Source organism: Hordeum vulgare, chromosome 4H (genome assembly GCF_904849725.1).
Source record: "Hordeum vulgare subsp. vulgare chromosome 4H, MorexV3_pseudomolecules_assembly, whole genome shotgun sequence".
NCBI classification, from domain to species: Eukaryota; Viridiplantae; Streptophyta; class Magnoliopsida; order Poales; family Poaceae; genus Hordeum; species Hordeum vulgare.
The window spans coordinates 405,786,989-405,859,077 of NC_058521.1; the positions used below are offsets into that span (position 1 = coordinate 405,786,989).

General features: G+C 45.5%; 2 protein-coding genes across 2 annotated transcripts; both read left to right on the top strand.

Annotated features, from left to right (window-relative positions):
* Window positions 1–5,305: 5,305 nt before the first annotated feature.
* LOC123446518 (phospholipid-transporting ATPase 1-like) lies at window positions 5,306–12,091 on the top strand. The gene is made up of 2 exons (XM_045123092.1): window positions 5,306–7,082; window positions 11,096–12,091. Exons 1-2 carry the CDS (start codon window positions 5,477–5,479, stop codon window positions 11,470–11,472), a joined length of 1,983 nt encoding a protein of 660 aa, XP_044979027.1. The 5' UTR covers window positions 5,306–5,476; the 3' UTR covers window positions 11,473–12,091.
* Window positions 12,092–23,235: 11,144 nt separating this feature from the next.
* Window positions 23,236–28,255, top strand: LOC123448747 (phospholipid-transporting ATPase 1-like). The gene is made up of 7 exons (XM_045125739.1): window positions 23,236–25,043; window positions 25,133–25,439; window positions 25,852–26,536; window positions 26,638–26,761; window positions 26,857–27,076; window positions 27,154–27,612; window positions 27,735–28,255. The coding sequence occupies exons 1-7, from the start codon at window positions 23,684–23,686 to the stop codon at window positions 27,943–27,945; spliced, it is 3,366 nt and encodes a 1,121-aa protein (XP_044981674.1). The 5' UTR covers window positions 23,236–23,683; the 3' UTR covers window positions 27,946–28,255.
* The last annotated feature ends 43,834 nt before the right edge of the window (window positions 28,256–72,089 follow it).

The window sequence follows — 72,089 nt, forward strand, 5'->3', positions numbered from 1 at the left end:
TCTTTCCTCTCTCTCAATCTCTCGCCTCGTGTGGCCGGCTGGGAGGGGGTGCGGCTAGGAACCCGAGCCCACTCAAGACGTTTTTTTTCTACCGGTTGGTCCCCACGCGGCGCTATTTCGACCCCTGGGGGTGCGTAACGGGTGGAGATGCTCTAAGCATCCCGGTGTTGTGAGAGGACAATTCATCAAATTTTATAGGCAAAGCTAGTGCTGCCTCAAGAGCTGACTCCAGTGCAAGTTCAGGCTTGATGAAAGGTTATCACACCCGGGTCCAGGTTCTATCATTCCTTCTATTGAGAGCGAGAATAACTAATTCTTATGTGTGGGTGTGCGCGCGTGTGTGTGTTAACCTGAATTGTACTTGGTCAAAGGGATGCACATGGCAACCAGATTATAGGATGATCAAGTTAGGTCCATCAAACATTTTCTTCAAGTAGTACATGATCAACATTTGTTCTATATATGTTTTGATGTCTATTTTCTATACCTAATGCAAAAAAATTGTATATAGCACAAACAATTTTATATACACGTTTAACATTTTTCAACTATGTTTTTAAGTGTTTTTATACAATGCATTTAAAGCAAAAATGTAAAAAGAAAAGGAAAAGAGCGCTCGAGGCATGGTGTCTCCGATGAGCCGACCCACACTAGCGGCTAGTTGACACTAGGTGCTCTATGTCGTGCCCGCTATATACTGTTTATAGCGAGATGTATGTTTCCCTCGCCCGCAACCTCTCTCGGTGGCTACATCGGTTTTTGGGTGTTTTCTTAGGTTCTTAGTTCTTTGTTCTTTATTTTTTTGTTTTTTCACCTCATTATTTTGATTGTCATTGTTTCCTTTTCAGTTTTCATGTTTTGTTTTTTTCTTCAGCTTTCGTGTGTTTCCTTTATTTCCTTTTCTTATTTGCACATGATTTTCTCTGGATTTCTTTAATTCTTTATCTTTTTCTCTTTGGTTTTTTCTGTCTGTTTTTGTTTTCTTCTGTTAATACATGCCTGGATATTTTAAGAACATTTTTAATACATGTTAAGCATCTTTTAAATAGATTATTAACATTTTTTTAAATATACATTTCATGTCTATTGTTTTCATACACATTATACCATTTTCGTATACATCTAAAACAATATTTTATACTGTGTGGACATTATTCATAAAATGATTAATATTAATGTTTAAATATATGTTTTGCAGTCTAGTTTTTTGTACACATTGTACGCCTTTCATATCTGTAAGGAACATATTTTTAAATACATACTTAACAGACCTGAAAATAAATTATTAACATTTTGAAAATATACGTTGTTTGATGTCTCATTTTATCATATACGCTGTATATTGTTTTAAAGTTTAGGAACATTTTATATAGAAGTTAAATATTTTCCAAATTCCTGATTAGAATTCTTGATAACTTTTATTTTATCCTAATATTTTCCATACACATTGTACATTTTTTTTTAATACAACAGGAACATTGATTACATACACATGTACTCTCTCCGTTCCTAAATATAAGTCTTTTTAGAGATTTCACTAGGAGGCTACATACGAAGCAAAATGAATGAATCTATATTATAAAGTATGTCTATATACATCCGTATGTAGTTTTCTAGTGAAACCTCTTAAAAGACTTATATTTAGGAACAGAGGGAGTAGTATTTTAATATTTTTCGAATATACATTTAACATTTTCCAACTATTAATGTCAATTATTTTTCATACACATTAGAAAGAACTTGTATACGATAGGAACATTTTTCTATGGACATTTCCCATTTTTTTCCAAGTGCGTGATAAACACAATCACAATCAAAAAAAGAAATGCAAAAATATTGCTAAACACAATCACAAGCAAAAAAAGGAATGCAAAAATGTGAAGGAGCAAAACTAAATTTCTTTTAGGCATAGGAAAGAAACTAACAACCTGCACGCATCGGAGCTGAGGTCTCCTCCTAATTGCGAGAGCTGGGACGCTTGGCCCATGAACAAGCGCTGTGGTTGAGGGTGGCTTCCGACACTATAAGCGAGGAGGTATAAGTGAGAAAACGCTATTTGCTGCTCTTCGCGTCAGGATGTCAGGACTTCGCACAGGATGACGAGGAAGCGATGCGATTTGGGTCAGCCTATTACCGGTTGCGGGGATCCTGATTTTGGAAACCTTCTAGACTTTCCCAGCCTTTTTTTTTTGGAAACTTTCCAACGGTTTTCCTGAACCGGGTTTTTTCCTTTCTTTTTTATTTATTGTTTTCTGTTATGGTTTCAAAAACTTCTGCATTTTCCAAAAATATTCAAGATTTTCAAAAATTGTTCTTCAAATTAGAAAAATGTTTTTGTTTTTAGGAAAATGTTCTAAATTTTCAGAAAATGTCCTTTAAATTCGGAAAATGTTTTTACTTTTCTTAAAGAAATGTTCTGAATTTTGGAAAAATGTTCCGGATTTCCAAAAACTGTTCTTCAATTTCGAAAGTATTTTTGGTTTTGCACAAAATGTTCTCTATTTTCACAAAAATGTTCTGGAATTTAAAAAAAACTGTATTTCCAAAAATTGTTGAGGATGTTATAAAATGTTTTTCAAAAAAATTTAATGTTTTCCGAAAGTTGTTCTCAAAATTCACAAAAATGTTCGTATTTCCAAAAATGTACAGGTTTATGAATTAAATCGGGATTTTTTAAAAAAAAATCTCATTTACAAAATTTGTTCTCAAGATTTAAGAAATGTTCGCGCTTTGAAAAACTTGTTCACGCTTCCAAATTTATTCGGGGTTTTAGAAACATTTTTTTCTATTTCTACTTCAAAAATGAGAAATAATTTTTCGATTTTCAAAAAATGCTCTTTATTTTTCAAAATGGTTTACCTAAAACTTTCTTGTTTTTCGAAATTGGTTCTCATAATTCAAAAATTGTTCAAGTTAATGAAGTTCTGCAGGATTTTTCAAAATTGTTCTCATTTTTTAAAATTTGTTCTCAAGATTTAAAAAACGTTCGTGCTTTTTAAAACTTGTTCACGAGTTAAAAATGTATTCGCGGTCCCAAATTTGTTCAGGATTTTTTAAAATTGTTCTTCGTTTAAAATTTTGTTCTTGAGATTTAAAAACTGTTCGTCTTTCAAAAAATTGTTCGCGTCTTCAAATTTGTTCCCTGTTTTAAAAAACGTTCATGTGTTTCAAAAAATGATTTACGAAATTTAACGTTTGTTTGTTTTGTTAAAAAAAAGGGTAGAAAATGATGCAAAAAATAAATATGTAGAATTGATAAAAAATATGCTACAGTGTCACCCGTCTACTTGGCCGACCATGTCGGTGGTCGCCCTGTGCGTGGGAGGAACTCCTTGCCGCATTTTCCTATTTGGCGCCGCAGGCGCTTGTTACAGGCTATTTTTGCTAACGGCGCCTGCAAGGCGCAGCCCTGCTCGGTGTTTAGGCCGGCCCAGTTTTGCATTTGTTTTGTTAAAAGAGTACGCCCTGTGCGTGGGAGGGACGCCCTACCGCGTTTCCCTATTTCGCGCCGCAGTCGCCCGTTACAGGCTATTTTTGCTAACGGCGCGTGTAAGGCGCAACCCTGCTCGGTGTTTAGGCCGGCCTAGTTTTGCATTTTTTTTTTGTTAATAGATTACGCCCTGTGCGTGGGAGGCACCCCTGCCGCGTTTCCCTATTTGGCGCCACAGGTTCTCGTTATAGGCTATTTTTGCTAACAGGCGCCTGCAAGGCGCAACCCCGGTCAGTGTTTAGGCCAGCCCAGTTTTGCATATTTTTTTTGGTTAAAAGATAAAAAAATAACAGGCGCCAGCAAGGCGCAACCCCGGTCAGTGTTTAGGCCAGCCCAGTTTTGCATTTTTTTGGGTTAAAAGATCAAAAAATAATGCTACAACTCAAGATCGAAACGACAACCTCACGCTTCGCAGCGAGCACACTAACCACCAGGCCATTACACTACTTGTGATTTAGTTCTTCGTTTCCCACATTTAATTCTCTCTTTCCTGTCTATTTCCGTTCACTGCCGTTTTGGGCGTTTTATTCTGTTTTTCTTTGTTTTTTTATTTTTCCAAATTATTGCAACTTTGTTTTTGAGTTTTATGAACTTTATAAAAAAATCAATGAATTGTTTTTGAAATTTGTTGAACTTTTTTTTCGAAAGAGATGAACTCTTTTTCAAATTTGGTGAACTTTTTTTCCAAAATGGATGAACTCTTTTTCAAACTTGATGAACTTTTTTTCCAAAACGGATGAACATTATTTCAAATTCATGAAGTTTTCTAAAATTCTATGAACTTTTTTTCAAATTCAATGAACTTTTTTAGAATCGATGAACTTGAAAAACAATTGATGAACTTTTTTTAAAATTTGATGAACTTTTGTAAAAAATTGAACTACTTTTCATATCAATGAACTTTTTTAGATCTATTTTCTAGAAGTCATCGGTCAAATGGGTTGACCAATCAACAGTATTACTTATTTAATCGAACGATCCAACGCAAGGAAACTAAAACGAACGAAGTTGCTTGTTGGGCCGGCCCACAAGCTCAAGGCTGTGAGCGCCAGTTTACCTAATTGGCGCCTGCAGCAGCGAGCGCAAGGTAGGAGATCCCCACAATCCTGTGTCCACGATCGCCCATTCGTTAACCCCTGAACTCGGTCCATGCGCATCAGCGCTACCCAAAATCAAGCGCTGAAGCCTTCCGGTCCAATTTGAGCACCCGCCGTCCCTCACTATTTTACATCTCATTTCTGGAAGATTGCCTAAAATAAACGAAAGTGTCTTTCTGCTCCCGAGCTCATCTGAGCTCGAGTGAACAGTAAAATCGAAACAAATTCGAAAAATGTTTTAAAAATTCTGAATTTTTTTTAAGACCAACTTTGATGAAAGTTCTAAGTGCATGCAAAAATTTGATATGAACTAACATTTCTACAAGGCGTGGAAAAATAAACAAAATAGACACTCTGAAAATGCGCATTTTTCAGAGCATCCATTTTGTTTATTTTGCCACGCCTTGTAGAAATGTTAGTTCATGCCAAATTTTTGCATTCACTTAGAATTTTTGTCAAAGTTGGTCTAAAAATTTAAGAATATTTTGAACATCTTTGAATTTTTTTCGATTTAATGTTCACCCGAGCTCAAATGAGCTCGGGAGCAGATACTCATTTGTGGAAGAGAGGGAGTATTCCGCCTCCCTCTGGGCTCTGGCCGTCGCAGTCGCAGGCTCGCCGCAAAGCTTCTCCTCTCCTTCCCCGCAAATTGATAACACAGCTGCAGACCACATCTCCTTCGAACTCCCCGCCTGTCCGGCGCAAACGACCAAGCGGCTCCTCCAAAACCTTGGCCAGTCCCGTTAACTCCAGTTCAGACAAATCAAGTAATCATCCCTTCTTGTTCCTCGCTGGGCTAAGCCTAAATCCAAGCTTATCATACTACGTAGTTGCGCCTAGCAGCTGGCTGCTTTAGTTAGTACGTACTCTTGGACGTACGTACGGAAGCATGCGGCCACCACATCCGTCCCAACGTCCGCAGCAAGCGACCGGAACAGTCATGGACCCGCCCGCCAGGCTGCCGGAGCCGGTGCCGTCGCCGATACTGAGGCACTCGCCGTCCATATCGCGCTCGCTGCGATCGGCGGCAGACACGTCGTCCGTCACCTTCGCCGCCGACTTCCTGTCGCCCTCCAACTCCAAGCCGGAGTCCACCTCGCCGTCCTTGGAGAGCTTCCGGACGGCCCGGTCCAGCGTCTCGCGGTCATCCACGAGGCGGTCCGCGTCCGAGCGCGCCGGTTCGCAGCGGGACCTCCGCGACGAGGACGCGCGGTTCGTCTACATCAACGACGCGCCGCGCACCAACGCGCCGCCGGCCATGTTCCCGGACAACTCCATCCATACCTCCAAGTACTCCGTCCTCACCTTCCTCCCACGCAACCTCTACGAGCAGTTCCACAGGGTGGCCTACATCTACTTCCTCATCCTGGCGGTGCTCAACTTTGTGCCGCAACTCCTCGTGCTGTCCAAGGAAGCGGGCGTTCTGCCGCTGGCCTTCGTGCTCGGCGTCACGGCGCTCAAGGACGCGTACGAGGACTGGAGGCGCCACCGGTCCGACAAGAAGGAGAACAACCGCACGGCGTCTGTGCTGCTGGACGGCGTGTTCCGGCCCAAGCGGTGGAAGGACCTTCAGGTTGGCGACGTGGTGCGTCTGGTGGCTAACGAGACGCTTCCGTGCGACATGGTGCTTGTGTCCACCAGCGACCCCACCGGCGTGGCCTACATCCAGACCATCAACCTCGACGGCGAGTCCAACCTCAAGACGCGCTACGCCAAGCACGAAACCATGTCCACGCCGCCGGAGGCGCTCGCTGGCGTCATCAAGTGCGAGAAACCCAACCGCAACATCTATGGCTTCCTCGCCACGGTGGACCTCAACGGCCGCCGCGCCATCTCCCTCGGCACCTCCAACATCATGCTCCGTGGCTGCGAGCTCAAGAATACGGTCTGGGCCATCGGAGTCGCAGTGTACACCGGCGGGGACACCAAGGTCGTGCTCAACAGCTCGGGTGCGCCGTCCAAGCGCAGCCGCCTCGAGACGCACATGAACCGCGAAATCATCGCGCTCGCCGTGGCTCTGGTCGTCCTCTGCTCGGTGGTGTCTCTCCTCACCGGCATCTGGTTGGGTGACCATGCCGACCAGCTCGGCATCATCCCTTTTTTCCACAAATACGACTACTCTGGGGATGCTGGGCACGACGACGGGAGGTACCACTGGTACGGCACGGGCGCGCAGGTGGTGTTCACGTTCATGTCGGCGGTGATACAGTTCCAGGTCATGATACCCATCGCGCTCATCATATCCATGGAGCTCATCAGGGTGGGGCAGGCATACTTCATGGTGCAGGACAACCACATGTTCGACGACGAGAGCCAGGCCAGGTTCCAATGCCGGGCGCTTAACATCAACGAGGACCTCGGGCAGATCAAGTACGTCTTCTCCGACAAAACCGGCACGCTCACGCAGAATCGGATGGAGTTCCGCTGCGCCACCGTGCAAGGCCGCGACTTCAGCGAGACCGACGGCGGCGAGGAAGAAGGACATGCCGTGCAAGGTAACTAAATTCTACGCAGTTTTCGTTGAAAATTTTAGCACGGTTAAGCTTGATTGACTAATCAACGATTTTGAGGGGCCGTGCTAGCATTATCTGACCGTAACAACACTAGTTCTCTAGACATGTCACTTGCCAGTATGTTGCGTGTCATGGTTATTTCGGACACACGTATGCAGAATTTGAAAAGTCTGCATCCACGCCGAACCAGAAAGCACGCGAGTTCGCAAGATACGCGAAACACTGATACATTTCGATTGTCGGATGACCGGTGAAACGGAAGAACATATTTTGATTGTTGCTACTCCCTCCGTTTTGAAATGTAAGATTTTCGAGACGGAGGAAGTACAAGACAAGTACGTGTAATGATGTTATTCATTACTGCTTAGTTAGAACAACTCTATTGAGCGATCCAAACGTACGTGTGTTTTGTCTGTTTTTATTCGTTTGGGTTAAATGTCCGATTCATATATATTTTATCTTATTTTATTTTTAGATCGCTCGTGCGTTTAACGCGTGTGATTTATTTAATGTCCATACATTTAAATTAAAAAGGTCCCGGGCCATAGATCATGTCGGCACCATGCCACCGACCAGCATACAGTGCCAGCCTATAGAAAACCACCACGCACTTCATTCTGGCACACATGTCAGCGGACAGCACACCAAAAAGGGCGGGAATTCGACCACGCCATGTCGGTCCGTGGTCATGCCAGCACACTTGTCGGCATACAAAAAAGGAACCGGATCTTCTCCGTCGTAGATCACAGCTGGTCGAACTTGAGCATTTCGGCCTGCATCTTCTCGAACCATAGCCTCGTCCTCGGCGACACGGTGTTCAGATCCACCTTCATGATCTCCACTCCCGTCTTCATGTTTGCGAGGGCCACTTCCTTCGCTTTGGTCTTGGCATTGGCGGCTTCGATCTCAAGCATCTTGGCTTGCTTCGCCTCCTTCAACTCAAGCATCTTGGCTTGCTTCTCCGCGTCCATCTCGAGCCTCCTCCTTTGGATTTTCATGAAGGCGTTCATAAGCATCTTGTGCTCATGGAACTCACAATGGACACGAGTTCATAAGGCTGAATACTTTTGTTCGGCGCCGACCTTCAGTTCTTGTCCTATGCCCCTCCAACACTCACAAAGGAGCTTGTTCTCAGCCGACGTGTATGCTTTCGTCCGCTTGCTCTTGTGCTTCGGCTTCACCCTTGGAGCAGTTTGGTTGGCGAGCTTCTCCTCGAACAGAGGCTCCCCGTCGATGTCCATGTCATCATCCTCCTCCTCGAGGCCGTAATCCTCTAGGAACTCATGTCGAGCCGGAAGCCGTCTAGGCCGACCTGATCTTGCAGGAAGGCATCGAGCATGCCATGTGTATCGTTGGTGGCTTGCGTGAATGGCGCTTGGTCGTCCTGGCTTTGGGTCTCATCGGGATCGTAGGCAACCGTGAAGTAACCACCAGCCGCCGGCGCACCGCCTTCGAAGATCATGTTCTCGAGGAAACAGTTGGTCATGTGATCGTCGACGGCCGCCGGCATTCCGTCGAACAGATTGCATGCGCCGGTGAGCATATCGGCTCGCATCTCGCGTTGGTGTTTCCTCGTGCCTCCGGACGATGATCCGCCTGCCACTGACGTGGCGTTGAGGTCGATGGCCACCGGCTCGGGCGTAGAAGGAGCCACAATGCTCATCTCCGGCGAGCATTCCCCGGAGAAGTGGCTACCTTGCAGGTAGACGTGGAAGTCAGGAATCGGCAGCGTGGAAGATGCGCGCGACGACTCCGGCAGCATCATCCGAGGATATGTTGACGAGCCCGTGTTGGCTGAGGCCGCGACAACGACGGCGTTGACAAGCTCCTGCTCGCTAGGGTTTACCCCTATGTACAACAAGGCCTCCCTCGTTGTCGCCTTCACTCGAGCATTGGTGTCTTCGTGCTGCGCGGCGACGGTGGCAGCTGCCTCGCCCCTTACATCGTGCACGTGCCTTCGACCCTTCCTCTTGGCCGACTCCACGGCCCGCTCCTCGGGCGTCAACTCCTTCTTCTTGGCTGGTGTGGCGGTCTTGCGGGAGGCACGGGGCTTGCCTCTACCTACGGGGGCGGCACTGGACGAGGCGAGGGATGCAAGGCCAGTGGTAGCCTCGATGTCGTCGCCCATGACAGTGGAAGCGGGCGCGGGAGCGAGCGGGGCGGGGGGGTGGCGAAAGTGGAGCGAAAAGGTGGCCGCTTTGCCGCCGACTGGCGGGCCAGGAAGGGAGTGGGTGCGCGTCGCGCGTGTCTGCTTTTTGTCCTCGTACACGTAAATCAGGCTTAAAATTAGGTCGAAAATCGGTCAGCACGTGGACAAAAAACAGACGCGTATTCGTTTGGATCGACACATTGAATTAACTTTTTGTCTGCACGAATCGAAAAAGGTGACGGCGGGCAAATTGAATCGTTTCGTTGAAGTTGCTCTTATGCTTGACGATGGACGAAATGAATCGCTTCGTTGAAGTTGCTTTTATGCTACTCATTAACTCATCAAGTCAAACTTTTGAATGAACTTTCTTCCCCTTTTAAGCCCCAAAAGGCAAAAGCGAGCTGTTCCACTATGTAGAACGTTTAATCTAGCGGGATCTGAAAACTCTGTACTATAGCTTTTGTTGCCACTTGACTCTTCTAGGCATTAATCCTGCGAATGGTACAAAGTCAGGTCACTGATCAGGCTTGACCGCCATCTGCCCCGAAAAGCATAGATTACCGGACGTCAACAACAAACATTCTTTTGGATTCAATTTGAGATTGGGTGTGTTTTCTTCCAAATGGAGGATTTTTTTCCTTATCCACTAATTAAGGGTTCTGATAACGCCCACATTTATGATAGAAGCAACATTCGTCCATATGCCTATAACACATACTCCCTCTGTACCGGAATATAAGTAACCGGAGTAGCCAACTTTGGGTACTCAAGCGACTTATATTTCGGTACAGAGGAAGTAGATTATAGTCACGTCACCGCATTCATGTATGTAAAAATATTTTTGAATTTGCAAATTTTAAAATGTTTTATCTTTTAAATAAAAATCTAATTAAAGATTTGTTTTCATCATAAATTCATCGCGACGAGATCTTCAAAACTAGATCTCATATCAATATGTTTCAGCGACTTTTTAGGTTAAAAATTATTTTTTCTATTGCACATGAATTGTCATTGTGTTTACACTGAAGTTGTCATGATATATTTCAGCTATTTTTTCTTCTATCTTTAAAAGTAAATTTTAACATAGCCATGATGGATTGGTAAAAACTGTCATGATCCATGCATTAAATTTGTCGTGGTTAATTACTAAAAATTATCATGATTAATTAATAAAAATTGTCATGAAAATAGTTAAAAATATAACGGTAGCTTTAGATCTAAAAGAAAAAAATACATGAAACATATCATGACAACTTTAGAGTAAACACTGTGACAACTACTGTATAAACTTCATGACAACTTTTGACAAAAAAAATCATTAAAACATATTAACATGGGATCTAGTTTTTCAAGATCTTGTCGATGATGAAAAGAAATTGAAATTTTAATTAAGGGATAAAACATTTTAAGCCAAAAATAAATAAATAAATTGATGATGTCATATGTTCTGACGTGGTAAAATGAATGATAATAAAAATGTTTGAGTCATGTTGCTTCGTGTTACATGTGTCGATTAATTAACAAAAACCGACAAAAACTGTGAGACTGAATGTATTATATTTTTTCGAAACGAAGAGACTGGATGTATCGATAACGATGAATCGTCCCATCCTTTTTCCTGGATGGGAGCCCGACACGACACATTAATCTTACAGCACACCTTCGTTTGACAACCCAGTTATCTGTTGAGAAGATTAGTACTATGGCCGATGACACGCACAACCCACTTATCTGTTTCAAGTTCCCCTAAAGAAATTTATTTTTTTAAGTAAATTCGACATCCAATCACAAGGAGAAAAGAACCTGATCCATGTTTGATGAGACGTTCCGTTTGGTCGACCCGCAGCGGACGGCGTGTTCCTGAGACCGAAGACGGCGGTGAAGACGGACCCGAAGCTGACGGCGCTGCTCAAGGACGGGACGGGCGCCAAGGCCAGCCGCGCCCGCGATCTGTTCCTGGCGCTAGCGACCTGCAACACCATCGTGCCCATCGTCGAGGACACGGTGAACCCGGCGGCGAAGCTGGTGGAGTACCAGGGCGAGTCCCCCGACGAGCAGGCGCTGGTGTACGCTGCCGCGGCCTACGGGCACAAGCTCGTGGAGCGCACCTCCGGCCACATCGTCGTCGACGTGTTCGGCACCAGGCAAAGGTACGAGCTCACCACCCCACCCGTTTACTGCAAAATGTTTGCTTCTCATAGCATTGCGTGCCGCCGTTGGTGAGATTGATTTGTTTTTGTTACGATGATTTGACTGCATTCTTTGTGGGTGAAATTTCTGTTTCTTTGTTGCCATGACGATAAATATGAGAGGTTGTGATGCGATCGACAATGACATTTGCATAGACAGACGTTAAATAGGAGTAGATGTTAGTGAGACTAGGGGAAAACTAAAGTGTTCAGTTGGTGTCACGAAATCCTGGGTCCGACGGCTAGTGTGATACAGTACGTCGCTCCGACCATCTGGGCAGAGAAAGCAAAGTTGTCAACTGCTCCACTTCCGTACAAGCCACAGGGCAGGTGCGGCTGCTCATCGAAATCCCCTTCCGACTAGCTTTTTTATTCTAAATAGACTTTCATTTGTTTTATAGATAAATCAATGATTCATACAACCAACATACAAGTTCAACAATAGATATCACACTCTAGCTCAACGAAAATAAAAGAAACAAGAAAAAAGACACCTAGTGACAGGATAGCATCGGCCCTAGCAGGAGGTAAGTCGTCGGGCCATAGTCTGAAATGCATCCAGTATACCATCAAGTCGCACCGGGTCTCACCGTCTAGAGAACGGGTGCCAATGCTGCATAAAAGTAAGGAATTTAAAGCAGTAAGATGCCTACCTCGGGAAGATATGCTCAATCATCACTTTATTACGGGTCGTCGAGAGGGTTCACGGCATAGCGGCAAATATCAACCAAAATAAAACGCCAACGTCACCCAGGATGGGTGGCCCTGGTTTGTAGAAACTCCGCGAGATTCTCGACCCCCCCCCCCCCCCCAATCGGGCCTAAGAGACTCGCGTATGAGTTCCCACATGGCCATCGCCGTCGTGCAAGTAAACATTATGTGAGTCGTCATCTCCGGGACCGTGTATAATGGGCACAAGCTGTCTCGAGAGCCGTGCCGTTTAAGCACCTCCGTCCGCGAAGATATGCGATCATGGAGCAACTGCCACACAAAAAATTTGATCTTCAAGGGAAGGAGGGCCTTCTGTAAAGGCGAGGGCCAAGGGATGATGGTGGAAGGGCAGAGGGCCTAGTATGCCGAACTAACCGAGAATTCCCTAGATGGGGATAGACGCCAGGTCACCATATCCGGATAATTCGGGGGCGCCTGAGGTAGGGTGTCTAGCACGCACTTCCATTCGACCGTTTATATCTGGTCGAATGATCACCTAAACCTAATATTCCATTGCCCTTGACGCACGGCCGGAGAAACCAAAAGGGGTGGTTCTTCGCCTATGGAGAACAGGACAGGGAACCTTACTGTGAGTGGTTCATCCCTAACCCATGGGTCGAGTTCTTCGCGTGACGATTTTCCTTCTTGATCTTTTGGATAATGCGCTAGAATTGGGATCCGCCCGCGTGAGAGCATGCGAGAAGCGGTTCACCCCTTAGGTACTTTGGTGAAGGAGTTTTAGCCACAATCCACCATCGCTTCGAAGGATCCACCATACCCACTACAGCATGAGGGCGGTATTCCTAGGACACGAGGCCGTGATCCCCAACCCGCCACGGTCCGTGAGCATGGAAATATATATGTGCCCGCTTAACCATGTGGTACTTCTCGCGACTCTTCGATGCGTGCCACAAGAACCTCGCAAGCTCCTTACTGAACGAGCTATGAACGCTCTCCGACACGATATATAGCCCCATCATAAACATGCGGAGACTTGCCAGGTTAGTACTAATGAGAACTGTTTTACTCCCCTTGGAGGTAAACATGCCTCGCCATGGCTCAGCACGCGAAGCAACCCGGCCAACTAGGGGGTCAAATCGAGTCGTCGAGATCTTTGATTTGGTGAAAGGCATCCCCCAATAGGTTGTGGGGAATGTCGATAACTTACAATTTAGGTTATCAACAATCCGGAGTTGGTCTTCTAGCGAGTATCCGAGGACGAAGACCTCGCTTTTATCCAAAATGATCTTTAGGCCCGACATCGCTTCGAAGCACACGAGGAGGAACTTGTGATTAACTATGTCGAGGTTCGACCCCTCAACGATGATCATGGTATCATCCGCATGTTGGAGATGGGTGAAGCCTCCTCCAGGAATCAAGTGTCCGACCACCCGTGTAAGATGAATACCGGCCAAGGCATCGACATCAAGGTTGAAGAGAAGGGGCGAAATCGGATCTCCTTGCTTCACTCCAACCGAGGAGGAGAAATAAGGTTCAACCTCACCATTAATGTTAGTGGTTGTCTTGCTAGATTGGACCATCAGCATAATCCAGGAGCACCATCTCCCGCAAAAGCCCCGAAAAAGTAGCATAAACTTTAAGAAGGACCAATCCAGACGATCATAGGCCTTGTGGAAATGTAGCTTCACAAACACGCCCTTATAGCCAGGCGAGTGCACCTCATGTGTAATCTCGTGGAGGGCCAGGATCCCATCATGCATATGTCGGCCCTTCAGGAAAGTTGTGTGAAGGGGTTGATCAAGCCTCTCTGCTACAGGGGCCAGCCGCGTGGCCCATACTTTCAAGAATATGCGCTCAAGCACATTGATCGCCGTGATAGGTCTAAATTACCTAAGATCCGTCGTCCCATCTGTTTTTTGGATCAGGGTAATCACGCCATAGTTGATCCGGGACATGTAGAATGTCCCAATACAGAATTCATGGAACATCAACATCATCATCCGACTTGATGATATTCCAGAATTTATAGAAGAAAGCCACTAGCAGCCCATCGGGTTCGGAGGTCGAGCCCGCCTTCATTGAAGTGATAGCCCTGCCCACCTCCCCCTCTAAGAATGGGAGGGTTAACTTCGTGTTCTCATCATCTGAGACTCTGTCGGCAGGGGTGCAGAAGTCTTCGGCCAACAAAACCCCACTATGGGGTGACGCCAAGAACCACACCATGTAAAAGGAGTAAATGCGGGACCGGATCTCGTCCGGGTGTTCCAGGAGGTTGCCACCCTCCCAGAGACATGCAATAGCGCATCGTCGTCGACGTCCATTCGCAATGTTTGGAAGTATGCGGTATTGGCATCGCATTGGAGAAGCCACTTCTGGCCTCCTCAACGTTGCCAGAATAGTTCCTCACCCTTGAAAATCTCCATCGGCGAGGCTTCAAGGGCATAGCGTCTCAGCCAATCATCAGCTGAAAGGCCAGATGAGTCATCCAACGCATCCAGGGCCTTAATCTGGACCAAAAGCGCCTCTTTAGGCACTCTAGTATCCGCACCAAGGTTGCCCCCATCCCCGCATGAACTGGTGGGTGAGTTTCGAGCAGTGATGCCAAATATCAGTAGCACATTACGCTCTAGGCAGGGAGGCAGCTACATCTACCCAGCAGTCTCGCACCATCTCTAGGAACCCTAGCTTTAATAACCAAGCAGGCTCAAAGTGGAATCGCCTTGTCCTAGGGGGAGCGTTGTCCCCCGATGAGAAGAGCAAAGGTACGTGGTCGGATCCTATATGCATGACCACCCACATCGAGCACAGCGGGAACATGGCCTCCCACTGCATCGACACTAGGACCCTATCCAATACACTTTCGATTGGGTACACTTGCTTATTAGTCCACATGAATCTAGCCCCTACGTGGGCTATCTCTCGTAGAGCGAGGTCTGCAATACAATCATTGAACAGTCGCATACGCAACCGATCCACATTTAGAGAGCTCTTATCAGCCACATGTTGAATAAGGTTGAAATCCACAACCACTACTATGGGACCCGAGCAGCGTTCAACTTTGTCCTTGAGCCCGGCGAGGAATTTTGCCAGCCTACTATGGTCAGCCGGACTATAGGCGATGATCACCTCTCGGTTGAGGTTCACACGTCGGTCCGTGATTCACGTCCCCTCAGTCCATGTCCACGACCGAGAAAGTGTCCTCCCGGACACCAAGCAGGATGCCCCCAAGGGCAGCCACTCACACGCAAATGAATGGTGGGAGAGCCCCTGGAGTTTTTGGGTAGGGAAGTCCAGACGAATTGTCTCGTGTAGTCCACTAATATACTTCCCCTCTTATCTAATTAATGTACTCGACCAAATGTTGTTTACGGCCTAGGTGCCCAAAGACCCGTATGTTCTAACGTAGGAGCTTCATGATGGAACCATTGTTGAGGGACTAGAAGGCCCTCAAGGTGGGGGCGAGCTAGCCCGACCGCCCACAGCGGACCGGGGAACCTGCTTGTTTGGGCGTCCATGCCGCCCCTTCCTACCAGGTGCAGTCGCTACGTCAGTTTTCTGAGATGGAAGACCAACACTAGCGCCACGCCCCTCCACCCTATGCTCAGTGGGGTGGAGGCGCGTGGGGGCTTGCCCGGCAACACCCTGCCTGTAACAGGGCCGCCACGGGTGACACGTGACACGCCCGAGCAGTCCGACTTGTCCTCGACTGTGGGATCTCTATGACCAGAGTCGTTCGAGGCCAAGTTCACCGCAGGCTCACTATGCCCAAGAGTGTTGGCGTTCCGACCGCTATCGACCCGCTGCTCAGCCCGAGCGCGGGCGTCGGCCAATGCCCCAGTCCAATCGCTCCTTTGCATAGATAGCTGAGATTTGCTCAAGGCGAGGACCCTTCTCGCCGTGGAAAACAATGTCACAGTCGGACGCCACATCTCCAAGGTGTCCAAACGGGACGAAACCAAGGGTTGCAAATCAGGAATTAGAACAAGAATGAGTAGGGCCGAATGAGGTCATACCTTGGGACAGATTCCGGGGAGCCGCACGGATGACCGCCTTCTCCATGCCAAAGCATGGCGTGACCGCCGCCACCATCCACCAATGAGTCGACTCCGGGAGGGAGTAGCGCCATACCCACCACTGACAGAAACCACCTACACCACGTAGAGGTCACGGGCCCGAGGAGACGAGTGGCCCGAACCAACACCACGCCACCCAGGGCACATCATAGAACATCGCCGGACGCCTACCCGGCCGAGCAGGCCGCCACTGGCCAGGCGGGTCAGGAGCAGTAGCTCCACCCACCGCTAACCAGAGCGGCGAACCTTCCACCACGTGCATCCGCCCTACCACCCGCGTGGCCAGGACACCTCCACGACCGCCGGAGTACACCAACCTGAACGACGCCGCCGCGCCGCGATCCAAATATGCGGCTCACCGCCACGACCGCAACTCCACAAGCCAAGGGAGGAGCCCCTAGCACCACAACATCACCGCCTGGAGCAGCGGAGCAGCGCCGTCCCCACTCTTGAGAATGGCGACCGAGGAGAGGGGACACAGGGGGGCTTTCTCAAGCCCGCAGGGGCGCCCCAGTGCGGCCCAGCGCAGCTGCACGTGAGCGGGACTGGTAGAGGAGGAGGGCCCGATTCGAGCTCCCCAGCGGGGAGAGGGCCGGTGAAAACGGCGTCGGGCTTCGGGATGGATGGAGAATGGACGCCGGGAGGGTTCCGGATCTGTGCTTGGCTGGGCCGAAGGTGGCCGGAGGAAGGAGGTCAGCCGGTGGCGACGACGGTCCGTGCGCGAGCGCAAGCTCTGTGTTTTTTAGGGGAAATGTCTCTACGATATCAAACATGCGCGAAGACCGAGACACAATGTGTCGCAGCAGCCCCCACCACTTCATTGCCGGCTCGAGTCACCGGTCGCATCAGCTCTGATTCAACATGAATGTGGTGCAGTCGCGAGAGATGTTGTTGTGTGGGACTGGGCTATCAGACACGTATGTGTCAACAATTTGGTATTTGGCGGCGGTCCAAACACCTAGAAACCTTCACTCGTTTTCGATTTACGATAAAACGTACAGGTGGATGCGTCTACGGACAAATATGGATACATGTTAAATGATAAACTACATTCGGACATCATGGTGTGGATTTTTGTTTTCGCTTTTGTGGGTCCGTGTTTGAAATGCCCTTAGAGCAACTATGGGCTTGTTTGGTTCCCAGTCATACTTTGTCGAGCTAAAATTTGACAGCCACATCTTAGTTGGCATGCGTTTGATTTTTCTCACACTTTATTGTTTTTATGACCCATTTATCATAGAGTTAATTTTTTTGACAATTTTTACCAAAGTTTGACGTTTGTTTTTTCAGCCACATTTTGTGGCTTGCCATACTTTGATGGCTTGTCATATTTTAGCTTGATAAAATTAGTCTCCAACCAAACAGGCTCTACATCCGCTAATTTAGACCCCTAAACGCCTGCATGTTCGCTTACTTCGCATGCCGGACACCATAATTAGTAAACATCAAATTCATACCAAGAGACGCAACATAAACAGTAGGGCAGGATCCTTGTGTTGTTCCGCATTTGAAATGCCCTGGTGTATGTGTATGGGCATCACACTAGCCCAGGATGCTATGAGGGAAGAGATTGTACGTTTGACCTTTTAGCCTGTGTGACCAAGCGATGCTCGTCTCGAGTGGCAACCATGAAAGCGATAAGAACTTTCCCAGATGGATAATCCATCCGCGTTTCCATCAAAGGCGTAAAACAGTGACCAATTTACCTGAATGAATGGGGCCGATGGTCTGGGATCCCACGACACGAGGTCGGATTTTCTTTCTGTTGATCTTCTAGAAAACGACCCATCCATATATCTCATGTCACCCAGCCACGAGGCTTTGACGTACTGTAGGAAGCCTTTGCATGTACCACACGTAGGGGCAATCAGAGCTGCAGGCTCACTATTCCGGCGATGAAAATTATGCGATCGCACGGATGTGACACGTCTCGCAGCAGCAGGGGAACTGCAACAATCAACTCCCGGTTGGGTACGGGAATGCAAATGCAAATGCAACCCCGTCTAGAAGCCGAGAGAATAGTAGGAGTATCCGACATGGACGTGTACGTTACGTGCCAATTAATCGAGGAAAGAAGTACGTAACTAAGTTGAGAGAAACTCCTCTTTATTGGTCCACATACTGGGTGTGGGCCCGACCAAACGAGACACACCGGACTCGTGTCGTGTGTGGATTTCGCACGTGTTCCGTGCTGTGCTGGACTTGGGACGTTCCCATGTCGCTTGCAGGATTGTCCCACAGCCCCTCGAGAGTCAAAATTAGGCACAAGCATATTGTTTAGTTGAAGGTCCAGTGAATAAGAAATACACTGCGTATTTTAGACCCAAAAAGACACTACAGTATTCTGGAGGAGCCGCAAACTAAATATCGTGCAACAAAATTCCACTGCGAAACTCTGAACAAGGGTGATGGTAAACAAAAGGCTACGGCCGCGAATAGGGTCGTGTGCGGCGGCACTCGTCCGTGCTGCCCAAGGCACCGTGGGCCCGTGCCTGGCCCAAAGGCGACAAACCCGACGGCTTCCAAACTAGGCTTCCATCCTCCTGGGCGGCGCCTACTTTGGTCGGCCCACCTGCACAGCGGCCTGCGCGGAGGTGGACGTGCGTGGCCAGCCGGCCGTCTGTCATATGCCCGGTCCCATCGCATGCGAGCCATCTTCATGACCCTGGCCTAGTCAAGCCGCCCGTGCACGTCGTGCCGAGAAACCTCGAGTAGATCCACCGGTCAATATCGGTCACGAAATTTCAATTCGCTCGGACGATACAAATGTGCCGTCAGAAATGTTTGGGCTAACCAACATCTCTCATATCTAACTTAAATATAAGATGTGATATAGAACGTCCATCATGTTACGACCCGTGCTGGTCTGTTTTGATCTCACATATATTCGTCCTCAATCATTCGTCGAATTAAAACTTAGTCATTTCAGTCTACTCGTTCACTACTATCCGTCATCCAACCTCACACCCGACAGTCTTCGGCCTTCTTCGACATGGAGAGCAGAGGATTTGAATCCTTCACCTTCAGATCCGTCAATCACGAGCTCATTCCACACGGCCCCGAAGAGGAGATGGTCGTCCCACTTGTGCTCTGCCGCTCCGCGGAGGCGGTCGCCCGACGACAGCGGTCGAACTCGCAATGTGGCGAATTCATGCATCGGTACAACCGATGCTTGGATCCTCGTTGCTGCCTCATCGAAGGCGATGTGGTCAGTCTCATGTTCGAACGCTGTGGCGGACACACTCAAAAGAGGAAGCCCTCACCGCCACCACGATGCCTGTTGGGAAGCCAACCATGGAGCCCGCCGTCCCGGCATCATGCCCGTCATGACCACCCAACCGCAGTAGTAAGAGTGAAAGGGACGAAGAACAACCGTTGGACCAATGCCACAACAAGCACCAAGCAAGAAAGGCACAACGTGAAGGCATCCAACGCGGACTAAGTCAATCCCTCGTAGCTCAGCACCACCACACATCGTCCACCAACACGACTGCGGTAATGTACCGAAGGCACTCCTCAGGCCGCCGACTGCCGGATCTCGTGATTGCCACCAGACCCGACCCTCGCTCGCCACCCAAGGCCGCCTAGAGAACCGGTTGATCTGTCGAGAACACCTGCGCTGCCCTCACACCAGCCCCCGCGAGAACCAACATCCAGGAGGCACGCCATCGTCGGGAACCACCATATCCGTGTCGTCGGTCGACCCCTAACGCGCGCCACCTCCCAAAACGGGAGCTCCGCAGCCATCGCGCCACACACAGGAAACAGGATGCCGGCACGCCGCCACCAAGACATCGCTCCACCGCACCATGGACCCGCCATCACGCTGATGAGCCCTGCAGCCGCCCAGAGCCGCCACCTGAGGGCGCTGGCCTGCGATGGCCTCCCACGAGCAGAGGAGGGGGAAGGGTCCCGCCGCTATCGTGCCAACCAGGCTTAGCCCGTCAGCGCCTGCCGGCGGCGCGGGGAGGAAGGGAAGGAGGCAGGGCCGAACGGCCTGGCGGCTAGGGTACCCCCCTCCCGACGTGCGTGGGCGCGTCGCGGGAGAGGAAGAGGGGGAGGACACCTATCAAGATTCATGAACCTTCTAACTCATGTGTGGAATACTTTTACTTGTTAGCAAACCGCGGTAATCGTGGTCTTGCGGGCTTAAGAGCAACCCAACGCAACGACCCATTTTATCCGTTTGGGTCATCAGGATACAAAAGTTGCCTCAACGGGATGATCCAAACGGACGCGCGTGTCCGCCTGCTGTCCGCTTGTTGTTCATCCCAACCCAAACTAGACGTAAAACTGGGTCACAAATAGGTCCGCGGCGGATAAAACTGGGCGCTCCCGTCGTCCGCTCCTCCCCTCTCGTGTCCGTCGTGTCCGCCCTGGTCCCACCTATCAGCGGTCCGCCTCTCCCCACGTCCGCTGCCGGTGGTGCGGGGGCGCGACGGTGGCACGGCAGAGCAGCGCGGGCAGTTCCCGAGAGGCGCGCAAGAAGGGAGCGCCCGGTACGAGAGCAGCGGCGCGTACTCGCGGGTGAGCGTCCGGAGCCCCGCGACACGGAGGCGAGCGAGAACGTTGGGCGAGCAGCGCAAGGGAGGCATGCGCCCGGCCACTCCCGTCGCCCCGGCCGTCCCCGCGAGGTACGACCCGGCCTGACGCGCGCAGGTCGCCGACGATGCTGGCGTTGGCCCAGAGAGAGCGAGAGGAACAACGCGGCGGAGTCGTCCGCATTTTTGCATCTCGTGCGTTGGGTTCGTCCACCGTTCGCGCGTGTACGCCTCAGGTCCGATAGGCGGTCGGGCAACACAAACAGATAAAATCCGAACAAAATTCGTGTTCGTTTGTGTCGCTCTGTTGGAGTTGCTATAAGAGCATGACTACTAATAGCATATTCGGTTCTTGGCTATGTGAATGTGAATGTGTCTTTGCGAAAAAAATATATATTATTTTCTCCGTATATACAGAAAAATGTCATGTAAATGGATGGGCCACTCTAATTTGGGTGCCTGGCGCATGGACCGTTCGTTAGTCCGGCAGCCCAATGAGTTGTTTAACGGAGTTGACTGGATCAAACTAATCTGGGATGGAGCCCACACGATTCCAATGGATCCTTCCAACACCACATCCCATTCACGTGGATTTCTTGCACTTGTCCATCTCAAATGGTCAACTTTGGACACCTAAACACCGGAAAAATATTCCATAAGCCTCTTTTCGGTCAGTGTCTGACCTTGATACACAAGAAATCTCATCTCCACTAGACTTGAACTCGTTTGGTCAAAGGCATGCGCCCTCAAAATACATGTGAAGAGCGAAATTTCTTGGTAGCCAAACTGTTAGTATCTGGAAGGCATATAGAATTGATCCGGTCACTGGTTGGACATAAAAAGGGAGGAAATACAAAGGAAAATGGAAAAGAGCAACCAGTACTCTGCCTGGCTACTCTACTTTCCCAGGACAGATCACATCCTAGTACTCCACTGTGCGAGCGATATGGCGTGGTCACTTCATACAGACATGGTCATCCATCAATCCATCCATCAACTGCCACGAGAGAGCTCTGAGTTTCAGGAAGAAATGCTCCCAGCTCGACCTCTGTCAAGTTCTGCCATGCGCACTGCGCACGGCCTAGTAGTTCCATGATTTCATTTCTTTCCTTTTACTAGCTGAGAAACTTGACGCTTTCATCAGAACGCGTAAAATATTTCACCAGCTAGCTCCCCGTGCCTCGCTCTGATGGATAGACACACCCCAACACCTGCAAACTGCTATACTACTAGTATTAAAATTTTACAATGATATGTCATCCAACTGAATTTAAAAGCTTTGGGACCAATGGAAACAGGGGCGTAGAGCCAAGACCGATGCAGCCGCAGCATAGTTTAGTGCAACGTAGCTTGTGGGTTTGGTTTGGTCACAAGATTGGATTGGACAGGGTGCTCCCACTGATGGCGCATGCGCTATCGTCACGCATGGGTTTCTAGAACTATAAGTTCTTTCCAGCGTCCGTCCGTCCGATGACTCGTCGCCATGTTTATGTTTACCAAAGCACATGTCCGTGGTTTACGGGGACTTTACTTTTGAGCCGAGGGTTTCATGTCAACCCTGTACATATTGCGCAGAGGTTGAAAGTCGGCTTTGCCAAGATTTAGTTAAGTTATGCCTCCATGCTCTGCTCCAGAGCAGAGCGATCCTCTGTCAAGATTCTCCCGGGGTAAAATATGTTTGCGTCCAACAATTAGGTTATTTATGAAGGCACTTGTGTTGTGTTAATCTAACGTAAGTACTCCATTGCGAACGTTGACTTGATTCGAAACAAAACGCAGAAAAGAAAGCAGCAGTGTTGGGGTAGCGAAAAGTCATAAGTGAGAGATGGTAGTCCGTATTTGGTGATTGCCGTGCAGGTAATGCAAATGCAAAACTGTTTTGATTGTAATTGGGATTTGGGAGGGACCCACGGTCGCCGGCACACCCTCGATGACGGACCCAAGAAATGAAGAAGCATCATCGATGATCCATTTGGCGTGTGTGGAAGCTTCGGCCAGAAAGCAGAGCCGGCACCCCAAACCGACGAAAATGACAAGCTTGTTTAAGCGAGTCGCCGTTGCCGTCTCCCCCTCCCCGCTTTCGGAGCCTGTTTGCATCCAGAATTTCTTGACCAGCTAAGCTACCGGCTGCGCTACTCCGAGTCTACGTATGACAGCTTTGTTTCTGCACTAATTAAACCGCATATTACATTAACTAAGTTAAGCCGCCTATAAATAAACAAAAACTAACAGCTCGGTTGGCTTCATTCCCTTGTCTTCTCTCTATCATTTCGCGGGACTAATAACAAGCTTGTGGGAGGAGGGAGCTTTATCAAATGCCATCCTAATAATAAGAAGAAATTGAACCGTGACCTTTTTTTTTTTTTTGGAGAAGGAAATTGAACCGTGACCTGATCAAATTTCTGCTTGCCTTTGATGACTTGACTAATAACTAATATCGATTGCTTGTTAGACTTTTTTTTTATTTCTAGACTACTCCATTAGAGAGTTGGGTCATGAGACAGGAGAGGAGCAGCCCCCAAACCCAAACAAACAAGAGAAACAAAGCCTAGAGGTCTCTCCCTCCCTCGCTCATCCAAACGGTGCTTTTGTCCTCACCAACTCCCCTCCGCCAGATTTTAAGCGCCACGAGCAAACCATTTCAGCAAGATCGCGTATCTTTTCTCTGCTTGCTTCCGCTTCGTCTCCCTCTCCTCTCCTCTCCTCCCCTGAAATAAAAATTCCTCTGCAGCAGCAGCAGCAGCAGCAGCTCATCTTCAATGCAACACTCGCCATAGTTACTACCACGCATCCACTTCAACCCAACCACTGCTCTGTTCTGCTCTGCTTCCTTCCTTCCTCCCCTGTTTGTTTCTTGAACCCAAACCCAGCTCAAAATCGGACCTTGGCGAGCGTCCCCATGGGCGGGGAGTCCAGGCTCTCCCACTGACGCGGCTGGTCCGGCCGGTCAGCGCGCGCCATGGCCGAGGACCATGGATCGTCGCGGCACATGTCGTCCATGTCCATGTCGCACAAGGAGCTGGGAGACGACGACGCGCGGGTGGTGCATGTGGGCGACGCGGACCGCACCAACGAGCGCCTCGAGTTCGCCGGGAACGCCGTGCGCACCGCCAAGTACTCGCCGCTCACCTTCCTGCCGCGGAACCTGTTCGAGCAGTTCCACCGCCTCGCCTACATCTATTTCCTAGTCATCGCCGTGCTCAACCAGCTCCCCCAGCTCGCGGTCTTCGGCCGCGGGGCCTCCGTCATGCCGCTCGCCCTGGTCCTCGCGGTCACCGCCGTCAAGGACGCGTACGAGGACTGGCGCCGCCACCGCTCCGACCGCGCCGAGAATAACCGCCTCGCCGCTGTCCTGTCTCCCGGCGCCGGCGCCCAATTCGTACCCACCGAGTGGAAGCACGTCCGCGTCGGAGACGTCGTCCGGGTCGGTGCCAACGAGTCGCCCCCAGCGGACATGGTCCTCCTGGCCACCAGCGACACCACCGGCGTCGCCTACGTGCAGACGCTCAACCTTGACGGCGAGTCCAACCTAAAGACTCGCTACGCTAAGCAAGAAACCCTCACGACGCCGCTCGAGCATCTCGCCGGCACCGTCGTCAGGTGCGAGCGCCCGAACCGCAACATCTACGGCTTCCAGGCCAACCTGGAGCTCCAGGGGGAGAGCCGCCGGATACCACTCGGCCCGTCCAACATATTGCTGCGCGGCTGCGACCTCAAGAACACGTCCTGGGCCGTGGGCGTGGTGGTCTACGCGGGGCGCGAGACCAAGGCGATGCTGAACAACGCGGGCACGCCGACCAAGCGCAGCCGCGTCGAGACGCAGATGAACCGCGAGACGCTCTTCCTCTCCGGCATCCTCATCGTGCTCTGCTCGGCTGTGGCCACGCTCACGGGCGTCTGGCTGCGCACCCACCAGGCCGACCTGGAGCTCGCGCAGTTCTTTCATAAGAAGGACTACCTGAAGGTCGGCAAGGACGGCAACGAGAACTACAACTACTACGGCATCGCGGCGCAGATCGTGTTCAACTTCCTCATGGCGGTGATCGTGTTCCAGATCATGATACCCATCTCGCTCTACATCTCCATGGAGCTGGTGAGGCTCGGGCAGGCATACTTCATGATCCGGGACGCCAAGCTGTACGACGCGTCGACCGACTCGAGGTTCCAGTGTAGGGCTCTCAACATCAACGAGGACCTGGGGCAGGTCAAGTGCGTCTTCTCCGATAAGACCGGCACGCTGACGCAGAACAAGATGGAGTTCCGGTGCGCAAGCATCGATGGCGTCGATTACAGCGACGTCGCACGGCAGCGACCTGTCGGTAGGGCTAGCTTCTCTCTTATTTCTCGGTAAATTCCATCGAGTGGAGGAGTCCGGGATTGGGATTTGATGGCCTTTGATTCATGGCAGAGGGCGAGCCGGCTTGGGTGCCAAAGGTGCCGGTGAACGTCGACAGAGAAGTGATGGAGCTGGTGAGGAATGGGGGTGCTACGGAGCAAGGGATGAACGCCGGAGAGTTCTTTCTCGCCCTGGCAACGTGCAACACCATTGTTCCTTTGATCGTTGATGGCCCTGACCCAAAGAAGAAGGTGATTGACTACCAAGGCGAGTCGCCGGACGAGCAGGCATTGGTTTCTGCCGCCGCGGCGTATGGCTTTGTGCTCGTTGAGCGAAGCTCCGGGCACATTGTCATTGATGTCCTTGGTCAGAAGCAGAGGTATACATCATTGATGATAGATTTGCATTGGGAATAAGGACAAACTGACCATGGGAATTTTGCTTTCATTTGATGATAGACTAGCACAGTTTGCCGTTAGTTTGTGTCTTATACTAGTTGGGGAAGTTTCGTTGGTTTGTGGCCGTTGCTTGCATCTCTCTTTTTTTGGGCCTGCACGACATGTGGTTCAGTCCATTTGTGGTAGTAAGGCAACCGCAGAACTTCAGATATTGCTGCACCTAAACTAACAGTGGTTGATGACTGCAATAGGTTGAGTCGATTCCCTTTTTTTTTTTGGGTACATTTAGAATGTGCAACGTATGCTTCTGTTTGCTTCAGTCCTTTGTGCGTCTGCCCATTACTAATAACTTTCACAAAACATTTAATCTCCTTTTCTGGACTTATTGTGCAGGTTTGATGTCCTTGGTCTTCATGAGTTTGACAGCGATCGCAAGAGGATGTCAGTTATAATTGGCTGCCCGGACAAGACTGTCAAGCTGTTTGTAAAAGGCGCAGATAGTTCCATGTTTGGAATCATCGACAAAACACTGAATCCAGATGTTGTCCAGGCAACTGAGAAACACCTCCATTCATATTCGTCAGTCGGCCTGCGAACGCTTGTCATCGGTGTGCGGGAACTTAGCCAGGCAGAGTTTCAGGAGTGGCAAATGGCTTACGAGAAGGCTAGCACTGCATTATTAGGCAGAGGCAATCTCCTACGCAGTGTGGCCGCCAACATTGAAAGGAACATGCGCCTGCTGGGAGCCTCCGGTGTCGAAGACAAGCTGCAAGATGGGGTTCCTGAAGCAATTGAGAAACTAAGGGAAGCAGGCATTAAGGTTTGGGTGCTGACAGGTGACAAACAAGAAACTGCCATCTCCATTGGCTATTCCTGCAAGCTTCTGACAAGGGACATGACACAGATTGTAATCAATAGTAATTCAAGAGAGTCATGCAGAAAAAGTCTGGATGATGCCATCTCCATGGTTAACAAACTTCGGTCGCTATCTTCAGACTCTCAATCTAGAGTTCCCCTCGCTTTGATCATTGACGGTAACAGTCTCGTCTACATTTTTGACACAGACCGGGAGGAGAAGGTATGCAATCACACTAGCATCTGTATAAGCGCAGTGATTTTCCCACAAAAAGAAAAACAGTCATTTTCTTGTAAATAACCCATGAAATGTCAACTTTGCAGCTTTTTGAAGTCGCGATAGCGTGCGATGTTGTTCTATGTTGTCGAGTGGCTCCTCTACAGAAGGCTGGGATTGTTGATTTAATAAAGAAGCGAACAAGTGACATGACTCTAGCTATTGGAGATGGTACATTTTTTGTTTCAAACTAGTTCAGCACTTTCATCAATTGCTCCGAACTATTTGTTTTTTGTTATTAATCTGAAGAAGTATCACCTTTTCAGGTGCAAATGATGTGTCCATGATCCAAATGGCCGATGTTGGCATTGGCATCAGTGGTCAAGAAGGAAGGCAAGCTGTGATGGCCTCAGATTTTGCCATGGGGCAGTTTCGATTTTTGGTCCCACTGTTGTTAGTTCATGGCCACTGGAACTACCAGAGAATGAGCTACATGATCCTATACAACTTTTACAGAAATGCTACTTTTGTCTTTGTGCTTTTCTGGTAAGTGCATTCCCTTTATTACCAAGTTCGTTCAATGTGCACTTAGAAATATACCTAAACCACGATAGCCATTGCAGGTATGTACTTTACACTGGTTATACCCTGTCAACAGCAATAAATGAGTGGAGCAGTGTGTTATACTCTGTGGTCTATACCTCTGCGCCGACTGTCATTGTCGCCATTCTCGATAAGGATCTGAGTCGAAGGACATTGCTGAAATATCCCCAACTCTACGGTGCGGGGCAGCGCGAGGAGAGTTACAATCTAAGATTATTCATTTTCATCATGGTAGACTCCGTTTGGCAGAGCGTTGCAGTTTTCTTCATCCCTTACCTCGCATACAAAAACAGCGCAATCGACAGCGGTAGCCTGGGAGACCTGTGGACACTGTCTGTTGTCATTCTTGTCAACATTCACCTTGCCATGGATGTCATTAGATGGACTTGGGTCACTCATGCAGCAATATGGGGCAGTATTGTGGCGACATGGATTTGCGTTATCATCATAGACTCCATACCTACCTTGCCCGGTTTCTGGTACGTACTCATCCTTATTGATCCTTATTATTTGCTTGCCTACTGGAAAAAAGAAAACCTACATGCTCTCCAAATTTGAAACTGTATCCTACATGATTTCTGATTCTCTAATTGAATCACAGGGCAATCTATAAGGTGATGGGAACTGCATTGTTCTGGGCATTGCTTCTTGCGGTGATTGTGGTTGGAATGATCCCTCATTTCGCTGCAAAGGCCATCAGGGAACATTTCATGCCCAATGACATCCAGATTGCGAGAGAGATGGAGAAGTCGCAAGATTCTCGTGATGTTTATCATCCAGAAGTCCAGATGAGTACATCCACTCGAGCGTAGGAGTAGGGGATATTTGTTCATTCGAGTAGGCTAGAGTTACACCTCTCTCTTTCTGAAGAAATTACACCTTTTCCTTGGTTCTTTTTGTTGTGTGTATATAAAGCAATTCTTTTGGCAGTGAGCATGCTTCTTGTTGCTTGCTACTCTGTCAACTATCCAAAGGATAGATTTCTTGTAGCCATGCCGTGCATCCGCCTGCATTTTTTTTTGTTACTTTATACGAAAAGAACCGTACAGGAGTTAATTGTACATATTCAGGAACTGATTTATATTATGAACATTCTGAAACTGATGATACTGATTTCCTTGAGCTAACGTACAAGCATTGCGTTTGTTGGGTGCATAAATAGACATACGGAACAGCCATACGTTTTTACCGTGCTAGAGCATTTCTAACCGATGCCCTGTAATCCTTTAGTAGAGGATAATAGCCGGCTATACGTGGCCATGGGAAACCTGACCCGGTTGGCCCGGCCCAATCAAGCCCGATCCGGCCTGACACGACCTTGCCCACGGACCGGGCTTGGTCCTAGATTTTGAGTCCGTCGGGCTTACCGGGCCGGGCTCGGACCTAAAAAACCCCGACTTTACGCCTACATCGGGCCGGGCTTCTTCAGGCTCGGGCCCAAAAACTAGGCTCGACGGTCAGGTCGGGCTTCTTCAGGCTCGGCCCGGGCTTGGGCCCAAAAACTAGGATTGACGGTTGGGCCGGGCCGGGTTCGGACCGAGTTTTGTACCACGGGCTTTTCTAGGCACGACCCGAGTTTTGGCCAGGTATATAGGCGGCTAACTCGAACTAGCCGAAGTAGCAAGTTAGGGGAGGAAAAAAAATCCTCCCTCGCCCGAAAACTCTCCCATCTCTTAAGTATACTTGGCCTCGGCAGCCCAAAGTAAAAAATTTGCCCTCCTCTCTTGCGTGAGCGAGCAAGGGAGTATCGAGCAAAGGGGCGAAAACAAAAAAGTTGTCACCTGTATTGCAGGTTGATTTTAAATAACGTGAGGGTTTATTTCCCGTAAGAAGTCTATGACGGTGAACCGATAGAAGCAATGCGTGCTTTATTATTAGGTAAAGGTTGATCCTTTTGTGTTGTTCGAATGGGGGTTGCGTGATGGTTAATTCCTCCTAACCTTCTCCCTAAGGTCATGCGAATAATACTTTGCTTCGAGGGCTTTGAATTTTTCACAATAAGTATATGAGTTCTTTATAATTAATGTAAGTTCATGAATTATATGTACTTTCACCCTTCCGCATATTGCTAGCCTTTTCGGTACCACACATTGCCTTTTTTCACTTTGAGAGTTGACGCAAACTTCGCTGGTACATTCAAACTCCGTGATATGATACGCTCTACCACACATAAGCCTCTTTATATCTTCCTCAAAACAAACGTCATACCTACCTATTTTTGCATTTTCATAGCCATTCCGAGATATATTTTCATGCAACTTCCTTTTGGAAATATGCCCTAGAGGCAATAATAAAGTGTTTATTATTATATTTCCTAGTTCATGACAATTGTCTATTATTCATGCTATAATTGTATTACGGTTCAGGAAAACCGTAATACATGTCTGAATATATAGATCACAATGTGTCCCTAGTGAGCCTCTAGTTGACTAGCTCGTTGATCAATAGATGATCATGGTTTCCTGATCATGGACATTGGATGTCATTGATAACGGTATCACATCATTAGGGAATGATGTGATGGACAAGACCCAATCCTAAGCATAGCACTAGATCGTGTTGTTCGTCTTCTAAAGCTTTTCTAATGTCAAGTATCATTTCCTTAGACCATGAGATTGTGCAACTCCCGGATACCGTAGGAGTGCTTTGGATTTATCAAACGTCACAACGTAACTGGGTGATTATAAAGGTGCACTACGGGTATCTCCGAAAGTGTGTGTTGGGTTGTATGAATCGAGACTGGGATTTGTCACTTTGTGTGACGGCGAGGTATCTCTGGGCCCACTCAGTAATTCATCATCATATTAAGCTCAGTGTGACTAAGGAGTTAGCCACGGGATGATGTGTTACGAAACGAATAAACAGACTTGCCGGTAACGATATTGAACAAGGTATGGGGATATCGATGATCGAATCTCGGACAAGTTTCATACCGGTAGACAAAGGGAATTGCATACGTGATTGATTGAATCCTTGACATCGTGGTTCATCCGATGAGGTCATCGTGGAACATGTGGGAACCAACATGGATATCCAGACCCCGCTGTTGGTTATTGATCGGAGAGGTGTCTCGGTCATGTCTGCATCTCTCCCGAACCCGTAGGGTCTACACACTTAAGGTTCGATGACGCTAGGGTTATAGGGAAATAGTGTGTGTGGTTACCTAAGGTTGTTCGGAGTCCCGGATGAGATCCCGAACGTCACGGGGAGTTTCGGAATGGTCCGGAGGTAAAGATTGATATATAGGAAGTGAGGTTTTGGTCACCGGAATAAGTTTCCAGCGACACAGGTAACGTACCCGGACCACCGAAAGGGTTCCGGGGTCCACCGGGAAAGGCCTACAACCATGAAAGGGTATTTGGGCCAAGAGGTGGATGGGAACCAGCCCAAAGTGGGCTCGTGCGCCATCACCACCCAGCCCAAGGCGCAAGGAGGCAAGGTGGGCCAAAACCCTAGGGTGTGGGGGCTTGTCTTGGGTGGCAAGCCACCCCTAGAGCTGTCGCACCCTTTCCCCGACCGCCGCCCCTTGCCTCCCATCTAGGAGGCTGCCACACCACCTAGGGGGAAACCCTAGGATGGCCGGCCCCTCTCCCTCCCTCCTATATATACCCAAGGTTTTGGGAGGGCTGCACACAAATTCTTCTCCCTCCAAGGCACAACACTACCCTTCCTCCTCCTCATCCTCCTCATAGCTTGGCGAAGCCCTGCCGGAGTTACCACGCAGCTCCATCGTCACCACGCCGTCGTGCTGTCAGAGCTCTCCGTCAACCTCTCCTCCTTCCTTGCTGGATCAAGGCGTTGGAGACGTCACCGGGCTACACGTGTGTTGAACGTGGAGGCACCGTCATTCGATGCATAGATCGGAATCTACCGCGATCTGAATTACTGCGTGTACGACTCCATCAACCGCGTTCATAGTAACGCTTCCGCTTAGAGATCTTCAAAGGTATGAATATGCTCTACCCCTTTGCTCGTTGCTGGTTTCTCCATAGATAGATCCTTGCATGGCGTAGGAACTTTTTTGAAATTACTACGATCCCCAACAGTGGCATCCGAGCCAAGGTTCTATGTGTAGATTCTATGCACGAGTAGAACACAAAAGTTGTGGGCGTTGACTTGTCAATTTTCTTGCCGTTACTAGTCTTATCTTGATTCGGCGGCATCGTGGGATGAAGCGGCCCGGACCGACTTTACACGTACTCTTACGTGAGACTGGTTCCACCGGCCGACATGCACTTGTTCCATAAGGTGGCTAGCGGGTGTCTGTCTCTCCCACTTCTGTCGGATCGGATTCGATGAAGAGGGTCCTTATGAAGGGTAAATATCATTGGAATATCAATGTTGTGGCTGTCACGTAGGTAAGAAACGTTCTTGCTAGAAACCCTCACCAGCCATGTAAAAACTTGCAACAACAATTAGAGGACGTCTAACTTGTTTTTGCAGGGTATGCTAGGTGATGTGATATGGCCAAAAGGATGTGATGTTACATATGTGATGCATGAGATTGATCATATTCTTGTAATAGGATTCACGACTTGCATGTCGATGAGTATGAAAACTGGCAGGAGCCATAGGAGTTGTCTTAATTTATTGTATGAGATGCAACGCCATGTTGATTACTTTACTTTATCGCTAACGGTTAGCTATAGTAGTAGAAGTAATAGTTGGCGTGATGACTCCACGAAGACACAATGATGGAGATCATGATGATGGAGATCATGATGATGGAGATCATGGTGTTATGCCGGTGACGATGATGATCATGGTGCCCCAAAGATGGTGATCAAAGGAGCAAGATGATGTTGGCCATATCATGTCACTATATGATTGCATGTGATGTTTATCATCTTTTACATCTTATTGCTTAGAACGACGGTAGCAAAAATAATATGACCCCTCATTAAAATTTCGAGATATGTATTCCCCTAAGTGTGCACCATTGCGAAGATTCGTTGTTTCGAAGCACCATGTGTTGATCGGGTGTGATATATTCTAACGTTCGCGTACAACGGGTGTAAGCCAGTTTACACACGCAGAACACTTAGGTTGACTCGATGAGCCTAGCATGTACAGACATGGCCTCGGATACGGGAGACCAAAAGGTCGAACATGAGTCGTATGGTTGATACGATCAGCATAGAGATGCTCACCATTGATGAATAGTCTGCCTCACGTGATGATCAGACACGGGCTAGTCGACGTGGATCATGTGTCACTTGGATGACTAGAGGGATGCCGATATAAGTGGGAGTTCATTAGTAATTTGTTTAGATAAACTTAATTATCATCAACTTAGTCTAAAAGTGTCTTTACAAATATTGTAGATCCAATGGCCAATGCAATGTCTCGTTCAACTTCAACGCATTCCTAGAGAAAACCAAGCTGAAAGACGACAAGAGCAACTATGCGGATTGGGCTCATAACTTAAAGCTCATCCTCAATGCTGCCAAGAAGGCATATGTCCTTACTGCACCGCTAGGTGATCCTCCCATTCCCGCGGCATATCAAGATGCTAGGAACGCCTGGTAGTTTCGGAGTGATGATTACTCTCTCGTTAAGTGCGGCATGCTTTACAGTTTAGAACCGGGGCTCCAAAGGCTTTTTGAGCAACACAGAGCATATGAGATGTTTGAGGAGCTGAAACTTGTTTTTCAAGCTCATGCCCGGGTCGAGAGATATGAAGTCTTCGACAAGTTCTTTAGCTGTAAGATGGAGGAGAATAGTTATGTGAGTGAGCACATACTCAGAATGTGTGGGTTGCACAACCGCTTGACTCAGTTGGGAGTTGAACTTCCGGATGATGTGGTCATTGACAGAATCCTCCAGTCGCTTCCACCTAGCTATAAAGGCTTTGTGATGAATTACAACATGCAAGGGATGGAGAAGACTATTCCCGAGTTGTATTCAATGCTGAAATCTGCGGAAGTAGAAATCAAGAAAGAGCATCAAGTGTTGATGGTCAATAAGACCATCAGTTTCAAGAAGGGCAAGGGCAAGAAAAGATTCAAGAAAGACGGCAAAGTAGTTGCCACGCCCGGTGAGCCAGTTGTCGGGAAGAAGCCAAAGAAAGGACCTAAGCCCGAGACTGAGTGCTATTACTGAAAGGGAACCGGTCACTCGAAGCGGAATTGCCCCAAGTACTTAGCGGACAAGAAGGGCGGCAACGTCAAAGGTATATGTGATATAATTGTTATTGGTGTGTACCTTACCAACGCTCCTAGTAGCTCCTGGGTATTTGATACCAGTGATGTTGCTCACATTTGCAACTCTAAGCAGGAACCACGGAACAAGCGTAGGCTAGCTAAGGACGAGGTGATGATGCGCGTCGGTAATGGTTCCAAGGTCGATGTGATCGCCGTCGGCACGCTACCTCTACCTTTGGGATTAGTTATAAACCTTAATAATTGTTATTTAGTACCAACTTTAAGCATGAACATTATATCGGGATCTCGCTTGATGCAAGATGGATACTCATTTAAATATGAGAATAATGGTTGTTCTATTTATATGAGTGGTATGTTTTATGGTCATGCCCCGCTAGTAAATGGTTTATTCCTAATGAATCTCGACCATGATGATACACATATTCATAGTGTGAGTACCAAAAGATGTAAGGTTGATAATGATAGTCCCACATACTTGTGGCACTGCTACCTTGGTCATATCGGCGTAAAGCGCATGAAGAAACTCCATACTGATGGACTTTTGGAGTCTCTTGATTTTGAATCATTTGACACATGCGAGACGTGCCTCATGGGCAAGATTACCAAGACACCGTTCTCCGAAACAATGGAGCGAGTGACCAACTTATTGGAAATAATACATACCGATGTATGCGGTCCAATGAGCGTTGAAGCTCGCGGAGGCTATCATTATGTTCTCACCCTCAGTGATGATTTGAGTAGATATGGGTATGTCTACTTAATGAAGCACAAGTCTGAAACCTTTGAAAAATTCAAGGAATTTCAGAGTGAGGTGGAGAATCAATGCGACAAGAAAATAAAGTTTCTACGATCTGATCGTTGAGGATAATATTTGAGTCACGAGTTTGGCACACACCTAAGGAAATGTGGAATTGTTTCACAATTCACGCCGCCTGGCACACCGCAGCGTAATGGTGTGTCTGAACATCGTAATCGCATTCTATTGGATATGGTACGATCTATGATGTCTCTTACCGATTTATCGCTATCATTTTGGGGCTATGCATTGGAAACTTCCGCATTCACTTTAAATAGGGCACCGTCTAAATACGTTGAGACGACACCGTATGAATTATGGTTTGGCAAGAAACCTAAGCTGCCGTTTCTGAAAGTTTGGGGCTGCGATGCTTATGTGAAGAAATTTCAACCAGAGAAGCTCGAACCCAAAGCAGAAAATGCGTCTTCATAGGATACCCTAAGGAAACTATTGGGTACACCTTCTATTTTAGATCCGAAGGCAAGATCATTGTTGCTAGAAACAAATCCTTTCTAGAGAAAGAGTTTCTCTCGAAAGAAGTAAGTGGGAGGAAAATAGAACTTGATGAGGTAATTGTACCTCCTCTCGAACCGGAGAGTAGCGTAGCGCAAGAAAATGTTTATGAGGCGCCTGCACCGGCTAGAGATGAAGTTAATGATGATGATCATGACACTTCGGATCAATTTGCTATTAAACCTCGAAGGTCGACAAGGGTACGTTCCGCACCAGAGTGGTACAACAACCCTCTCATGGAAATCATGTTGTTAGACAACATCGAACCTTTGAACTATGAACAAGCAATGGCGGGCCCGGATTCCAACAAATGGCTTGAGGCCATGAAATCCGAGATAGGATCCATATATGAGAACAAAGTATGGACTTTGGCAGACTTGCTCGATGATCGGCGAGCCACAAAATATAATGGATCTTCAAGAAGAAGACTGACGCGGATGGTAATGTGACCATCTATAAGGCTCGACTTGTCGCTAAGGGTTATCGACAAATTCAAGGGATTGACTACGATGAGACCTTCTCACTCCCAGCGATGCTGAAGTCGGTCCGAATCATGTTAGCAATTGCCACATTCTATGATTATGAAATCTGGCAAATGGACGTCAAAACAACATTCCTGAACAACTTTCTTAAAGAAGAATTGTATATGATACATCCAGAAGGTTTTGTCGATCCTAGCAATGCTAACATGGTATGCAAGCTCCAGCGCTCCATCTATGGGCTGGTGCAAGCATCTTGGAGTTGGAACATTCGCTTTGATGAGGTGATCAAAGCATTTGGGTTTGTATAGACTTATGGAGAAGCTTGTATTTACAAGAAAGTGAGTGGGAGCTCTATAACATTTCTCATATTATATGTGGATGGCATATTGTTGATGGGAAATGATATATAACTATTGGAAAGCATAAAGGCCTATTTGAATAAGAGTTTTTCAATGAAGGACCTTGGAGAAGCTGCTTACATATTAGGCATCAAGATCTATAGAGATAGATCGAGACGCCTCATAGGTCTTTCACAAAGCACATACCTTGACAAGATATTGAAGAAGTTCAATATGGATAAGGCTAAGAAGGGGTTCTTGCCTGTATTACAAGGTGTGAGGTTGAGTGCGACTCAACGACCGACCACAACAGAAGATATAGAGAAGATGAGTACCGTCCCCTATGCTTCAGCCATAGGCTCTATCATGTATGCCATGCTGTGTACCAGACCTGATGTGAACCTTGCCATAAGTTTGGTAGGGAGGTACCAGAGTGATCCAGGAGTGTATCACTGGACAGTGGTCAAGAACATCCTTAAGTACGTGAAAAGGACTAAAGATATGTTTCTCGTTTATGGAGGCGCCGAAGAGCTCGTCGTAAAGGGTTACGTCGATGTTAGCTTCAACACAAATCCGGATGACTCTAAGTCACAAACCGGATACACGTATATTTTGAATAATGGGGCAGTTAGCTCGTGCAGTTGCAAGCAAAGCGTCGTGGCGGCATCTACATGTGAAGCGGAGTACATAGCTGCTTCGGAAGCAACACAAGAAGGAGTCTGGATGAAGGAGTTCATCACCGACCTAGGATTCATTCCAAGTGCGTCGGGCCCAATGACTCTGTTCTATGACAACACTGGAGCTATTTCCATTGCAAAGGAGCCCAGGTTTCACAAGAAGACCAAGCACATCAAGCGCCGCTTCAACTCCATTCTTGGATACATCCAGGATGGAGATATAGGTATTTGTAAAGTACACACGGATCTGAATGTCGCAGACCCATTGACTAAAGCTCTTCCATGAGCAAAACATGATCAACACCAGAACTCTATGGGTGTTCGATTCATCACAATGTAACCAGATTATTGACTCTAGTGCAAGTGGGAGACTGTTGGAAATATGCCCTTGAGGCAATAATAAAGTGTTTATTATTATATTTCCTAGTTCATGATAATTGTCTATTATTCATGCTATAATTTTATTAACCGAAAACCGTAATACATGTGTGAATATATAGATCACAATGTGTCCCTAGTGAGCCTCTAGTTGGCTAGCTCGTTGATCAATAGATGATCATGGTTTCCTGATCATGGACATTGGATGTCATTGATAACGGGATCACATCATTGGGGAATGATGTGATGGAGAAGACCCAATCCTAAGCATAGCACTAGATCGTGTTGTTCGTCTTCTAAAGCTTTTCTAATGTGAAGTATCATTTCCTTAGACCATGAGATTGTGCAACTCCCGGATACCGTAGGAGTGCTTTGGGTGTATCAAATGTCACAACGTAACTGGGTGATTATAAATGTGCACTACGGGTATCTCCGAAAGTGTCTGTTGGGTTGTGCGAATCGAGACTAGGATTTGTCACTCCGTGTGACGGAGAGGTATCTCTGGGCCCACTCGGTAATTCATCATCATGTTGAGCTCAATGTGACTAAGGAGTTAGCCACGGGATGATGTGTTATGGAATGAGTAAAGAGACTTCCCGGTAATGAGATTGAACAAGGTATGGGGATACCGATGATCTAATCTTGGGCAAGTATCATACCGGTAGACAAAGGGAATTGCATACATGATTGATTGAATCCTTGACATCATGGTTCATCCGATGAGATCATCGTGGAACATGTGGGAACCAACATGGATATCCAGACCCCGCTGTTGGTTATTGATCAGAGAGGTGTCTCGGTCATGTCTGCATCTCTCCCGAACCCGTAGGGTCTACACACTTAAGGTTCGATGACGCTAGGGTTATAGGAAAATAGTGTGCATGGATATCGAAGGTTGTTCGGAGTCTCGGATGAGATCCCAGACGTCACGAGGAGTTGCGGAATGGTCCGGAGATAAAGGTTGATATATAGGAAGTGAGGTTTTGGTCACCGGAATAGTTTTGGGCGACACAGGTAACATATCGGGACCACCGGAAGGGTTCTGAGGTCCACCGGGAAAGGCCTACAGCCACGAAAGGGTATTTGGGCCAAGAGGTGGATGGGAACCATCCCAAAGTGGGTTGGTGGCCTGGTGCGCCACCACCACCCAGCCCAAGGTGCAAGGAGGCAAGGTGGGCCAAAACCCTAGGGCGTGGGGGCTTGCCTTGGATGGCAAGCCACCCCTAGGGCTACCGCACCCTTGCCCTGGCCGCCGCACCTTGCCTCCCATCTAGGAGGTTGCCGCACCATCTAGGGGGAAACCCTAGGGTGGCTGACCCCTCCCCTCCCTCCTATATATACCCAAGGTTTTGGGAGGGCTGCACACAACTTCTTCTCCATCCAAGGCGCAACCCTACCCTTCCTCATCCTCGTCCTCCGCATAGCTTGGCGAAGCCTTGCCAGAGTTACCACACAGCTCCATCGTCAACACACCATCATGCTGCCGGAGCTCTCCCTCAACCTCTTCTCCCTCCTTGCTGGATCAAGGCGTTGGAGACGTCACCGGGCTGCACGTGTGTTGAACGCGGAGGCACCGTCGTTCGGTGCATAGATCGGAATTTACCGCGATCTGAATCGCTATGAGTACGACTCCATCAACCGCGTTCATAGTAACTCTTCCACTTAGCGATCTTCAAAGGTATGAAGATTCTCCACCCCTTTGCTCGTTGTTGGATTCTCCATAGATAGATCTGTTGGAATTATGCCCTAGAGGCAATGATAAATAAGTTGTTATTATAATTCCTGTATCAAGATAATCGTTTATTATCCATGCTATAATTGTATTGAATGAAGACTTAGATACATGTGTGGATACGTAGACAAAACACTGTCCCTAGCAAGCCTCTAGTTGGCTAGCCAGTTGATCAAGGATAGTCAGGGTCTTCTGACTATGTACACGGTGTTGTTGCTTGATAACTGGATCACATCATTGGGTGAATCATGTGATGGACTAGACCCAAACTAATGAACGTAGCATGTTGATCGTGTCATTTTGTTGCTACTGTTTCTTGCGTGTCAATTATTTATTCCTATGACCATGAGATCATATAACCCAGTGGCACCGGAGGAATGCTTTGTGTGTATCAAACGTCACAACATAACTGAGTGACTATAAAGATGCTCTATAGGTATCTCCGAAGGTGTCCGTTGAGTTAGTATGGATCAAGACTGGGATTTGTCAATCCGTGTGACGGAGAGGTATCTCGGGGCCCACTCGGTAATATAACATCACACACAAGCCTTGCAAGAAATGTGACTTAGTGTAAGTCACAGGATCTTGTATTACGGAACGAGTAAAGAGACTTGCCGGTAAACGAGATTGAAATAGGTATGCGGATAGTGACGATCGAATCTCTGGCAAGTAACATACTGAAGGACAAAGGGAATGACATACAAGATTATATGAATCATTGGCACTGAGGTTCAAACGATAAGATCTTCGTAGAATATGTAGGATCCAATATGGGCATCCAGGTCCTGCTATTGGATATTGACCGAGGAGTCCCTCGGGTTATGTCTACATAGTTCTCGAACCCGCAGGGTCTGCACACTTAAGGTTCGGCGTTGTTTTATGCGTATTTGAGTTATATGGTTGGTTACCGAAAGTTGTTCGGAGTCCCGGATGAGATCACGGACATCACGAGGGTTTCCGGAATGGTCCGGAGATGAAGATTGATATATAGGATGACCTCATTTGATTACCGGAAAGTTTTCGGCATTACCGGGAATGTACCGGGAGTGACGAATGGGTTCCGGATGTTCACCGGGGGGGGGGGGGGGGAGCCCACCCGGGGGAGGCCCATAGGCCTTAGGGGTTCCGCACCAGCCCTTAGTGGGCTGGTGGGCAAGCCCAAGAATGCCCTTGCGCAGGAGATAAGAAAAATCAAAGAGAAAAAAGGGGAAGTGGGAAGGAAGGGAAGGACTCCACCTTCCAATCCTAGTTGGACTAGGATTGGAGGAGGATTCCTCCTCCCCCCCTTCGGCCGACCCCTTGGGGCTCCCTTGAGCCTCAAGGCAAGGTCCCTCCCCACCCTCCTATATATACTGAGGTATTAGGGCTGATTTGAGACAACTTTGCCACGGAAGCCCGACCACATACCTCCACGGTTTTTCCTCTAGATCGCGTTTCTACGGAGCTCGGGCGGAGCCCTGCTCGAATAAGATCACCACCAACCTCCGGAGCGCCGTCACGCTGCCGGAGAACTCATCTACCTCTCCGTATCTCTTGCTGGATCAAGAAGGCCGAGATCATCGTTGAGCTGTACGTGTGCTGAACACGGAGGTGCCGTCCGTTCGGCACTAGATCGGAGCGGATCGTGGGACGGATCGCGGGACTGTTCGTGTGACGGTTCGCGGGGCGGATCGAGGGACGAGAGGACGTTCCTCTACATCAACCGCGTTTCTTAACGCTTCCTGCTGTGTGATCTACAAGGGTACGTAGATCCAGATCCCCTCTCGTAGATGGACATCACCATGATAGGTCTTCGTGCGCGTAGGAATTTTTTTGTTTCCCAATCGACGTTCCCCAACAGTGGCATCATGAGCCAGGTTCATGCGTAGATATCATCTCGAGTAGAACACAAAAGTTTTTGTTGGCGGTGATGTGCGATTTGCTGCCCTCCTTAGTCTTTTCTTGATTCCGCGGTATTGTTGGATCGAAGCGGCTCGGACCGACATTACTCGTACGCTTACGAGAGACTGGTTTCATCGCTACGAGCAACCCCGTTACTCAAAGATGACTGGCGAGTGTCGGTTTCTCAAACTTTAGTTGAATCGGATTTGACCGAGGAGGTCCTTGGATGAGGTTAAATAGCAATTCATATATCTCCGTTGTGGTGTTTGCGTAAGTAAGATGCGATCCTACTAGATACCCATGGTCACCACGTAAAACATGCAACAACAATTAGAGGACGTCTAACTTGTTTTTGCAGGATATGCTTGTGATGTGATATGGCCGACGATGTGATGTGATATATTGGATGTATGAGATGATCATGTTGTAATAGTTAATATCGACTTGCACGTCGATGTTACGGCAACCGGCAGGAGCCATAGGGTTGTCTTTAAACTAATGTTTGTGCTTGCAGATGCGTTTACTATATTGCTAGGATGTAGCTTTAGTAGTAATAGCATGAGTAGCACGACAACCCCGATGGCGACACGTTGATGTAGATCATGGTGTGGCACCGGTGACAAGAAGATCGTGCCGGTGCTTTGGTGATGGAGATCAAGAAGCACGTGATGATGGCCATATCATGTCACTTATGAATTGCATGTGATGTTAATCCTTTTATGCACCTTATTTTTCTTAGAACGACGGTAGCATTATGAGGTGATCTCTCACTAAAATTTCAAGACGAAATTGTGTTCTCCCCGACTGCGCACCGTTGCTACAGTTCGTCGTTTCGAGACACCACGTGATGATTGGGTGTGATAGACTCAACGTTCACATACAACGGGTGCAAAACAGTTCCACACGCGGAACACCCGGGTTAAGCTTGACGAGCCTAGCATGTGCAGACATGGCCTCGAAACACATGAGACCGAAAGATCGATCATGAATCATATAGTTGATATGATTAGCATAGGGATGCTTTCCACTGAAACTATCCTCAACTCACGTGATGATCGAACTTGAGCTAGTGGAACTGGATCATGAACCACTCAAATGACTAGCGAGATGTACTTTTTGAGTGGGAGTTTAGCAAGTAATTTGATTAGTTAAACTCTAATTATCTTGAACATAGTCTAAGTCCACTTTGAATATATTTGTGTTGTAGATCAATGGCTCACGCGACAGTCACCCTAAATTTTAATACGTTCCTAGAGAAAGCTAAGTTGAAAGATGATGGAAGCAACTTTGTAGACTGGGCTCGTAATCTTAAGTTGCTTCTGCAAGCTGGGAAGAAGGATTATGTCCTTAATGCTGCGCTAGGAGATGAACCACCCGCCACGGCTGACCAAGATGTTAAGAACGCTTGGTTAACACGTAAGGAGGACTACTCAGTAGTTCAATGTGCAGTCTTGTATGGCTTAGAGCCGGGACTTCAACATCGCTTTGAGCGTCATGGAGCATATGAGATGTTCCAGGAGTTGAAGTTTATCTTTCAGAAGAACGCCCGGATCGAGAGGTATGAGAACTCCGATAAATTCTATGCTTGCAAGATGGAGGAGAATTCGTGTGTCAGTGAACATGTGCTCAAAATGTTTGGGTACTCAAACCGTCTAGCCGAGCTGGGGATTGAACTCCCGCAAGAGGCTATCTCTGACAGAATTCTTCAATCACTACCACCAAGCTATAAGGGCTTTGTGTTGAACTATAACATGCAAGGGATGAACAAGTCACCCGGCGAGTTATTCGCGATGGTGAAAGTCGCAGAGTCAGAACTCCGTAAAGAGCATCAAGTGTTGATGGTGAATAAGACCACTAGTTTCAAGAGAAACGGCAAAGGAAAGAAGGGTAATTCAAAGAAGAGCAGAAAGCCTGTTGCCAATCCGACGAAGAAACCCAAAGCTGGACCTAAGCCTGAAACGGAGTGCTATTATTGCAAGGGTATGGGTAGCTGGAAGCGCAACTACCCCAAGTATCTGGCTGATAAGAAGGCGGCCAAAGAAAAATCAGGTATATTTGATATACATGTTATTGATGTGTACTTAACCAGCTCTCGTAGTAGTGCCTGGGTATTCGATACCGGTTCTGTTGCTCATATTTGCAACTCGAAACAGGAACTGCAGAATAAGCGAAAGCTAGCGAAGGATGAAGTGACGATGCGCGTGGGAAATGGTTCCAAGGTTGATGCAATCGCCGTCGGCACAGTTTCACTTCAGTTACCATCAGGATTAGTTATGAACTTAAATAAATGTTATTTAGTGCCTGCGTTAAGCATGAACATTATATCTGGATCTTGTTTATTGCGAGACGGTTACTCGTTTAAGTCAGAGAATAATGGTTGTTCTATTTCTATGAGTAATATCTTTTATGGTCATGCACCCAATGTGAGAGGATTGTTCATATTGAATCTTGATAGTGATAATACACATATACATAACATTGAGACCAAAAGAGTTAGAGTTAACAATGATAGCGCCATGTTTTTATGGCAGTGCCGCTAAGGTCATATTGGTGTAAAGCGCATGAAGAAACTCCATACCGATGTACTTTTGGAGTCACTTGACTTTGATTCACTTGACACGTGCGAACCATGCCTCATGGGCAAGATGACTAAAACTCCGTTCTCCGGAACAATGGAGCGTGCAAGTGACTTGTTGGAAATCATACATACCGATGTGTGTGGTCCGATGAGTGTGGAGGCACGCGGCGGATATCGTTATTTTCTCACCTTCACTGATGATTTGAGTAGATATGGTTATGTCTACTTGATGAAGCACAAGTCTGAAACATTTGAAAAGTTCAAGCAATTTCAGAGTGAAGTTGAAAATCATCGTAACAAGAAGATCAAGTTCCTACGGTCTGATCGTGGGGGTGAATATCTGAGTTTCGAGTTTGGTGCTCACTTAAGACAATGTGGAATTGTTTCACAGTTGACACCGCCTGGAACACCACAGCGTAATGGTGTGTCTGAACGTCGTAATCATACTTTATTAGAGATGGTGCGACCTATGATGTCTCTTACCGATTTGCCGTTATCGTTTTGGGGTCATGCATTAGAAACAACTGCATTCACTTTAAATAGGGCATCATCAAAATCCGTTGAGACGACACCATACGAACTGTGGTATGGAAAAATACCAAAGTTGTCGTTTCTTAAAGTTTGGGGATGTGATGCTTATGTCAAAAAGCTTCAGCCTGAAAAGCTGGAACCCAAAGCGGAAAAGTGCGTCTTCATAGGTTACCCAAAAGAGACAGTTGGGTATACCTTCTATCTCAAATCCGAGGGCAAAGTGTTTGTTGCTAAGAACGGAGCTTTTCTCGAGAAGGAGTTTCTCTCGAGAGAATTGAGTGGGAGGAAGATAGAACTTGATGAGGTTGTCGAACCTCTCATCCCTCTGGATGGTGGCGCAGGGCAAGGGGAAACCCCTGTCGTTGCGACACCGGTTGAGGAGGAAGTTAATGATGATGATCATGAAACTTCGGATCAAGTTCCTATCGGACCTCGCAGGTTAGTAATCCCGTCTTATCAATTATGTTGTTGGACAACAATGAGCCTGCGAATTATAAAGAAGCAATGGTGGGCCCAGATTCCAACAAATGGCTGGAAGCCATGAAGTCCGAGATAGGATCTATGTATGAGAACAAAGTGTGGACTTTGGAAGTACTACCTGAAGGCTGCAAGGCTATTCAAATCAAATGGATCTTTAAGAAGAAGACGGATGCTGACGGTAATGTGACCGTTTATAAAGCTCGACTTGTGGCAAAGGGTTTTTCACAAGTTCAAGGAATTGACTACGATGAGACATTCTCACTGATACGTCCATTTTGCATCATGTTTTCATGTTGATATTTATCGCTTCCTTGGCTATTATTTCACTTCACGGTACTATTCTTATGCCTTTTCTCTCTTATTTCGCAAGGTTTACATGAAGAGGGAGAATACCGGCAACTGGAATTCTGGCCTGAAAGCGGAGTAAAGTTGAGATACCTATTCTGCGCAACTCCGAACACCGTAAAAATCAGCGAGGATTTTTTTCCGGATTTATAAAAAATACTGGGCCAAAGAAGCACCAGAGGGGCGCCAGGGGTTGGCCACAAGCCTGCATGGCGCGGCTACCCCCCAGGCCGCGCCATGAGGGCTTGTGGGCAACCTGCTGGCCCACTTGCCCCCCCTCTTTTGCTATATGAAGGGTTTTGTCCAGGAAAAAAAATTCATAAATGAGCTTTTTCATGGATTCGCCGCCGCCACGAGGCGGAACTTGAGCAGAACCAATCTAGAGCTCCGGCAGGACGATCCTGCCGGGGAAACTTCCCTCCCGAAGGGGGAAATCATCGCCATCGTCATCACCAACACTCCTCTCATCGGAGGGGACTCATCTCCATCAACATCTTCATCAGCACCATCTCATCTCCAAACCCTAGTTCATCTCTTGTAACCAATCTCCCTCTCGCGACTCCGATTGGTACTTGTAAGGTTGCTAGTAGTGTTGATTACTCTTTGTAGTTGATGCTAGTTGGATTACTTGGTGGAAGAGTTTATGTTCAGATCCTTGATGCTACTCATTACACCCCTGATCATGATTATGATTATGTTTTGTGAGTAGTTACTTTTGTTCCTGAGGACATGGGATAAGTCATGCTAATAATAGTCATGTGAATTTGGTATTCGTTCGGTATTTTGATATGTAGTATGTTGTTTTTCCTCTAGTGGTGTTATGTGAGTGTTGACTACATAACACTTCACCATTATTTGTGCCTAGAGGAAGGCATTGGGAAGTAGTAAGTAGATGATGGGTTGCTAGAGTGACAGAAGCTTAAACCCTAGTTTATGCGTTGCTTCGTAAGGGGCTGATTTGGATCCACTAGTTTAATGCTATGGTTAGACTTTGTCTTAATTCTTCTTTCGTAGTTGAGGATGCTTGCGAGAGGGGTTAATCATAAGTGGGATGATTGTCCAAGTAAGGTAAGTAACCAAGCGCTGGTCCACCCACATATCAAACTATCAAAGTAACCAACGCGAATCATATGAACATGATGAAACTAGCATGACAGAAATTCCCGTGTGTCCTCGGGAGCGTTTTTCCTCCTATAAGACTTTGTCCAGGCTTGTCCCTTGCTACAAAAGGGATTGGGACACTTTGCTGCACCATTGCTACTTTTGTTACTTGTTGCTTGCTACGAATCATCTAACCACACAATCACTTGTTACCGACAATTTCACTGCGTGCAGATTTTACCTTGCTGAAAACCACTTGTTAGATCCTTCTGCTCCTCGTTGGGTTTGACACTCTTACTTATCGAAAGGACTACGATTGATCCCCTATACTTGTGGGTCATCAAGACTCTTTTCTGGCGCCGTTGCCGGGGTGTGAAGCGCCTTTGGTAAGTGGAACTAGGTAAGGAAAGATTCATATAGTGTGCTGAAATTTGTTGTCACTTGTCACTAGAGATACTAATCCTTTGAGGGGCTTGTTAGGGGTATCTTCACCTCGAACGGAAGCACGAATGGTTGCTCCTTAACCTACTGAAAATATTTGCTTTGAATTTCCTACGGGTATGCTTGAGAAACTGCTGGCTAATCCTTTTACAAGAGATGGAACATCACATCCAGACTTGCATCTGATCTATGTAGATGAGGTTTGTGGTTTATTTAAGCTTGCAGGTGTGCCCGAGGATGAGGTAAATAAGAAGGTCTTTCCTTTATCTTTGAAGTATAAGGCGTTGACATGGTATAGGCTATGTGATGATACTGGATCATGGGACTACAATCGGTTGAAATTGGAATTTCATCAAAAGTTTTATCCTATGCATTTAGTACATCGTGATCGGAATTATATTTACAATTTTTGGCCTTGTGATAGAGAAAGCATCGCTCAAGCTTGGGGGAGGCTTAAATCAATGCTATATTCATGCCCCAATCATGAGCTCTCGAGAGAAATTATCATTCAGAACTTCTATCCTCGGCTTTCTCATGATGATCGCACCATGCTTGACACTTCTTGTACCGGTTCTTTTATGAAGAGAGATATTGACTTCGAGTGGAATTTATTGGAGAGAATTAAAGGCAACCCTGAAGATTGGGAGCTTGAAGAAGGTAAGGAGTCAGGTATGAATTTCACTTTTGATTGCGCTAAATCCTTTGTTGAGACAAATATCTTTAGTGATTTTAGCGCTAAGTATGGACTTGACTCTGAGATAGTAGCTTCACTGTGTGAATCCTTTGCTGCTCATATTGATCTCCCCAAAGAGAAGTGGTTTAAATATCCTCCTCCTTTAGAAGTCAATGTAGTTAAACCCACTCCAGTTGAAGAGAGAGTCATTGCCTATAATGATCCTGTGGTTCCCAGTGCTTACATTGAGAAACCACCTTTCCCTGTTAGGATAAAGGATCATTCTAAAGCTTCAACTGTGATACGTAGAGGCTACATTAGAACACCTACACCCCCTGAGCAAATTAGAGTTGAACCTATCATTGCTATTATCAAAGATCTTCTATCTGACGATGTTGAGGGACATAATATTCACTTTTGTGAAGATGCTGCTAGAATTGCTAAACCTCACGCTAGAGACAAACATAGGCCTGTTGTTGGATGCCTGTGGTTTTTGTTAAGATAGGAGATCATTGTTATCATGGTTTATGTGACTTGGGTGCTAGTTTTAGTGCAATACCTCAATCCTTATACGATGAAGTCAAAGATGAGATTGCACCTGTTGAGATAGAACCTATAGATGTCACTATTCAGCTTGCCAATAGAGATACTATCTGCCCTGTGGGAATTGTTAGGGATGTTGAAGTCTTGTTGGTAAAACGAAGTATCCTGCCGATTTCCTCGTTCTTGCTACCACACAAGATAGCTTCTGTCCCATCATATTTGGTAGACCTTTTCTCAATACTATCAATGCTCATATTGATTGTGAGAAGCAAACTGTCACTGTTGGCTTTGAAGGCGTGTCACATGAGTTTAATTTCTCCAAGTTCGGTAGACAACCTCATGAAAAGGAGTTGCCTAGTAGGTATGAAACTATTGCCTTAGCTTCTATTGCCGTGCCTCCTACTGATCCCTTAGAGCAATACTTGCTTGAGCATGAAAATGATATGCATATGGATGAAAGGGATGAAATAGATAGAGTTGTCTTAGAACAATATCCTATCCTTAAGAATAACTTGCCTGTTGAACTGCTTGGGGATCCACCTCCACCAAAGGGTGATCCTGTGTTCGAGCTTAAACAGTTGCCTGATACTCTTAAGTATGCCTATCTTGATGAAAAGGAGTTATATCCTGTTATTATTAGTGCTAGCGTCTTGGAGCATGAAGAAAAGAAGTTACTAAAAACTCCGAGGAAGCACCGTGCTGCTATAGGATATACTCTTGATGATCTTAAGGGCATTAGTCCTAGTCTATGCCAGCACAAGATTAAAACTGATCCTGAATTCAAACCAGTTGCTGATCATCAAAGGAGATTGAATCCTAAGATGAAAGAAGTAGTGAGAAAAGAAATACTAAAGCTCCTGGAAGCGGGTTTTATCTATCCTGTTGCTCATAGCGATTGGGTGGGTCTGGTGCATTGTGTTACTAAGGGAGGCATCACCGTTGTCCCTAATGATAAGGATGAGTTGATCCCACAGAGGATTATTACTCGCTATAGGATGGTGATTGATTTTAGGAAGTTGAATAAGGCCACTAGGAAAGATCATTACCCTCTGCCTTTTATCGACCAAATGCTAGAAAGGTTGTCCAAACACACACACTTCTGCTTTCTAGACGGTTATTCTGGTTTCTCCCAAATACTAGTTGCACAATCTAATCAGGAGAAAACCACTTTCACCTGCCCTTTCGGTACCTTTGCTTATAGACATATGCCTTTTGGCTTGTGTAATGCACCTGCCACCTTTCAAAGATGTATGATGGCTATATTCTCTGACTTTTGTGAAAAGATTGTTGAGGTTTTCATGGATGACTTCTCCGTTTACGGGTCTTCCTTTGATGATTGCCTCAGCAACCTTGATCCAGTCTTGCAGAGATGTAAAGACACCAATCTTGTCTTGAATTGGGAGAAGTGCCACTTTATGGTTAATGAAGGCATCGTCTTAGGACATAAAATTTCTGAAAGAGGTATTGAAGTCGATAAGGCTAGGGTTGATGCAATCGAGAAAATGCCATACCCCACAGATATCAAAGGAATAAGAAGTTTCCTTGCTCATGTTGGTTTCTATAGAAGGTTCATTAAAGACTTCTCTAAGATTTCTAGGCCTCTTACCAATCTCTTTCAAAAAGATATTCCTTTTGTCTTTGACGATGATTGTGAGGAAGCCTTCGAAATACTTAAGAGGGCTTTGATAACTGCACCTATTGTTCAACCACCTGATTGGAACCTACCCTTTGAAATCATGTGTGACGCTAGTGATTATGCTGTTGGTGCTGTGCTAGGGCAAACACTTGATAAGAAGTTTAATGTTATTCACTACGCTAGTAAAACTGTAGACAGTGCCCAGAGAAACTATGCCACTACGGAGAAGGAATTTTTAGCAGTCGTGTTTGCATGTGAAAAGTTCAGGTCTTACATAGTTGATTCCAAAGTCACTATTCACACTGATCATGCTGCTATTAAGTACCTTATGGAGAAGAAGGACGCTAAACCTAGACTTATCAGATGGGTTCTCTTCCTACAAGAATTTGATTTGCACGTTGTCAACAGGAAGGGTGCTGATAACCCAGTAGCAGATAACTTGTCTAGGTTGGAGAACGTTCTTGATGACCCACAACCTATTGATGATAGCTTTCCCGATGAGCAACTGAATGTCATCAGTGCTTCACGTAGTGCACCTTGGTATGCTGATTATGCAAACTATATAGTTGCCAAATACATACCACCTAGTTTCACGTACCAGCAAAAGAAGAAATTCTTCTTTGACTTGAGACACTACTTTTGGGACGATCCTCATCTTTATAAGGAAGGAGAAGATGGTGTCATTAGACGTTGTGTACCTGAACATGAAGAGGGACAGATCCTACAGAAGTGTCACTCCGAGGCCTACGGAGGACACCATGCGGGAGATAGAACTGCACACAAGGTATTGCAATCAGGTTTCTATTGGCCCACTCTCTTCAAAGATGCCCGTAAGTTTGTCTTGTCTTGTGACGAATGTCAAAGAATAGGTAATATTAGCAGACGTCAGGAAATGCCTCTGAACTATTCACTTGTTATTGAACCATTTGATGTTTGGGGCTTTGATTATATGGGACCTTTTCCAAAATCCAATGGGTATACTCACATCTTGGTTGCTGTTGATTACGTCACTAAGTGGGTAGAAGCTATCCCCACTAGTAGTGCTAATCACAACACTTCTATCAAGATGCTGAAAGAAGTTATCTTCCCTAGATTTGGAGTCCCTAGATATCTGATGACCGACGGTAGTTCATACTTCATTCATGGTGCTTTCTGCAAAAAGCTTGCTAAGTATTATGTCAACCATAGAATTGCGTCTCCCTATCACCCTTAGTCCCGTGGTCAAGTAGAGCTAAGTAACAGAGAGATTAAACAGATTCTGCAAAAGACTGTCAACAGGTCTAGAAAGAATTGGTCTAAGAAGCTCGATGATGCACTGTGGGCTTATAGAACTGCCTATAAGAATCCCATGGGCATGTCTCCCTACAAAATGGTGTAGGGTAAAGCATGTCATCTACCTCTTGAGCTAGAGCACAAAGCTTATTGGGCAATCAAAGAGCTCAACTTTGATTTCAAACTTGCCGGTGAGAAGAGGTTATTTGATATTAGCTCGCTTGATGAGTGGAGAACTCAGGCATATGAGAATGCCAAACTCTTCAAAGAGAAGGTTAAGAGGTGGCATGATAAGAGGATACAAAAGCATGAGTTCAACGTAGGTGATTATGTCTTGCTATATAACTCTCGTTTAAGATTCTTTGCAGGCAAGCTTCTCTCTAAATGGGAAGGTCCCTATGTTGTTGAGGAAGTATATCGTTCCGGTGCTATCAAGATCAACAACACGGAAGGTAATTGTCCAAGAGTGGTAAATGGGCAGAGAATCAAGCATTATATCTCAGGTACTCCCATAAATGTTGAAAGCAATATCATCAATACCATAACTCTGGAAGAATACCTAAGGGATGTTTATCAGCCTGTTTCAGACTCCGAAAACGAAGAGGTATGTGATTCGGTAGGAAAACAGAGTCCAAAAATTTTCCAGTAGGAAATTCTCTCCGTTTTGGAATATTTGAAAAAATACAAAAAATGGAAGTAGTCCGGAAAGTGCGCGAGGAGGCGACAAGCCTGCACGGCGCGGGCCCACCCCCTGGCCGCGTCGTGAGGGCTTGTGGCCACCTCGTGCGCCTCCCGGACTCCGTTTTCATGCGGGGTACTCCTTCTAGTCTGGAAAAAATCATTATATATACTCCCATTTGGTATGACCCCTGCATCACGCAGATTTCTTCTGTTTTTCGTTTCGAGCGTGTTTTCTGCCGCAGATTTAGGGCAAGATGCCTTCTCAAGATTCAGACGGAGGATCAAGCCCATGTTGCAACAACTCCACCATCACCTCCAAAGGAAGACAACTAAACATGGGTATGGGCAATCCCCTTGGCTTGTGCCAAACTTGGGGGAGTTGCCTCGGTATCGTATCACCATCACATCTTTTGCCTTTACCTTTGTTTTAGTTTTCCTTTTCAGTTTTCTCTTTCTTTAGTAGATTAAAAGTCTTAGTGTTTTAGTCTTGAGTTTTGCTTTGTGTCACCCCCGATGTATTCTTGCTCGTGAGCCTTATAATAAATAGTGTCTTAGTTGAAGGGCTTTGCCTCTTGCCATGATCAAAAGAGTGAGAATAGAACAAAAGCATGAAAGATCATGTAATGATCTTATGGGAAGTGATGGCTTCACATATAAAAAGAATGAGGATTGAAACTTGTTGAGGGTAGGCAAACGTAGACCTTGGTCATTGTTGCAATTAATAGGATGTGATAAAGAAGGAGAGGTTCACATATAAATATATCATCTCTGACACCATCTATGATTGAGAACACTCACCAAACTATTGCATGCCTAGAAGTAGATGTTGGACAAGGAAGACAACGTAATGGATTGTGTTTGCTTGGCTCTGAACAATGTTATATGATTAGAGATCCCTTAGCATGTGACGATTTCTTCCACCTCACATTAGCCAAAACTCCCACACCAAGTAGAGATACTACTTGTGCATCCATAAACCTTCAAACCAGTTTTGCCATGAGTGTCCACCATACCTACCTATGGATTGAATAAGATCCCTCAAGTAAGTTGTCATCGGTGCAAGAAATAAAAATTGCTCTCTAATATGTATGATCTATTAGTGTGTGGAAAATAAGCTTTGTACAAACCTGTGATGAGGAAGACATAAAAGCGACAGACTGCATAATAAAGTTCTTTATCACAGGGGGCAATACAAAGTAATGTTCCTCCACACTAAGAGGACACACATCCAAACCACAAAAGCGCATGACAACCTCTACTTCCCTCTGCGAAGGGCCTACCTTGTACCTTTACTTTTTGCCCTTGAAAGAGTCATGGTGATCTTCACCAATTCCTTATTTTGCCTTTGTCTTGGCTACCGTCACATGCTTTGGAAAGATCTATATTCATATGTCAACTTGGAGGTAAGTATTCATGAATTATTACTGTTTACATTACCCTTGAGGTAAGCAGTTGGGAGGCAAAACTATAAGCCCCTATCTTTCTCTGTGTCCAGCTGAAACTTTGATCTCATGAGTACCACGTGAGTTGTAGCAATTGTAGAGAACGAAAGAATGATTGAGTATGTGGATTTGCTTTACAAACTCTTATTTGACTCTTTCTGATGTTGTGATAAATTGCAATTGCTTCAATGACTAAAGGCTATGGGTTGTTACTTCTCGGCAAGGTTCTTGATCCATGCTTTACTTTGTGAAGGAATTATCACTTTAGCATGAGAGATTATATGTTGGTATTGCTGTTCTGATCTTGATCAAGATGCATGCATGTTCGTATCTTGTTTTGTCGACACCTCTCTCCCTAAAGATGTGGACATATTTATTGAGCTAGGCTTTCGCTTGAGGACAAGCGAGGTCTAAGCTTGGGGGAGTTGATACGTCCATTTTGCATCTTGTTTTCATGTTGATATTTATCGCTTCTTTGGCTGTTATTTCACTTCACGGTACTATTCTTATGCCTTTTCTCTCTTATTTTTCAAGGTTTACATGAAGAGGGAGAATAGCGGCAACTGGAATTCTGGCTTGAAAGTGGAGCAAATTTGAGATACCTATTCTGCGCAACTCCAAACGCCGTAAAAATCAACGAGGATTTTTTTCCGGATTTATAAAAAATACTGGGCAGAAGAAGCGCCAGAGGGGCGCCAGGGGTTGGTCACAAGCTTGCATGGCGCGGCCACCCCCAGGCCGCGCCATGAGGGCTTGTGGGCAACCTGCTGGCCCACTTGCCCCCTCTTTTGCTATATGAAGGGTTTCATCCAGGCAAAAAAAAATCAGAAAGGAGCTTTTTCGTGGATTCGCCGCCGCCACTAGGCGGAACTTGAGCAGAACCAATCTAGAGCTCCGATAGGACGATCCTGCCGGGGAAACTTCCCTCCCGGAGGGGGAAATCGTCGCCATCGTCACCACCAATACTCCTCTCATCAGAGGGGACTCATCTCCATCAACATCTTCATCAGCACCATCTCATCTCGAAACCCTAGTTCATCTCTTGTAACCAATCTCCGTCTCGCGACTCCGATTGGTACTTGTAAGGTTGCTAGTAGTGTTGATTACTCTTTGTAGTTGATGCTAGTTGGATTACTTGGTGGAAGAGTTTATGTTCAGATCCTTGATGCTACTCATTACACCTCTGATCATGATTATGATTATTCTTTGTGAGTAGTTACTTTTGTTCCTGAGGACATGGGATAAGTCATGCTAAGAATAGTCATGTGAATTTGGTATTCGTTCGGTATTTTGATATGTTGTATGTTGTTTTTCCTCTAGTGGTGTTATGTGAACGTCTACTGCATAACACTTCACCATTATTTGGGCCTAGAGGAAGGCATTGGGAAGTAGTAACTAGATGATGGGTTGCTAGAGTGACAGAAGCTTAAACCCTAGTTTATGCGTTGCTTCGTAAGGGGCTGATTTGGATCCACTAGTTTAATGCTATGGTTAGACTTTGTCTTAATTCTTCTTTCGTAGTTGCGGATGCTTGCGAGAGGGGTTAATCATAAGTGGGATGCTTGTCCAAGTAAGGGCAGTACCCAAGTGCCGGTCCACCCACATATCAAACTATCAAAGTAACGAACGCGAATCATATGAACATGATGAAACTAGCATGACAGAAATTCCCATGTGTCCTCGGGAGCGTTTTTCCTCCTATAAGACTTTGTCCAGGGTTGTCCCTTGCTACAAAAGGGATTGGTCCACTTTGTTGCACCGTTGCTACTTTTGTTACTTGTTGCTTGCTACGAATCATCTCACCACACAATCACTTGTTACCGACAATTTCAGTGCGTGCAGATTTTACCTTGCTGAAAACCACTTGTCAGATCCTTCTGCTCCTCGTTGGGTTCAACACTCTTACTTATCGAAAGGACTACTATTGATCCCCTATACTTGTGGGTCATCACTCACCCGTAGCGATTCTTAAGTCCATCAGAATCATGTTAGCAATAGCTGCATTTTTCGATTATCAAATCTGGCAGATGGATGTCAAAACGACGTTCCTTAACGGTTTCCTTAAGGAAGAGTTGTATATGATGCAACCCGAAGGTTTTGTCGATCCTAAAAATGCTAACAAAGTGTGCAAGCTCCAGCGATCCATTTATGGACTGGTGCAAGCATCTCGGAGTTGGAATAAATGTTTTGATGAGGTGATCAAAGCATTTGGGTTTAGACAGGTGGTTGGAGAATCCTGTATTTACAAGAAAGTGAGTGGGAGCTCTGTGGCGTTTCTAATATTATATGTGGATGACATATTGCTGATTGGAAACAACGTGGAGCTTTTGGAGAGCATAAAAGGTTACTTGAATAAAAGTTTCTCTATGAAGGACCTAGGAGAAGGTGCTTACATTCTACTCCCTCCGTTCCTAAATATAAGTATTTTTAGAGATTTTACTAAAGGGCTACATACGGAGAAAAATGAATGAATCTATACTCTAAAGTATGTCTATATACATCTGTATGTAGTCCCTTTAGTAAAACCTCTTAAAAGACTTGTATTTAGGAACGGAGGGAGTAGGCATTAAGATCTACAGGGATAGATCAAAACTCCTGATAGGACTTTCACAAAGCACATACCTTGATAAAGTTTTGAAGAAGTTCAAAATGGATCAGTCCAAGGAAGGGTTCTTGCCAGTATTACAAGGTATAAAATTGAGTAAGACTCAGTGCCCAGCAACTGAGGAAGATAGAAAGACAATGAGTTCCGTCCCCTATGCTTCAGCCATAGGTTCTATCATGTATGAATGCTGTGCACTAGACCGGATGTTAGCCTGGCCATAAGTATGGCAGGCAGGTTCCAGAGTAATCCAGGAGTGGATCACTGGACGGCGGTCAAGAATATCCTGAAGTACCTAAAAAGGACTAAGGAGATGTTTCTCGTATATGGAGGTGACGAAGAGCTCGCCGTAAAAGGTTACGTCGATGCAAGCTTTGACACAGATCCGGATGACTCTAAGTCGCAGACCAGATACATATTTATTCTTAATGGGGGTGCGGTAAGCTGGTGCAGTTCCAAGCAAAGCGTCGTAGCTGATTCTACATGTGAAGCGGAGTACATGACTGCCTCGGAGGCAGCTAAGGAGGGTGTCTGGATGGAGCAGTTCATGACGGATCTTGGAGTGGTGCCGAGCGCACTGAATCCAATAACCCTGTTTTGTGACAACACGGGTGCCATTACCTTAGCAAAGGAACCACGGTTTCACAAGAAGACCAGACATATCAAACGACGCTTCAACCTCATCCGCGACTACGTCGAGGAGGAGGACGTGAATATATGCAAAGTGCACACGGATCTGAATGTGGCAGACCCGCTGACTAAACCTCTTCCACGGGCAAAGCATGATCAACACCAGAACTGTGTGGGTGTTAAATTTTTATACAATGTAATTCGCATGGCGGTGCGAGGACTAGATTATTGACTCTATTGCAAGTGGGAGACTGTTGGAATTATGCCCTAGAGGCAATGATAAATAAGTTGTTATTATAATTCCTGTATCAAGATAATCGTTTATTATCCATGCTATAATTGTATTGAATGAAGACTTAGGTACATGTGTAGATACATAGACAAAACACTGCCCCTAGCAAGCCTCCAGTTGGCTAGCCAGTTGATCAAGGATAGTGAGGGTCTTCTGACTTGTACAAGGTGTTGTTGCTTGATAACTGGATCACATCATTGGGTGAATCATGTGATGGACTAGACCCAAACTAATGAACATAGCATGTTGATCGTGTCATTTTGTTGCTACTGTTTTCTGCGTGTCAAGTATTTATTCCTATGACCATGAGATCATATAACTCACTGGCACCGGAGGAATGCTTTGTGTTTATCAAACGTCACAACGTAACTAGGTGACTATAAAGATGCTCTACAGGTATCTCCGAAGGTGTCCGTTGAGTTAGTATGGATCAAGACTGGGATTTTTCACTCCGTGTGACAGAGAGGTATCTCGGGGCCCACTCGGTAATACAACATCACACATAAGCCTTGCAAGCAATGTGACTTAGTGTAAGTCATGGGATCTTGTATTACGGAACGAGTAAAGAGACTTGCCGGTAAACGAGATTGAAATAGGTATGCAGATACTGACGATCGAATCTCGGGCAAGTAACATACCGAAGGACAAAGGGAATGACATACAGGATTATATGAATCCCTGGCACTGAGGTTCAAACGATAAAATCTTAGTAGAATATGTAGGATCCAATATGGGCATCTGAAAAGACCTCGATGACGCATAGAGGGGGGGGGTGAATAGGCTATTTAAAAACTTCTTCGGATTTGGCTTGAACCTAATGCGGAAATAAACTAAGAGGGTACTTGTCAAGCACAAATCCTAAATGCACTAGGAACTGCAACGTGTATCAACAACACGATCTACCAAGATGGACACAATACAGTTACTAACAAGCACAAGTAAGTTACACAAACTTACTTGAGCTATATCACACGACAAGTAGGTGAATGACACAAGATACTAGATCACACTATAGCACACGATATATCAAAAGCTGCAAGTGTGAACGTGTGGATATAGAGGGTATGCTTGAATGATTAATCTTGTACAAGAAATAGACAACACAATATAATGAGCACAAACAATATGCAATGTATGTATGCTCAAGTAACACAAATAAACCACAAGTAAGGAGTTAGGGTTAAGGATAATCAAGGTCACTGAGACGAAGATGTATCCCAATGTTCACTTCCTTGGAGGGAAGCTAGTCACCGTTAGAGAGGTGGATGTTACCACGAAGGCATACCAACGCCACGAAGGCTCACCCTATTCTCCCTTTGAGATAACACCACGAAGGCGTTTCTCAACCACTAGTGGTAAGCCTTTGAGGTGGCTTCCAAACCCTCACAAACTTTTCCGGGGGGTAATCACACGGATTGATTCCTCTCCGAAGAACTCCTACCGCCTAGGAGTCTCCAACCTCCAAGAGTAACAAGATCACGGGGAATGCTCAAAACTTGCTCAAATCTCAAATAGCTTGGGTTGAGAGGAGGAGAGGGAGACGATCTATCTTTTGATTGGAACAACTCTCAAAGGGGCTCACAAATGCTCTTGGGATCTAAGATTTGGTGTCAGCAAATGTGTGTGAGGTAGAAGTGTGTTCTTATGAGGATAAGGCTGTGTTGGGCACCCTCTCACGAAGTGGGAGGGGGGTATTTATAGTGAGGAGAGAAAAACAGCCGTTGGGGACACTTTAAGTCACACACGGGTCGGACGTCCGGCAGTTTACGGAAGTCCGGGCGTCCGCAAGGGGTCGGACGTCCGATAGGGGTCGGTCATCCGAGAGCTGTAGATATGTCTGGAAACACTGTGAGTTGAGCAGGGACCGGACGTCCGAAGAAGGCCGGAAATTCGAGTTATTCGACTCAAATTCTTCTGGTGCAAGGTTCCGGATTTCCGAAGGGGTCGGACGTCCGGCCCTCGGACGTCCGGAGGGAGCCGGAAATCTGAGTTATAGAGCTCACATTCTTCTGGTGCAGGGCTCCGGATTTCCGAAGCTGGTCGGTCGACCAGTCCTCCGATGTCCGGAGGGAGCCGTAAATCCGAGTTATAGGGCTCAAGTTCTTCTGGTGCAGGGCTCCGGATTTCCGAAGCGTGTCGGTCGTCCGACCCTTGACCGGCCCTCGGACGTCCGGAGGGAGCCGGAAGTCCGAGACATTAGACCCGTTTTGAGATAGGAGCATAGTAGAGAATATGTGGTATTGAGCAGAATAGTGGATATCTAGTTTGAGCAAGTTCATCACAAAAACCTGTGATCCCCTCTTAATAGTGCGGGATCCCTAAAGACTCAAGAATTGTAAAAGGGATACCGATGATCCATACTTGAGTGTGTACTTTTATTCACTGATCATCACTCCGCACCGCTAACATCAAAGTAACTAATACCTTGAGTTAGCCCTTTCACTTGAGCTTGATGTTGTTGTTCCTTCTTGGCTCAAGTTGAAAGCAAGACATGATGAAGTCATCAAGTAGCTCTCCCATACACAATGTGGAAAGCCTAGTCATCTTCGTTTGTCCATCATGTGAACATCCACAAGAATCAAGCATGTAGTGCTCAGGAATGCTTATCTTGATCTTGTCCTTGTTAGCACATGAGCTTGTCCTTATCAACACATGATCATCAACAATAGTTTCAATGATATATTCGTGCTGACCCACTTGAACTTGCACACCACAATCTTGATGACGATCACCACTTGACGTCATCCTTCATGGGTTGTATGAGATCTTCCTTTGACGCAAGCCCATGGAAGCACACCTAACCCCCACATAGGACTCTCACAAAGACCATGGGTTAGTACACAAACACGTAATGGACAATGCTTACAATACCATGGGATCACTTGATCCCTCTCGGTACATCTTATACGCATTGTGTGTTGATCATCTTGATTTACTCTTTGTCTGAGATCTTGATCAACCTAGTGTCTCTATGACCATTCTTTGGATAATACCTTGAATACCATCTTGGTCATCATATAAACTCCTTGAACCCAACAGATGGACTTCAAGAAGTGCCTATGGACAAATCCTATAAATATAACTTAAGGCAACCAGTAGCCCATAGGAATTGTCATCAATTACCAAAACCACATATGAATATATATGCTCTAACAATCTCCCCCATTTTGGTAATTGAAGACAAGCACTTCAAGAGAGTTTATATAAGGAAATAAGCATAACCAAGCGCACACATACAAAGTAATAATGCATGCGTGCAAGATGTAAATGCTTACGCAATAAAAGCAAAACCCTCTAAACATATCCAAAATAAACTCTCTAAACTTATCCCCCATTGGCATCGATTGCCAAAATGGACGAAAAGTTTAGAAAGCCAATATAGTAGGTGGTCCTCCAAAAAGTGTGTACTTCTCAGCACATGAGAGCAGAGAAATACACAAATACAATGATAAGTAGTTGGAGGAAAACAAATTATATTGAGGACCCAAAGATTGCAAATAAAAGGATCGTATGTCACAAAGACATACAAAAATAGAGGCAAGCAATCAAAAGATTCCAGATGGAACAAACAATCATATGGTCCTTCGAACCACATGAATAAAAGATATTATGATAAATGCAACAGAGTGTTTTATCAAAAACTAGAGAAGCTCCCCATGATTTGTGCACTAATATGAGATTTTTTTGTATTTGATACAGGTGCACAAAATAGGATCGTTGCTCCCCCAAAATGAATAAAAACACACAACGAGTGCAAGAAGATAGATGAGACAATAAGCATATCAATTGCACAAAACAAATGGTTGAGCAACATGTAAAAGAAGCAACTTAAGAATAGGCTCAACCAAAGTAATGTGTGTGAGTCATGGCAAAGCACTTGAGAAGACTAAGATAAGGATGAGCATTACTCATCAACATAGTCTTGAGGAAATGAGATACAAAGTGCAAGACATATTATTCCCACACACACATACTAGAAAATGGGTTCACAAGCTTACTAATAAACAAAATAAGAACCAACGCTTGTGACAACCCATTGTGAAGCTAGGAAGTAATAACCTTGTCAAGAGGAGGGATACTAATTGAAATGGCAAAACCCTCATCAAGACAAGCATGAGGAAAAATAATCTTCACGACCAAAGAGTGCATCAAAATGTAGGAAAATAAGATACGCACTCAAAACAAATCCTTTCACGAAGCCACCAAAAACTGAAAAAGGAAATGTAACGATGGATGTGAAAGAAAAGAGGATATCAATTAGAGATGTAACTTCTCTCATGTGTAAAAAGATTCTAAGTAGAAGACAATCATGATGATATATATCCACAAAGAAGGATGTACACACGAAATGGTTACAAGAAGGAACAAACTAGATATCCAAAAGGAAGTCATAAATATATCAATGAGATCGTTTGCTTGGAAGCATAGCACATGGCCTAATATTTTCTTATTGTACAATATGAACTTCCAACATACGAACATCAAAGACATCCCAACTAGTAGTAAGACATTATCATTCGGATGCTTTGAGAAAGCAAACAAGTACTTCAAGAACGAATCAAGAGATTCATGCCATGATGCAACCTGGAAAAGAAAAGACAGGTTGGGGCTTTTGCAAGAAAAGAATGCATGAAGTGGATACTTGTTACCGAGACAACATTGGATTGATGTAGTAGATAGTTGTTCTTTGATCATCCTAACTTGGCTCCAATAATCACATGGTCTCAACACCTTCCTTATAGGTGAGCCGAGCATCCAATGTATCTCCAGTTGTTCCTGGAACAGCAAAACAAACAAAATGGTGCCCAAACTCATTTGGACCAAAGAGTTAGAAAACCGGCAATACATAGGACAAACTCCACATACATATGTGCATATAGATATGAATTTGAATTTCATGCACACTTTAGCCAATTCATGACAAGGTGGAGTTTCCCTTATATATTGGGTCAAAGAAGGAAAGAAAGCAAAAGAAGTTGTATATAGTAGATATGCATGCTCAAGACTCTCAAGAATCAACTCAACACAAAGTTGATAAGTCACCAAAAGACAAGGTATCAAGTGATAATAAGATCCTAAACAAAAAAGAAATATCACTTGAAGGATATCAACTAAAAGATACCTCAAGGAATGAGATATCCATTGACACATGCCAAATAAAAGGAAACAAGAAACCAATTGAAGGAAAACAAACACGAGGTATCTAATTTCCAAAAGAGAGCTAGGTTCCAACAAATCAAGCCCTTGACAAATTTTCATGATGGCACAAAGCATCATAAAGAGCAAGACTTGCCTCCCATCAACACACACTTTATGGGGATCAAAAGATTTTATGATGGGTGAATAAAGAGAGTGTTCTAAAGAAAATAGGATAGCTCCCCCAAGGGACATGCATTATATAGAATTTGCATTTAAATACAAAATGCACACGATGGGATCATCACTTTCTCTATATCTATAAAAACACTAGACATGTTAAAATAGATCCATAAGAGGCAAGGAAGACAAACGAAACACAAAATCCAATGTAAAGACGATTAGCAATTCCTATCACTTGATGGGAATACCAATTGTCAAGGACAAGAAGTATTTTGGAAGTGATACTCATTGGTAAATCGCAAATATATCCAAGATCATCTTTACCCATAAAACGCAAGCAAATGACACTTCTAGAGCTAACATGCCACCTAGGAACAAGATAATTTACAATATCAACACTAAGTGGCAACACCTCAAATGTACACATTTTCTAGTTTTGTAATATGCACATAGCATATTACTCCACCATAATGTGATAAACCATCAATATTAACAAGTGGCAAATTAAAACCAACAAGAGATACTTAATGGACCACATAGAATTTGAATTTCTCATGAGTAAGACATACCACATAGAAACTAGATAATCTTGAGTATCAAAACTAAGTGGTATTCCCCATGTATACACATTTATAGGATTGTGAGGTGTCCAAAGCACATCACTCCCCCACAATGGGATAATCCATTAATCTCTCACAAGATCCAACAAAAATACAAACAAGACGCAAAAAGGCTCAATACAAGACTCACATGTACATGATATGCAAACCAACATACACAAACTCAATTACTCAAGATAAGCAAGTTGGAAGCACAATATATAGAAACGCATGGAAGGTACAAAACCACAACATGCAAAGGGGCAAGCACCTGACAATGTAAACAGTTTAAGTATAAGTTACCGTAAGGAGGCACATTGGATATAAGATAGAAAATCTATAATCCAAATGACTTGGCTTGAGATAATATGAATGATGAAGACGCCTTAATTCTTCATTATGTATCCAAGTCTCTAATGTCCTCCATAGTCACCTATTGATCAAGTTTGAACTTGTTGGTCCCCAACTATGTTGGGTCCTAAGAGGTTAATCACAATAGGCTTGGTAACCCAAATGGTTCTTTTCTTGTCACCATTTTGAGTACCAACAAAGTTGGCAAACACATTGCCAACCTTATCCTTCCCAAGGGAATAGATATCATCAATAGTGATTGGGTTGGATAAGTTACCTCTTGTGCAAGACGAAGCGACATGACCCTTCTCACAACATAAGTAGCAACATCTACCCTTTGCTTTCTTCCGAGTTGATTTCTCACCTCGGGGAGTGTTGGCTTGGGTCTTATTGGGAAGAGGCCTTCCTTCAACTTGTAGTTGAATATGTGATTGAGTTTGTGGCTGCTTCCCTTGTTGCTTGTGACTTTGAGACTTCGTCTTCAGAGGGCAAGATCTAACATGGTGCCCTTTAACTTTGCACTTGAAGCAAATGATTTTGGCCGAATTCTTGACTTGTTCTAGGCCCCTCTTGTTCTTGTTTGAGTTTACTCCAACATCAGTTTTGTCATTCGGAGATGTTTGCTCACACAGGACGTTGTTGAGTGTGGACATCCCTTCATGACACTGTTCCAAGTCTTTCTTCAAAGAAGTGACTTGGGCCTTGAGCTCTTCGATTTCCTCTGCACGTTAGTATCAATGCAAGTACTAGAGGAAGTGTAAGCTTCAATGTTAGAGCAACAAGGCAAGGAAAGTAATTCATCACACGAGGTAGCAATATTATGAGTAGACGAATTACAAGGACTAGCACATGGAAATATAGTACTTTGACTAGAAGTAGTGCCATTGTCCACATGAGGCTCACTTGATGTTACCTTGGTGATGATAGCCTCATGAGCTAACCTTTGCACATTATAGGATGTTAGAAGATCGGCATGAGAGCTTGTGAGCATTACATGGTTTTCTTCCAACTTCCCATAATTGCTAGTTAGTAAATCAAGTTGAGCACGTAGCTCAATATTCCCCTTCAATGTTGATACTTAAAATGAGGTAGAGTTAGATGTACAAGTATCATCAACAATAAGAGAGGAGTAAGTAGCAAATATAGACTTCTCATGAGTAGATTGAAGCTCCTCATAGATCTTAGAGGTTTTGATGAGCTCTCCCTTGACATTGTTGCATTCAAGGAGAAGGACCTCAAAATCCTTTTTAAGTTTATCATGAGTAACTTCAATCTCTCCTTTTGAAGATCTTAAGTCTCTACATGCTTGATGACTCTTCTCAAGTTCATGTTCAAGTTGTTCACTTTTAGCTTGTTCATGATTAAGTGAATCATTACAATTTTCAAAGTAAGCAAGAACATCTTGGAATCTTTGAAGAGCGTTATTTTTAGCTTTATGAAGAATTTTACTGATCACATAGATATTTTCAGTCAAGTCATCATCATCATCCTCATCGCAAATATCATCGTTATTGCACAGGGAAGATGATACCTCATTATTACCTCTTGCCATGAGGCACATGTGAACTGGAGGAGTTGATGATGATTCTTTTGGTGAATCAGATTCTTCATTAGTCAAAAGTACTTCATATTTCTTGATTTCCCCTAAATGATTAGTCATAGAGCAACTAGGGAGAAACAAGATATTTTGATCAAGAGGACACGAGGAAGCAAGCATATCACCACAGACATTTGTCGAGGGATCTTTAGGTGAAATGCATGACCTATCAGCACAATAATTTACACTATGTGTGGTGCTAGATATGCTCGTGTCCATAGAGGCTATGCCATTTTCATCAACATATATTTCTTCACTCACCATGTCATTACCTTGTGAGATTGAAGATGCTGAGGTGTGCAAGCAATCGGATATGGAAGAAGTGGTGGACTCTTTAAGATCGAAAAGAGTGAAGAGCTCATACACCAACTCCTTCATCATAATACCGTCTTCATTAAGATTTGGACCCACCATATATATCTTCAAGTTTAGTCCAAACTTCATGAGCTGACTTGCAAGTCGAGATAGACTTAAACACTTCAGGACTTATGGTTCGATGAATGGCAAGAAAAGCCTCACAATCAAGATACATTTCATTAGTAGATGAAGATGCATCATCCTTTTTGTAGGCAATCCCTAAAAGAACAATTCGTAAAGTATTTGGGACCATGGCCCGAAAGTGATGAAGCATACGGATTCTCCATAGGGTATAATTTGTGCCATCAAAGTCAAAGGTGCCATTGTGCACTAATCCAATAGTCGACATCGATATTCTCTAGGTCGTGAAACCTAATTAAAGAGAGACCTAGCTCTGATACCAATTGGAAAGACCTCGATGACGCCTAGAGGGGGGGGGGGTGAATAGGCTATTTAAAAACTTCTTCGAATTTGGCTTGAACCTAATGCGGAAATAAACTAAGAGGGTACTTGTCAAGCACAAATCCTAAATGCACTAGGCACTGCAACGTGTATCAACAACACGATCTACCAAGATGGACACAATACAGTTACTAACAAGCACAAGTAAGTTACACAAACTTACTTGAGCTATATCACACGACAAGTACGTGAACGACACAAGATACTAGATCACAGTATAGCACACAATATATCAAAAGCTGCAAGTGTGAACGTGTGGATATAGAGGGTATGCTTGAATGATTAATCTTGTACAAGAAATAGCCAACACAATATAATGAGCACAAACAATATGCAATGTATGTATACTCAAGTAACACAAATAAACCACAAGTAAGGAGTTAGGGTTAAGGATAACCAAGGCCAGTGAGACGAAGATGTATCCCGATGTTCACTTCCTTGGAGGGAAGCTAGTCACCGTTAAAGAGGTGGATGTTACCACGAAGGCACACCAACGCCACAAAGGCTCACCCTATTCTCCCTTTGAGATAACACCACGAAGGCGTTTCTCAACCACTAGTGGTAAGCCTTTGAGGTGGCTTCCAAACCCTCACAAACTTTTCCGGGGGGTAATCACACAGATTGATTCCTCCCCGAAGAACTCCTACCGCCTAGGAGTCTCCAACCTCCAAGAGTAACAAGATCACGGGGAATGCTCCTTGATCAAATCTCAAATAGCTTGGGTTGAGAGGAGGAGAGGGAGACGATCTATCTTTTGATTGGAACAACTCTCAAAGGGGCTCACAAATGCTCTTGGGATCTAAGATTTGGTGTGAGCAAATGTGTGTGAGGTAGAAGTGTGTTCTTATGAGCATAAGGCTATGTTGGGCACCCTCTCACGAAGTGGGAGGGGGGTATTTATAGTGAGGAGAGAAAAACAGCCGTTGGGGACACTTTAAGTCACACAGGGGTCAGACGTCCGACAGTTTACGGAAGTCCGGGCGTCCGCAAGGGGTCGGACGTCCGACAGGGGTCGGTCGTCCGAGAGCTGTAGATATGTCTGGAAACACTGTGAGTTGAACAGGGAACGGACGTCGGAAGAAGGCCGGAAATCCGAGTTATTCGACTCAACTTCTTCTGGTGCAAGGTTCCGGATTTGCGAAGGGGTCGGACGTCCGGCCCTCGGACGTCCGGAGGGAGCCGGAAATCCGAGTTATAGAGCTCACATTTTTCTAGTGCAGGGCTCCGGATTTCTGAAGCTGGTCGGTCGACCGGCCCTCGGATGTCCGGAGGGAGCCAGAAATCTGAGTTATAGGGCTCAAGTTCTTCTGGTGCAGGGCTCCGTGTTTCCGAAGCCTGTCGGTCATCCGACCCTTGACCGGCCCTCAGACGTCCGGGGGGAGCCGGAAGTCCGAGACATTAGACCTGTTTAGAGATAGGAGCATAGTAGAGAATATGTGGTATTGAGCAGAATAGTGGATATCTAGTTTGAGCAAGTTCATCACAAAAACCTCTGATCCCCTCTTAATTGTGCGGGATCCCTAAAGACTCAAGAATTGTAAAAGGTATACCAATGATCCATACTTGAGTGTGTACTTTTATTCGCTGATTATCACTCCGCACCGCTAACATCAAAGTAACTGATACCTTGAGTTAGCCCTTTCACTTGAGCTTGATGTTGCTGTTCCTTCTTGGCTCAAGTTGAAAGCAAGACATGATGAAGTCTTCAAGTAGCTCTCCCATACACAATGTGGAAAGCCTAGCTTATGTATTCATCTTCATTTGTCCATCATGTGAACATCCACAAGAATCAAGCATGTAGTGCTCAGGAATGCTTATCTTGATCTTGTCCTTGTTAGCACATGAGCTTGTCCTTATCAACACATGATCATCAACAATAGTTTCAATGATATATTCGTGCTGATCCACTTGAACTTGCACACCACAATCTTGATGACGATCACCACTTGACGTCATCCTTGATGGGTTGTATGAGATCTTCCTTTTGACGCAAGCTCATGGAAGCACACCTAACCCCCACATAGGACTCTCACAAAGACCATGGGTTAGTACACAAACACGTAATGGACAATGCTTACCATACCATGGGATCACTTGATCCCTCTCGGTACATCTTATACGCATTGTGTGTTGATCATCTTGATTTACTCTTTGTTTGAGATCTTGATCAACCTAGTGTCTCTATGACCATTCTTTGGATAATACCTTGAATACCATCTTGGTCATCATATAAACTCCTTGAACCCAACAAATGGACTTCAAGAAGTGCCTATGGACAAATCCTATAAATATAACTTAAGGCAACCATTAGCCCATAGGAATTGTCATCAATTACCTAAACCACATATGGAGATATATGCTCTAATAGCATCCAGGTCCCGCTATTGGATATTGACCGAGGAGTCCCTCCGGTCATGTCTACATAGTTCTCGAACCCGCTGGGTCTGCACACTTAAGGTTAGGCGTTGTTTTATGCGTATTTGAGTTATATGGTTGGTTACCAAATGTTGTTCGGAGTCCCGTATGAGATCACAGACGTCATGAGGGTTTCCGTAATGGTCCAGAGACGAATATTGATATATAGGATGACCTCATTTGATTACCGAAAAGTTTTCGGCATTACCGGGAATGTACCGGGAGTGACGAATGGGTTCCAGATGTTCACCGGGGGGGGGGGGGGCAGCCCACCCGGGGAAGCCCATAGGCATTAGGGGTGCCACACCAGCCCTTAGTGGGCTGGTGGGCGAGTCCAAGAAGGCCCTTGCGCAGGAGATAAGAAAAATCAAAGAGAAAAGAAAAAAAAGGGAAGTGGGAAGGAAGGGAAGGACTCCACCACCAACCAACCTCCGGAGCGCCGTCACGCTGCCGGAGAAATGATCTACCTCTCCGTCTCTCTTGCTGGATCAAGAAGGCTGAGATCATCGTCGAGCTGTATGTGTGCTGAACGCGGAGGTGCTGTCCATTCGACACTAGATCGGAGCGGATCGTGGGACGGATCGCGGGACGGTTCGTGGGACGGTTCGCGGGGCGTATCGAGGGACGTGAGGATGTTCCACTACACCAACCGCGTTTCTTAACGCTTCTTGCTGTGCGATCTACAAGGGTACGTAGATCCAAATCCCCTCTCGTAGATGGACATCACCATGATAGGTCTTCGTGCGCGTAGGAAATTTTTTGTTTCCCATGCAACGTTCCCCAACAAGATCCTTGCATGCCATATGATATTTTTTGAAATTACTACGATCCCCAACACTTCCATCATAATCATCATATACATGATTTGAACATTCATTGTCATATTGCTTTGCATGATCGTAAGATAGCTAGCTTGATATTTTCAAGGCTTGTCCATTTTTTGATCTCTCTACTATGCTAGATCATTGCACACCATGGAACATTGCGAGAGACATTCATATAGATTAATATTATTTTAGTTTATCGAGTTGTAAGTAAATAAAATTATGATGCATCATAGAATGTTACCCATACCTACGAGGATATATAAAAAAGGAGGCCAAAAAGAGCCCAACAAAAAAAATGAGAGAAAAATAGAGGGGGGCACACTACTATCCTTTTATCACACTTGTGCTTCAAAATAGGACCACATTATTCATATAGAGAGTCTCCATGATTTGTCACTTTCATATATTAGTGGGAAATTTACGTTAAATAATTTGGCTTGTGTATTCCGATAACGGGCTTCCTCAAATGCCCGAGGACATCATGAGCAAGCAAGTACGAATGCACGTCGAGTTAGTTTTCATAGTGAGCTTTCATACACTAATAGGTCTAATGCATCCATTGCATGACAATGGCTACTCCTCACATTGATATCGATTGATAGGCCTCTCCATTGCCTATTGATCCGCGAAGTTGATGCGGGCCTTTCTTCCTTTTTGGCTTCTCCTATTGATCTCTACCACCACATTCTATTCCACCCATAATTATATGTCCATGGCTCACGCTCATGTATTGAGTGAAGTTGAAAATGTTCAAGCGCGTGAATAAGTATGAAAAAATTTCTTGGTTTGGCACCGAGATACACTTGATTCGATATATCTGTGCAGGGAAGAATGAGCATCTCATGCTTACTACAACTAAGTGTATAGATATTGTTTCCTTTAGCTCCATTATTGTGAGAGGCAATGATGAAATACATGCATGTTTTGTATTATTGTTTCAATATCAAATTGATAGACTATTGTCCAAAATCACTCGTATCTTAATATTTATGTCAGATTAGATTACATGATCAAGATTATGCTAGGTAGCATTCTACATCAGAAATTATATTTTTATCATTTACCTACTCAAGGATGAGCAGGAATTAAGCTTAGGGATGCTGATATGTCTCCGTCTATCTAATTTTTCGATTGTTTCATGCCATAATTTTATTTTTTCACATAATTTTGGCAACATTTTACATGATTATCTTGGACTAACATATTGATCTGGTGCCCAACGCGAGTTCCTATTTGTTGCATTCTTTTTGTTTCACAGAAAATCCATATCAAATGAAGTCCAAACGCAATAAAGATTTTCAAATATTTTTTTGGAACATATGTTGTTTTTGGGAAAAATAAACAACACCAAACGATGCTTGACAGAGTCATGAGCTCACACGTCATGCCCCCTATAGTAGGGTGCAGCGGGTGATCTTGTGACTCCCTCGTAGGTCATTTGTGGGTGTCCTTCAGCCGGAAGACAGATAATATATGGATAAAAATCCCCTCAAAATTTTAGCCCAATCAGAGTTACGGATCTCCAGATATTTAAGAACGGTGAAGGGCCAAAAAATAGGGTCACGGAACAGAAGAGAGAGAGAGAGAGAGCGAGAGAGAGAGAGAGAGAGAGGAGAGAGAGAGAGCAATCTCAGAGGGGTTCCTCCCCTATGGGAGCCATGACGGCCAAGGACCAGAGGGGAAACCCTCCTTCCATCTAGGGAGGAGGCCAAGCAAGAGGAAGAAGGAGGGGGGGGGGGTCTCCCCCCTCTCTTGTGGTGGCGCCGGAGCGTTGCGGGAGGAATCATCGTGGCGGCGATTGTCGGGACCCCGATCCTAAGCCATAGGAATCCAGCCTGTAACACATCGCATCCCTTTGCGGTCTCACGCACGGTTAACCCCACGGCTGCAGCCTTACCTTAGCTGGGACCGTTTGCGACTTTTGACTCACGTATGCAATTATGTCGCTAGCATTCCAATGACAAAGAACCCGGATCGACATGTCTAGTTATAAACCAAAGTGGCAGTTCCGCACAGGGACATGCATACATGACCCAGCAAAGCAGGTGTCGGTCACTAGCGAATGTAGACGAGTCGTAGCAAGCTACAAGGACTCCATTACATCGCGTGACATTTCCCCAAAGAGGACAGACACAGCAGCTAAGAAGGACACATGCCGGTCAACCAATGTGTCCGGAGCAGTAGCGAGCTACCATGGCTCGTTGGATCACAAAGGGGCATTTCCCTGTAAGGAGTGCTACTAAAGTTTATGGCTAGGCAATCGAACCCCATACATGTCAAGTACGACACACGTACGCATGGCATACCGATATGTATAGATACATCGATGGCATCACAACATAACCATAAACATACAAGCTTTATTTAAGAGGCTCGGAAGAGCCACACACATAATATTACACAGTAAGGGTCTCACGACCCATCATAGCAAACATTCAGTTACAAGCCAATGGAAGTGTTTAAAACTGTCTGAGTACAGACAGGTGAAACTAGAAGGCACATGGCCTGACTATACTACAGACCCAACCTAGGGCCAGATCGTAGCTGGGACACCAGCTACTCGTCATCGTCGATGTCTAGGAAGAACCCTCCATTAGGGTCATTAAAAACCTCTGCAACAATTATTAAACAAACATGAGTACGGAGGTACTCAGCAAGACTTTAGGATAACTATCTACTTATGCAATGTATCAAAAAGGTATTGTGGGGCTTCATGCGGAAAGCCAACATTTGACTCGTGGCTAGACAACTTACATTTTAAAACAACTTTTGACAACTTGATCTCTCGCACACGAGTCCACTAACACCACAACAATACTCCATCATGGAATCATTCCGTCTCCATACGGAAATGCCGTCCATGACACTCACGCTTATCTTGACAATTTTATGAGTAGCCATTTAAGTTATCTATGAACAACATATGTCTCCAAGTAGTCCATATCCGCGGACGCGGCTATTCGAATAGATCATAACCCTGCAGGGGTCTACTTCGTCAGACACACTCTCGCCACTTATCGCCATGTGCACGTCATGCACCTCGGCAACCTTCAAGCGGAAGCCCAGCGAGGGAGTCGGCCACGACCGTTAACCACACTAGTACCTAGTCCAGGTCTATCGCCTATCTGAGGGTAACCCGCACGGAAGTCCGACCGAGGTTTCCGCCACGGCCCCAAACGATGTGCGCAGGGTTCCCAAGCCCACCATCCGGGTGCCACTTGGTACACCGTGCCACTGCCTACCGCATCACAGCCCACCTCTCAGGTCAACACTATGCACGGCCTCCAGCATGACTATAAACACCAGAAACTACTTGCAACTCCTGGACCGAGTACTAAGCGATTAATAAGTCGAGCGGGGTCATATTTCAGGGCCCAGCATGTGGTAGTATCTCTTCTTGGATTACATACACGGAACTCAGTTCCTAAGGACGGTTCCAATGAAATAATCCGCCATGTACTCCTACACAGCCTTTCACCGGTACCTTTACCAAATCAGGTTCAACACACAACCCTTGCTTACCGAACACATTCTCACAATTCTGTTCATCTCCCAGATGACATACCATACACAACTCTAAGCATAGCATGCATAGTGGGATAAGGCACATCATGGCTCAAGCAACTACCAGGTATGCTAGGTTGCATGGTTCAACTATTTACTGTGACAAGGATAGGTCATGCAAAGGAAGTGGGTTCAACTACCGTGGCCAAAGCATTTGAAGCATTTGATCCTAATACAATAAGTAAGTGCAGGAGCGAGAACATGGGATTTATCGGGATGATCAAAATGGTTTCTTGCCTTGTTGCTCAGAGGAGGGACAATATCCGTCAGTCGGATATTCAGTGGAATCCGGAGGAGCGGAGCCTACCGAAAAGAGTGACAACAATCAATCACAGGCATATGCAACAAGATGATGCATGAGCATGGCATGAGGATGCAAAGTGGTATACTATTATAGCTAACATTTATTAGGTTTGAAGTTGATTTGAATCAAATTCAATTATTACTTCAAACGAGGTATTCTCGGATACCATTTTAAATGATTCGACCTGATGCTCAGATCAACTTGCCTTTAACATGCATGGAGTGACATGTTAGGTTGCTGGTTTGTGATTTGGACAGTGTTTGATCATATCATTTGTAGTGAAATTTAAATAATTTCCAAATTCCATCTCCAAAGTATTTATAAGAATTAACTTATTCATTAATCTACATGTTTGGGTTCAGTAACATTTTCAAACATGTTTGAAAATGACATATTCAGATTCCTTGAATTTTTCTGATACTTTTTCGTATATAAATTATTTTTCATATTCAAATGGTGGGGTGTTAGTTGGAATATTTCCAATCACCCATAAAGTTTTCAGCATTTTTGAAAACTATAAATCTTTGAATTCAAATTTAAAACTTGAAACCAGTAGTCTTTTGCATTTATTTAAAATGCCAAAAGTATAAAGGAAATGGTTTCCTTCATTGCTTATTTGTTTTCAAGAATTATCAGAAAAGTTGAACTTTTCTTGAGGCCATTTTGGGTTTATTGATTTGAATAAGTTTATAATTCCTTTGAATTAAGAAGTGGCTAGGGTTTTGAGTTTCCCTTCACCACTTACTTTGATCTTGTTGCCATTTTCTTGGATGCAATGCAAAGAAAATATGAGCACAATGCTAAACCTTGGTTAGGGTTCCAGGGATGTGACAACTCACCCCCACTCAAAAGAATCTCGTCCCGAGATTTAGAAGTCGTCGGGAATAGCGCGGGATACTCTTGTTGAAGACGATCCTCTCTTTCCCATGTTGCCTCTTTCTCAGAATGATTTG

Coding starts and splice junctions, on each gene's coding strand:
- LOC123446518 (XM_045123092.1), top strand. CDS start 5,477: ATGCGGCCACCACATCCGTCCCAACGTCCGCAGCAAGCGACCGGAACA. Junction 7,083..11,095: donor AGAAGGACATGCCGTGCAAG/GTAACTAAATTC, acceptor GTCGACCCGCAG/CGGACGGCGTGTTCCTGAGA.
- LOC123448747 (XM_045125739.1), top strand. CDS start 23,684: ATGGCCGAGGACCATGGATCGTCGCGGCACATGTCGTCCATGTCCATG. Junction 27,077..27,153: donor TTTGTCTTTGTGCTTTTCTG/GTAAGTGCATTC, acceptor TAGCCATTGCAG/GTATGTACTTTACACTGGTT. Junction 27,613..27,734: donor CCTACCTTGCCCGGTTTCTG/GTACGTACTCAT, acceptor ATTGAATCACAG/GGCAATCTATAAGGTGATGG.